Below are 72089 nucleotides of genomic sequence, written 5' to 3'. Positions count from 1 at the left end.
AACTCACTGAAGGTCATCTTCAATATCCTCGAGAAGCCCAGTACCTGACACAGCTTTAGACAGCCATAACATATATATATATATATATATATATATATATATATATATATATATATAGAGAGAGAGAGAGAGAGAGAGAGAGAGAGAGTAATGGGTCGGTGCTAAACACATTTGGTGCTAAATAGGTTGTTCAGGCTTTTTTATTTTATTTTTAAATTCTGACCGTACAGATGTGATCTATGTACTTGATTTTATAGGGATCAACTCTTGAAGGGTTTGATTCCAACACATGGATGAGTTTTTATAAAGTTCAAAAAATCAACGGTCCAAAATCTTTGTAAATTTTCGAGGCTCCAAGCATCATTTTTTTCATTCAAAACACATGATCCAGGTGTGGATTCTCAGTAAATCGACCATGCCCAACACATTTATAGGGCCAGAACCGCATAAAAAGCACCGGAGAAGCTGAAAACCCATTTAGCATGCAGTTTAGCACCATATATATATATATATATATATAACTAGCAAAAAGAATAGCTTATGACTAATGAATTGACAAACTTATTTAACAAACAAAAGGACTCTCACATCCTGAATCTACAAGGGCCATATAGGTTGCTCCAAGATTTGGTTTGAAAATTAATTTGATACAATCACACCATAATACATGTAATCATCCAAAATGAATCCAATGAGGTCAAATGAACAAAGAGACTGTACCGACAGTAAACAAATCAGATGAAACATAATTAGTAAGAATCAGATCTCCATTATAACATGCATCTGTAAACGCTCATACATAATGTACTACTGCTGTCATCAAGTTAGAAATGACCCATACTAATTCGACCATTCAACGAAAGAAACAGCTTACAGATTAAAAAACAAAGCTAGCAAAATGGCAAACTTTGAAGTTTGAACAATCAACCTATTCCCATATACTCGAAAAAAAATGAAGTGAAAAAGGAAAAAAAACGAACTAACCAACAAAAAATTTTCCTATAAAACAAACGAAATAGAAACAAAAGTCACATACTCAATTAATAATCTGCGTCCAAACAGAGAAAACGAGGAAAAAATAGAATCGCGTCGTAATAAACTCACGTATTTGTGACGGCCGTATCCTTCTTCCTCTTGCTCAGCACGAGAGTAAGAAGGCTTCCGATACTCCTCTCCTCCCTCTGGCTGATAGCTGGGCCTCCCGCCGTACTCGCTTCTTCCATACCCAATCCCTCCCCCAACTTCGTGCTTACGACCATACCCTTCTTCCTCTTCCCCATGGCGTCTCGGCGGCGGCTTCACATAACCATACTCGCTCGCCTCCGGTTTCGGCTTCCCGTAACCAAACGCTTGTTCAGGTTGCTCGAACCCGTACCCAACCTCCACCTGCGGCGGCGGAGGCGCGCCGTATCCATAGGTCTCTTCTTCCGATCTCCCTCCGTAGCCAGATTCCGGCCGGAAACCGTACGCCGGATTCGGCTTCGTCCGTCCATAGTCCCCAAAACCTCCCTCCTGGTACGTCTCCTCGCCTTCATACGCCGGTTTGGGCTGGGGTCGACGACGATCGTAATCACCAAATCCCTCCTCAGCAGGTTGGAAGTCGTAATCGGGCTTCGGCTTCGCATAACCGGATCCCTCGTAGCCGTAGGGCTTCGGCTTCGGCTTCGGATAACCGGATCCCGCGTCCTCGTCGCCGTAGCCATAGCCAGAGGGCTTCGGCTTCGGCCTCGAATAACCCGATCTGTCGTCTTCGTTGCCTCCTCCCGAATAGGAATAGGGATCGGGAGCGGAATCAGAAGAAGGACGGTATTGGGGCCTCTGGTAGTCGATTCCATGATCGGAACCGTCATACTGATAAGGAGAGGGAGACGACGACGATCCGTACTTGAAGGCGGAAGAAGAACCACCATAGTTTGAGGAGGAGGTGGAGGAGATCGGGTAGCAGATCTCGTCGTCGGGAGGGAGGGGACGGCCGAAGGTGAGGGCTAAGTCGTACCCCCCACCGTAAGGGGTGGGATCGTACTCATCGAAATCGTCTCCCCCCGAGGAATACATTGCTTCTCTCTGTGTGCTGCTTCTTTTGCTTCAGGTCCCATGCTTATAAACGAAGAAGAAAGGTTGGGGGGCAATTTCGGTATTGTGGAGATGTGATGACCTTTAGTTAAAAGTTTTGAACAAGAGAGGTTGGCTTAGCGTGAGACATAAATAAGTTTTCTTCTCGCCCACTCATCATATTGATATGCGGTGAGATGAAAGTCGTCCTGACGAAAGGTTGCAAGAGATTCCGTTGTAAAGTAGGGGGTGTCAACTTGGTCGGGTTTGGTTTGAACCCAGGAACCAGACTTGGATCAGATTTTCGGGTATCTGGTTTGAATCCGGGTCTAATTGAATCCATTATAAAAAAACAATACCCGGACCTGATAATAACTACATGAACCAAACCAGAACCATACCAGGTAAAACCATATCTTTTATCATTTTTACATTGAAAAATTGCGGGTCTTAATCAGAACTCGAGTGAGATCGGGGTCTGGTATAAAATTTCATAAACTATACCAAGTCCATGAGCCTTAATAAGGTTTTTTTATTTATCACCATACACGGACCCTACAGGGTTTGGTTCGGGTGGGGTCTGGTTAAACAAGGCTCGTTGACTGCCATCATGTAGGGTAGAGATCGTGTGTGCCATAACTCGCCCGTGCCCCGAAATTAAAAAAAATGAATATGGGTTAGGAGCGGAAATTGGTTGGGATCAACTAGACCACAAGATCCATATTTGATACAAATGTTATCAAAATCAGTCTGGATCGACCTGAATTCACCAATTCAAATCGAGCTGGCAGCTTTTATTTTGGTTTTTACTCTAAGAAAACACCCCAAGATCATAGACTTAGTCACGCTGGCTTCTGCCCGTTGTACTTACGGTTGCTGTCTTGGCAACTTACATGAAAAAATGTTTGAATTGTTATTTTTTGTTTTTTAATAATTATGATTTGCTTTTTTTTTTTACTATGTTTTTTAAGTAGAATTTGATTGGCCACTAAGCCAACATTTATTATTTCTTTTTTAGATAAATTTGGCTGAATGGTTTTTATTTTTGGAGAATGGAATGATTTTTTGAATTTTTAGTTTTTTTTTTTAAATAGGCAGATTCAAAACGATTTGATTTGATTCAATTCAGGCTGATTTTTTAAATCTTTTTAAAAAATGATTCGGTTCAGAAACTGATTTTGTCAACATTGTTCGATTCATTAATATTATACATAAATATTAAAAGCTAAAGATTGACTTGAGTATTTAGAACCGGTTCGGGTTTACCTCATTGGTTCCTGGTTCCGATCAGTGTCTAGTAGATTACTTTTGGATTTTGGATCCTGATCACGATCCAAATATTGTCTGATTTTAACACTTGTTTGTGACCATTCTTATTGGATTTGGTAATGTCATTGAAAAAGCTCTCATTAAATATAACACAGCATGCCCTTAATGACGTTAAAGAGACGAATCAGGAGATCGGTTAACTGACCCAACAGGTGATCTACTGAATCATAAGATCCGGTCTATAAGTGGGGATTGATTTGCGCCACATTGGCTAGATCATGCACTACGTCATTTAGCTTAAGGCTGTCAATGGGTTGGGTTTGTATCGGTCCGACCTGAATTCTCAGGTGTGGGCATAAAAAGTGCGGACCCAAATAATATTCAAGTTGACCTGAACCCAACCCGGGCAATATGCAGGCCTGGTACCCAACCCGGGCAATATGCAAGCCTGTTTCCCAACCCGATCCAGCTTTTATATAATGGATAGCCAACCCAACCCAACCCAAGTGTTTTATGTATTTTAAGTAAAAGTAACCTTCTAAAATTATACGGATCCTGATTTGGGATTTCATTTTCATGACCCAGCAAAACCTGAACCTGAACCCAACACTTTGTTATTTGGGCGAGTTTGGGTACACCCTGATGGTCAGGAACCCGACCTGTTGATGGCCCATTTTAGCTGATCTGACACTCTCTTTAATAAGCACATAAACTGGTACGTTTAATAAGCCAGGTCCGATCATGTATCAATTACAAAGGGTGTGACCCAAATTTGGTCTTTATAGTATTGCTCTTGCTAAGGTCCGATCCAATGTCTAAGATGGGATAGTCCTTGAATATCCTGTGTAACTTGTGTGGTTAAAATCGATCTGAATCAACGATTCGGACCCAACTGGTTATTCTTCCAAATAATGGGGTCAATTCGGGCCCATTCAAAAATTGGCCAATTTTTAGGAGGGCATATCAGGTGCTATCACATTGCACACTTTGAGTGTGCCGCTGCACTCAGTTACCTTTCATCTATAGTTGACAGCCTATACTTAACTACCTGAAGATTCAGAGACTCAAAAATTTCATCAATTTTTTTTTTTTAAATACAAAGGAAATTATTTTTAAAATAAAAAATTTGTTCTGATCTTCGAATTCATCACAGATTGAAAACCAAATCACAATAATCATTTGACAAACATTTCATTCAATTGAATGAATAACAAAGTTTATACAAGCCAAAAACACAAAAACTCAAAGATCAAATTATCCTAATCTATACCAAAATTTATGGAGTCCTCGTATACTGTAGGATCTGTTTGTGCATCCTTGTGAACTTAAAATTTTTAATAAAAACAAGTAAAAGAACTTAATGACAAAATATGTACTAGAAGACATCTATCAGTATGTTATACCTCTCATATATGACATTACAATTTATATACATAAAACATATCTCCTTTATACGTTCTTTTGTAATAAATAGATATTCTTAATTATTTCATTTCACATAACAATCTTTCTAAGTGAACTGAATTTAAATACTTGTATTTAATTGAATGATGATAAAAAATTTCTTGCATCTTACAATTTCTTATGATTTATGTATATAACCAAAATAATTTAATCTAAATAATTAATAGAAAATTATTTATAAAATCAATTTAAGTAATTAATAAAACAGATAATTATGTATCTACATGCATATCCTATATGCATAAATCATATTACTATTTTTCAAATTAAATTGCTTCTGCATTAAATGTTATGCTAGCAAACATTTTACAAAATTAAATGATTATCTTGATTTGACACCCGAGACACCACTATCTTGGTATACTATGAGCATTCATACCTCCATAGGGTGTTTATTCACACATTTTATTTTATAATTTTACCTCAAGCTAATAGATACGTCGGTACCAGAGTCAATAAACCTTCGTCAATGATTTTCTTGATTGACTATAATCGCAGTGCAACTACTAAAAACACATACGCGATTAGACTACCAATTTTTTTAGTTGAGACTGAAAATTTCCCTATTTCACCATAGTGAGGAAAAAATCATTATCCTTTGGATTTATTGATCTTGTATTTTCATCCCCACAGTAATCCTGAATCTTGAATTTTCATCTTCACAGGAAAATTTATCTAGATGACTTGGTGTTGAGAATTACTCTTCACAGAAACTATTAAAAATTTTATGAGATTGGTGCTAACATCAATTCACATTTGACCGACTCATTCGTCCACCATTTCTCAATGTGATAAGCTTCAAAATTATTATTAGTGTAACTTTTCTTATCATTCTAAAAATATTTTCTCAATGCATGTCATTTTCAAAATAAATGCAGCATGCTCCAATTTTATAATAAGTTGCACTTTTGGGGTCAATACCTATAAAAAATTTTATGCTATGCAATATGCCTCAATATGTATTTTAAAAAATAACCTTATTTGTAATACGAATAGCATAAATTTATGATTGAATTTTACATTTACTTTATCACACATATGCATCACAATATGCATTTTAAATAATTTAAACATAAATGTATAAAAAATGATGCAATATTTGTATCAACACAATATATTATGCTTTTTCAATCACAAATGGATTTCAGATTGCATACTTCAAAGTATATCAGATTAAATTATAAAAATTAAATAATAATTCAAATAAATTCATATGAATCATTGTGAGATTTTTTTCTTCATTTTTAGGATTTTTTGAAATATTAGGAAGTACTTGCCCTATTTCAGATTATAGTTTCAAAAATTATTTTAAAATTTTTGGACAACACTTGCTCTATTTTTTAGCAATAATGCCTATGAATTTACTAAACTTTGATTAATATCTGTCATATTTACTTTAAAAAGGCAATTTCTTTAATTGAGATCAGATGACAACACCATGACATCGAAGATTGTACTTGAGAACTAGAAACAGAGAGGCAAAAAAAATATTTTCATCTATTCAACTAAGTGTATAGTTAGTTTTGAGGACGGTTTTTTTAAAAAGCAGAAATATAATAACTGTAATTTCCAAATATTAAATAAATTTATTATATAAAACCTATGAATCTTGAAACAGATCTGGACATGATCCAAAATCCAAAAGCTTGATTAAAATAATATTCGAATCTAGATCTTTTATTGAATTTGAATACTGATCTAAACCCATATCTAAAAATAAAATAGATCTCTCAACAGATCTGAATATTATTCAAATGAATATTTTTAGTAGATCTGGATATTTATTTGAATTCATATTTTAGGGGTATATTTGTAAATATTTAAATTGACCATGAAAAAATAGTAAACATTTTAGGTGCTTAAATAAAATACTAAAAAATATACTTAACTTTTAAAATTTATATAAAGAATTAATAAAAAAATTTATTAAAATAGAAAAATATCATACATCTACTAATGTTTGATAACCTCCTTTTCTGGAGGTGACACCCCCTAAGGCTATAAATACCCCGGGGTATGTTTCTCTAATAAAAAAATCAAAGCCTCTCTCCTCTCTCTAGCCTAATCTAGCTCCCTTTCTCCTAATTTTTGAACTCAGACCCTATTATTTCCCCAGTTTGTTTCTCAAGAAACCTTGGAGCCTTACCTGCCTAGCTAGGGTACCTCGTTTACGATTTGATAGTGGAACATTGTCTTTTTTAAGATAGATTTGAGACTCTACCATGGAAACACTGTTAAAATTTTCTCTTACCATTGGAGTTTTTGAGAAAGCACTACCCAAATTTCTAAAATAAGGTATTTATCTGTAAAACTCATTTTGGCTTTCGTATGAATTTATAAAATCTCATAACTCTTTTCTGAACTCTTAGAATTTCTTTTATAGATCAAAATACAGTAATTATGTTAAATTTTATGTCCAATTATACTCCTATATAGAGAAGGTTCTGTCAAAAAATTTAGAACAATTTTTTAAATTTTCATACTAAAACATGGGAGGTTATGTCAAAAATTTTAAAATAATTTTAAAAATTTTTCATACTAAAATAGGAATGTTTTTGTCAATATTTTCAAAATAATTTATGAATTTTTCAGTATTTTATTTAAGCACCTAAAATTTTTATTATTTTGCTCATAGTCAATTTAAATATTTACAAGTATGTCCTTAAAATATGAATTTGGATAAATATCTAGATTTTCTATAAATATTCATTTGGATAATATCTAGATCTGTTAAAAGATCGATTTTAATTTTGGATATGAGCTTGAATCAATATCCAGGTCTAGTAAAAGATTCAGATCCGAATGTTATTTAGATGGATTTCATTATGTCCAGATCTGGTTCAAGATCTATAAGTTTTAGATAATGAATTTATTTAATATTTATAGTTATTATACTATCAGTTGTAAGGCCCAACAGCAGATGGAGGGCAGTCAGGTGCTACAGCACACTTAAAGTATGCAATGTGATTGCAGCTGATCAGCCATCAATTTTTAATCTGATTGGAATAATTGGCCCGAATTGGACCAATTCTCTCTGAATCGATTCACCTACATATTTTCCTAAAAAACAATATTTATAAAAATAAAATTCAATAAAAAACTATGAAATGGATCACTTCAAAAAAGATCCAATTTGATTCATATGTTGAATGATTTTGTCATCTATCTTTTTGAAAACACGATTTTAACAACCTTATATATATCCGAGCTACTGTCAATAACCCCAGCTAAAGTTTCTTTCTTTTTTCTTTTGATGACCAAGGAAAACCCTCACTGAGAACCGGGTCACTTACTGGGCCCACCTCCCAGCAAGGTAAAACTCCCGGTTGAATAGGATCTGACACAATTGACCAGCCTTTGGTTGCTTTGTAGATACCTGGATCTTGTTGCTCAAGGTTGGATCCAGCGTGAGGCCCACACCAGATCCAAACCTCATGCAAACTAGGGATCCACCCAAATCCATGAATTTTCTTGCCGGGGAGGGGGATGGATGGTTGTGTTTGTGTCCGGAGATCTTAGGACCTCAGATCCATTTGATTGGTGATCGTCATCTTGTATCTGAGATCTGACACCAATCAAACACCCTAAAGGTTATTTTTACTGGATCAAAACGATCAGATCTGTCAAGTTTTGAGACTTCATTTGTTTCCTATATATGCCAGGCCAAGAGAAAACTCAATTGCCAACCCTACATTTGGCAGGCTTCTAGTTAGTAAAACCATTGACATCCTCTCTGCCTACTGAAGAGTACACCTAGCCTTATCCGTGTAGCAATGGACACCTCTTGTGGGTAGAGATGCACACGAGCCGGGTTCGAACCGAGCTTGGGCTGGTTCTGCTCAGCTCATGAAGAAAAACTGGCTGTTCAAGCTCGAGCCAAGCTTGAACAGCCTAGAGATCGAGCTGAACACATAAAAAAAAATTCAAAGTTTTTTTTTTTAATTTGTGTCAAAAGCACTTTTTCAAAGAATAGTGGTGGAATTTGAACCCATGCCACTTCAAAAAAAGACCAGACTTACTAAGCTAGCATTTCTTTTTGTGTTCAAGTAAAGAAAAATAATATACATATATAATCATTTTTTTATATATAACTATGTGAACCAAACTTAATCTGGTTTATTGAGCCCAACCGAGATGGACTAACTGTTCAAGCTCGGCTCGTTTATGTGTGTACTAAGCATAAACCTTTGTATTTTTCCAACGAGCTTGAACTGAGCTTAAATGGGTCGAGCCTGAGCTAGCTCGGCTCATTGTGCATCCCTACTTGTGGGTTTTGAACCGTGGCCATTCCATATTCAGTTTACTATGGTTGCCTGGACGGGAACGTGAAGCCCTTGTGGTCAAAGTTTTGAGGCTTTGATAAAATGCATTTTCGGAAGCAGATCAGGTCTCGCTCATGCTGACATCGTGGCCATCCGATTTGCATTTTTAGAAAGCTCAAAAGTCAACAAAACCACGTGGCATTCATCCAAAATGCAAACAGACGGCCACGATGTCCGCATGAGCAAAAACGCTCATTTTCAGCATCACCTGATCTGCTGCCGATCGGACTAAACCATATGTTCCCCAATCTCTGTCAACAAAATACGAGTACGACCAGACATGACACTATTTCATAGTTTTTTTTTTTTGGGGGGGGGGGGGGGGGGTGGTGGTGGGGGGGGGGGGGTGGAAAGGGTATGATACAGATTTTTTTAATTTTAATTAATAAAATTATATTTTTAATATGTTTTTTGAAAAAAAAATTATTGTTAAAAACTATTAAAAAGACTACTAAAATACATTAAGACTATGTCGGTACATGTCCAGGTCGTGTCTGATTCATCTTCCCTGGACATACTGTGACATGGTTCCTCACGTACAAAACATATTGCCACAACAAATTAGCAAAATATTTTTTTCCCTTTTTTTCTTCAACAGGCAAGATGGGGTTAGGCTTAAATCAAATCTGCAAAATACTTACTAATATTCAAAGACTTTTTCAAATTTTATGCAATGCCCTGTGATTCTTGGATTTTCTTAAGATCCTTTGATTGCAAATCACAATCATAACACTTTCTCAAGGTTGGTAAAACATGAGAAAAGTACAAGTTGTGATTGTGAATGACTGTTTTTGCCTTAAATCTTGTGAAAGTACCTTATGACCAACAATCACAGCTTTTACTTTCTTAGCTCTGACCAAAGGAAACATGCCCTTGGAGTGATACAATATGATAGAAGTGTGGTAAGAACCTGAGCATGTCTTCCACGCCAGAACTCATCAAATGCGGATAATGCAACAGGCATTATAGTGTTACACAAATAGAAACAAACTGGATTGAGCATGCAATTGCCTTGCCTGACTGGTACTCGCACCACCTCACTCGCCATCTTAAGTACAAGCACCAAATGCAAGCTGAATGACATCAGCTTTCGAAAAATGTTAATTAGCGACGGATAAATTCTATCTCAAAATCCATCGCTAATTAGTGATGCATTAGCGACGGAAATAATCCGTTGCTAATTAGCGATGGATGAGCAACAAAATTTATCCATCACTAATTCCATCACGAATTTGTGATGGATTTTGCAACGGAAAAATTCTTACGCTAATCCGTCACTAATTAGCGACCCGATCGCATAAGGCTGACCCCATCATCCTCTCCTTCGGCCAGACTTACGAGTGCAACTACGCCTACGCCTAGTTGTACTCCAGCCAGACCTGTTGCTGCTCTCTCAGCAATCTCATGGCTCTATGAGTTCCGGTATCGATCATGATCGCAACCCCTCACCCTCACCGATGATGACAATGAGGCTGAGAACACCCATCGGTAGGAGCTCTCGCTAGTCCTGACCGAGCTCCCTCCACCACCACAAAAACCTTCGCCTGCTTTGCCGATGCCTCGCGGGCCTCAGCACACCTGCGTCGCACCTCTGCGGCTGGCCATCGCTTCCCTCGTTACTGCAGATCGATAAGCAGCTCCCCACCGGGCACTTCTCCATCGATTCTAGCAAGACCACCGAGTTGGAGAGGTCCATTGGTGATGATTCGTCTTCATCTCTCAGCTCCACTCATTCCCTGAGGTCGTTGGTGACCTATTTCAGACCGTTGGTGTCTCCGGGATCCCATGGCGGATAGGCCAATTGCTCGATCCATGAGGCAGCAACGCGGGTTGAGACCAAAAACCCTAAACCCTAAACGGAAAAAGGAAAGAGCAAGGATTTTTTTTGAATTTTTATATTTTTTTTAATTTGCGATGGATTAGCAACGTATATTATCTGTCACTAATATCCATCACCAATTTAGCGACAGATTATGGATGAATATTTATCTATCGCAAAACCAAATTTAATGATGAACTCGCGATAGATCATGTCCATTGATTATCTATCGCAAATTAGCAACGAAAGTAGCGACAGATCAGTTCTGTCGCTAATTAGCGACCATGAATTTGTGATGGACTCTAACCGACGCTAATCCATTGCAAATCAATGGATTAGCATTGGATAGAGTCTGTCTCTAATTAACATTTTTCTTGTAGTGAAATTAGCTATTTTGCAATATTTGTTTGATTTAGACTAACTGAAGTTGTGTTAAGGAGGAAGGGATCTTCACATTACAAAAAATACTTTTAAAAGTGTTTCTGTGTAGGTTGAACTATAAACACTAAAACTAAAATCAGATTAATCAAAATTTTTGTTTGTAATATTTTATGATTGTGTTGGTGTAACTCAGAATTCTTTCTAAGAGGATCCATTGTCAGTATTTTGGTCATAACTTTGTCGTATAAAGCCAAAAAAAATTATGGTTTAGTTCATTGAAATGCTAATGAACACCCCGATAATCCTTATGTTTTACCATTTTCTAAATTTTTTATTTATCACTGTTGAAAAAGTCCCGAAACAATGAGGACAACCACTCAGGTGACTGTTCAGAGCTCTATTAGTCCAGCCTACCATTCAGTCTGTATTTGGATCTTCAAACTCAAAAAATTCTAATTTTTATTGCGTTAAACTACTAACACTTTTATCTAAAACATTTGTGTTTTATCATTTTCTAAATTTGGGTGTTATCTCTGTCGAAAACTTCTTGAAACAAAGAGGACATCCACGTGGGTGACTGTCCAAGTCTATGTCAGTTCAGATAACCATTTAATCTATAACTCAGTCATTCAAATCAGAAAATTTTGATTTTTGTTACATTGAATAGCTAACAACTATATCTAAAACTTTTGTGTTATACCATTTTTCAAATTTTAGCATTAACCCTATCGAAAACATGTCGGAATAGAGAGGACAACCACTTGGGTGACTGTCTATGTCTGTATCAGTCCAACCCACTGTTTAATCCATTTTTGGGTTGTCTGGACTCAGAAAATTCTGTTTTTTATTTTGTTGGATAGCTAACAAGTATATCTACAACTTTTATATTCTATCCATCAACAGAAACAATCAATTTAAGCCTTATTCGAGAATGTCTTTAACTGATCTATCCCAAGTAAGGTAAAACCTGGGTCCACAACTAGTTTTTTTGGTTTGAGCCATAACTCGACAACCAATGGTCACAAAATTTTAAATTTTAGCTTTATACAAAGGTAACAAAACTGTCTACACTTTATGTGTTGACCCCACTTGTAGAATAGGCCAGCTGCTAAGTCAAAATACAACAAGATTGTACGACCAAACATAGTTATAAAAAAAAGAGAGAGAATTCTTGCTTTTGTGCCAAGAAGTTTTTGATATTGTGCCAAAAAGAGACCAATCCCCGACCATGATAGCTTAGGATTATCGTGAAGGCGTTTATGAATAAAACATGAAATACACTTGAAAGACACTTTTTTAGCTCAAAGGTTACCAAATGATCCACCATATCTATGCTTTGTTTTATACTTATTTACTTAAAAGAATGTTACTCCACACACCTTCATGCAATGAATTTTTTAGGGACAATCACTTATAGTCTGTGAGTTATTCTTCGTGCATAGTGACTCTTTTATTGTAGCTCTTTACAAGTTTTGCTTTATAGTTATTTTTTATCACATGATCTTTCAAAAACTTGTAATAGTGCTGAAGATCATTAAACCTTTGGCTGACAACAATGTCCTGATCGTTTAAGCTTGTTATTAGCCAATAAAAAGCTTTTCAATCATTAAATTTTTAATTTTATATAACCCATCATACAACTAAGATGCATTTGCTTCAAAGGTTTTCAATTGCTCTTCATTGTATGTGAATCTATTCAACCAAGTCTCATTAGTGTAAAAACATAAAATAATTTTAATGCCTAACAAATGCTCATATAACTTATACAACATACAAATAGTTTGACTTCTGAATTGCGTTTGTGCATCATTTTTATTTATCCTTATTTCTCTCATGTCATCATTGTCTTGGTCATCTATTCTCATTTTTTAGTCATCCTCAGCTAACATGGTATAGTTATCATCATTATCATTTAATCATCCACCTTTAACGTGATCACTACTACAACTATGTACAAACTATAAAAAAAGATCATATTTATCATTTCATTTGCTTTTATGCATGCAACATTCTTGTATTTCTATCTTTCAAGATTAACCATAAAAATAACACCTTCATCATCACACCTACATCTCAAACATAAATTATAAAGTCCAACAACTAGTACCTAATCATGTCATCTGCCCTAAAAGGCTAGATGTCATCCAAATTACTGTGCCGAAGATCACTGGCACTAGTTTTTTTTACGTAGTTTCACATCATTTGTAGTAATCTCTAAGTAGGGTACAATATCAATTATTCATTGAAGTTATTCATTGTTTTTACTTCTTACATCTATATCTTTAATTGGTTCGGACAACTGCATGCCTTCCGCATGCTTGAGCTCAATATTTGGGACATCAATATCACTTATTATTTGGGACAATTGGATATTCACCAAAGGACTAAGCTCAATAAATAGTTTCTTTTTTAGATGCGCATTCTCTATAGGATTATCATCATTTCAATCATTAACCGCTTCTTTTATATAACTTCTAACTATTTTTTGTTTAACTTTGAAAGTAACAATTGCTTGTTTAACTTTGCAAGCAACTAAGTAAATATCACCAATAAATAACATTTATTCTACATCATTATCATCTAAAATATCTATCCATATATGTTGGTCATATATGTTTGGATAAAAACTATATTGGAGGATTATTGACTCTTCCATATATCCGGCTTTATGAGACATTAAAGCCATAAATTCTTTATAGCTAGTATTTTTATAGACCACTATAGATCTCCAAGTAGGGTGATTAGTGCTAAGGTAGTATACTTTAACCCTTTCAGAAGTCATCATTAGCTATTTACACCAACCATGCAACATATCATTCACTTGATAAAATTAACATGTGAGAAAAGACCATCCATATAACCTACATTAATTTAATTAACAAAACTACCTACAATAACCACTCTAAAACCAACTACCTACAATAACCTTAATCATTATTCAATGCTTGTGCACAATCAACCCCAACCCCATCATACTAATTAAATGTTTGTGCGCAGTCAACCCTAGCCTCATTACCTCAAGACAAAACTATTGAATATTAAATAAAAGATAAGCTAACAAACATAAATCAAGTATCAAAACCAATATATATATATATAACCCCAAGCAATAAATTTAATGTCAAATATTAAATAAAATACATTAATAACAAAACATACATAAAACATCAACAACAACAACAACAAAACACAAATACTACACGGCTATTAAATGCTCATATCTACAAAAAAAACTTTACAATAAAATAAAATAATATATATTATTTGTATGAAACTCATCTTTCGATCTAACTGGAGAAGTCGATAAAAAGGATACCAGAACCTTATTGAAATGCTGCAAAAAGATTACATGAGAATCGCGACAAAGAGAGAAGAAAAAGGGTTAGGGTTTTAAAAAGAAAAAAAGAACCGCAATGACTTTATATATATGAATCAACAATCATGCGAATGTTCTAGAAGAAATTTGCATAAGTCCGCACACATTTGCAGAATACACTAAAGATAATTTCATCTAGGGAGATTCACAAGAACTCTATGCGAAGATCATACCACATTTGCAAAGGCAGTATCATATTTGCGAAAGTTGTATCATAGTACGAACATCATGGACAATCACATATGTATATGCGAATGTCACCACATATTTGTGGACTTCCTTGTGGTTTAGTTACTTAAAGGAGCTTAGCATGATAACTCACAAATGTCGTACTATATATATATGAATGTCATGAGCTATTTATGAATCTACTTGGGATGAAAACTAGCCTGATTCAAAAATTTGGTTATATGAAATTCGTGAGGTCCGAAAAAATATCATGAGATCCGAAAAATTATCGTGAGAATCTACATTTTAGTGAAAGGTTACCAGCTTCCTACAAAATAGGATTATATCACAAGAACCTTAGTAGGTTCACTAGTGCAAACGGTAAAAATGTTATAAAAAAATACCATCCATGATTGTGGACATGGGGAAGATATCAAAATTTTATGGGGCATTTCGAAAAATGTGTCATTTTTTTTTTGCAAAGACAGTATAGTCACTTTTTGTTTTTTTGGTATGCTTAGATTTTAGTGGCTAGTATTTGCATATCATCATCCACTTACATTGGCATACAAGTTTTGGTGTAATCATATTCAACAATGAAATATAGTTCAAGAGAAGTTTAACCGGAATAAGAGCTTTAGGACACGTTTGCTTGCATTCCATATGATTCTAAATCGCATGTGATTTCATGTCACGTGATTTGAAATCAGTGGACAATGCAATTTTTGAATTACACATTAAGTGAATAAAATGGTCCCTAATGTAATTTGGATTCCCACAGTCCCATTTTCTCATGTTTGCTTGCATGTGAGAAATCAAGTAAAAGAGAATCATTTTTTCATGATTGTGAGAGTGAACTATTCTCATCTGGGCCAAACAAACATGCCCTTAGATTCTTGGATCTGAGGGTTCACATATTGGAACTTGTGGATTTATATAGATTAGGAGTCATAGGACAAATGTTGGGTGCCAATGATACTGTTTGGGCCATTGTGTGCTCTAATGTTTCCACTACACCAGCATCCTATGAAACATGTCCGAGTGAATCGTTCAACAAATGTTGAAAACAATGTTGGTGCTCTGGGATAAGTTGAAAAATGTTTGAACTTCTGCATTCAGATGTTTCTATGTGGATCAGGTCCAAGACCTTAGGCGTTTGTTCATCACCAAAAAAAAAAAGGCACCTACCAACCTAAAGTGGCCTTTTCAAAAGAAAGAGGACCCAAAGGACACCTCTTTCTTTTAAAAGGGCTACTTTGGAGGGAAAGTGCTTTCCCATGGGAGGAGGCATGAACCTATTTTGACAGGGAAACTGTTATTTTCTTATTTATTGTATGGGTGCCACCACATACTTTTCATAGACATTTTTGTTTTACCCTGTCTAGGAAAAGAGGCTCTATTTCATACGAAAGGGAGTGAAACAAATGCCTCTTATGGGTTTAGACCTACTAAAGCCAAGAACAGATTTTCACTTGTTCTCTTTGATATCATGGCATTAACATATTGCACAATCTTCGTAACACCATTACCCAGTCACCATGAATGTGTCAAATTTTGTCACATCAACCATACCGACTTTTTGTTGTGGAAGACTGAAATGGTGGAACTAGTTAAAAAGGAAGAAAGGAGATTTTCTAATGGAGAGACGCGAACTAGGCTGCTGAAAAAGGAAGAATGGAGATCCAAAACCTAGCATGTATTGCTGACATCACTCAAATAAATTACTACAAAGGTGGATCACAAGCACACTGTCAGATGTGCTTGGATTGGTTGTTGGATTAGGCACCAGACTCTCAAGAAAGTGAGTTCCAGCTTGCGCAAGAAATGCATGGATTCGCTGAATGATTATGTTACCGTCACAGACAAGGCTATAAACCCTTTGTTACAAACCCTTTGTTACAAGCACGTTAAAATCACATGTGCCATCTCACCTGTCATCACTCAATAATTTGGTCTTTGGTCTTCTTGTGCTGGCCCTGCCACAAGTGATCTAAATGATTATGGTCTTTATTATTCCCCCTCAAACTGGACCAGGCCACAACCTCAGTTGTTTTTTGGTTTGTTTGGGGGGAAAGAGAGTAATAAAAAACTATAATCATTCATATGAAAGGAGAGAAGGCACAACCTGACAGAGTTGGTTGTATTTTGATTCTTGAAAGGTTCCCTCATTCAATGGGATCCTATGTGGGTGTCTCTATGATCATCTTGTGGTTGAGGTTGCCTTAAGCACTCTGTTTTCCCTTTTCTCAGTACTTTTTTTCCTTGGACTAAGGCTGGGAAACGAAATGAGCAGCTCATGGCTTGGCTTGGCTTGTGAAGAGCTGGTTCAAACTCATTAATTAGGGTCAGCATGCGTACATGAACCAACTCAGCTCGTATAGGCTCGTTAACTGATAATAAATATGTTTTACATATACTTTATATCGTAAAGAATATATGGTTGAAGTGTTTGGCTTGCAAGCAATAAGTTTAGTCAATCATATTGTTTATTAATGCATATTTATTTTGTAAACAAGTCAGTTTGAGGTCTGCTTAGTAGGTTTAGATTCCAATTTCTATTACTTTTATATATATATATATATATATATATATATATATATATATATATATATATATATATATATATATATATATATATATATATATATATATTGTTAATGAGTCAGCTCAACATCGACTCATCTGATTGGGCTTACCATGCGCTTGAGCTAGGCTTGGCTTGCCACAAGAATGAGTTGAGCTTGAACACCCATTATTGGGTTCGTTCAGCTCATTTATCAGCCCCACCTCAGACATGCCCAAAAGGACACAAGACACTATATTCTTACAGTTTCACATAGATAATAGCATATAAAGAGTAGGAGTGTCAAGGGTTTACCCGGACCCAACCGAAACCAAACCCTATATAAGGTCCAGGTATGGTGATAAATAAGAAGACCCAATTAAGGCTCGCAGGTATGGTCTGGGTCTGGTTCATGTAATTCTTATCGGGTCTATTTTTTACAGTGGACCCGATTAAACCAGGGTCCGGACCCGATTCAATACCCAAAAATCAGGTCCAAGTCTTGTTCTACCTGAGACCGAACCAAACTCGGCCCGTTGACACCCTAATAAGGAGGCATCGCTATGAGGAAGATGCAGTGATCGTGCCAGCACACTTGTAAAATATTTGATGCATGAGGGTATATGACGTGTTTGTGAGGACCACAGTCTCAAAAGTCTGAGTTTCTCCAAAAACTAAACGCTGTTAAACCCCAAAAAAACCTGAAATGATCAGGTGCAATATGATTGCAAAAATATTTGTGCATTAAGCACCTAATCACCCTCCATCTTGGGAAGCAGATCATGATGAACATGAGCTTTTTGCTCATGCCAACTCTGTTTGCATTTTGGATGAATGCCCTGTAGCACATAACTGTTCTGTTGACTTTTTGACTTTTCAAAATGCAAAACGGACGGTCACGATGTTAGCGTGAGCAAAAAAGCTCATGTTCAGCATGACCAGATCAGCTTCCTCGATCTTGGGACAGGCCTGACAGTTGTGGACCTAAAGCCTGATGGAGGGCAATGAGATGCTTAATGCACAAAATTTGTGCCATGTGATTGCACTCAATCCGGACTCGAAAGAAACCCAGTGCCAGACTTGTCACCTTATTTTTCTTCTTCACTCTCTACTCAAACTCTCCCACCTTTTTTCCTCTTAGTTTTCTTTGTTTTTGTTCTTCTTCTCTATATATGCAAAGCCCTTCACATGCTTCATATTGCTTTGAGGGGTTCGCTTTCTTCCTTGTGAAAGATACAGGATAAGAGGGATAAGGATGATGAAGGGTTTCACTTGTAGAAGAGGCTCTAGTTCATTATGTTATATGATGGTGGGATGGATCTTTTCATCCTCCAATCTTTTATTGTGTAAAAGCGGTTCTACCTTCTCGATGAGGACGACTTGGTGTGTTGGAGCTCAAAATTTCTTATGATAGCAGCCAATAATGTTAGACCTGATAGTTCTCTCTTGTCCAATGGATTTTATGATGACTGGAGAAAGGTAGCAGTGGGTATGGTGGGGTTAAATGAGGAGGCAGGGTTGGAAGAAATAAAGAACTTGTGGTGGTGATTATGCACATGATAGAGGCAACGGTGGTGCATATAATGGTGAAAGTTGTTCATAGTTTGAGGGCAGATTCACTGCTCGAGGCCTAGTTCTTAACAAAGTAATCATCCCACACAAACAACAGAAAACCGTTGTGACTCACGCGAAGCCTAGAAAATCTCTACTGAAATTGCTGTGCACCATGATTTTTTGTGTTTCGGGTGAGTTGTGCACAGTGATTTTCTATTGCTTGTGTGGGTCACAGTGTTGTGCACAATAATTTTCCATTGCTTGTATGGATCACAATGATTTTCTATGTTTCTTATGAGTTGTATGTAGTGATTTTCTGTTGTTTGTGTAGCTCGAGTACTTTGTTAGCATACAATTTTTACCTTCGCAATAGAACATCAACAAGTGATTTTTAGTTTTATAATAGAATGCTGACATGTAATTTTTTATTTCACAATGAAATATCGACATCCCTCCCAATATTTTCTTTATCACTTTTAACATATTGTGCCTCGATGCACATTGTTCTAATATTATGCTATCAAATTCAAAAAAAAAAAGAGGAAGCTTAGCTATATCAGCATTCTCATTTCATATAATAATCATCATAAAATATGATAAATATGCATCAAATGGCCATTGAATCCATAGAAAGTAGATCTAGTGTTCGAGGACATTGTTGAAAAAAATAGTTACGATCTTATTGGTTCCTTATTCAAAAAGTATTAATTCATGATACCAATCCTTATAAAAGAGGGTTCCACTGGATGAAACTTATAACAAACATGAATTAGTGTTAGAAAAAAAAATATTGTAGGAAAATATAACTAAAAGACATTGTGTTGTTGAGTCTATATTTGAAAATTATTAAATCATGAACTCAATCTTTATAAAAAGAACATTAGCTAAAATTTATGTAACCTGGCGAAGCAAGATTTTTGTTAGCAAAAAACATTTTAGGCAACTCAAATATCAAATATACCAGGGTCACATTATAATATCTCATTATGAAATAAAAGTATAAAAGTATTTGACTATCAAATTTTAGAAAGATATGAATGACGAGTCTATCGTCTAGTCTTATCAGGAAGCAATTAGAAAAGTATGCATTTTTTCTTTTATATTTGTTGCACTATTTATGAGGCACCAAATTACCTATTGTCTATAATAGTGACATGTAGTTTGATTATACATAGGAACCCATGCACATTACATGTTCAAATGTGGATCTTATACCCATATGCAATATTTATCAAGAATACCACGAGACCTTCAATTTTTCATGTTTGATGGTTGTATCATGCAAAATAATTTATAGTATGCATGTTTAGTTAGCAGTTACATAACATTTTGAAAAGTTCCTTACATATATTATCTTTTACATTCGAGAACATATAAAAAACCAAGCATAGCAAAGAGGTTAAATACTTGCATGGAAACGATGAATTGTAGATACATAAAGATGATTGTGATGTCTGAATTTTATTTGATTTTGAAAGTTTAGAATAAGAATTGTTGATTTTAAAAGGTTTTTTTGCAACAGTTGAAGATAAATCTGTGTAAGCATAGTCATTGTGTTTACATGTCGGATAAATGCCTAATTATTGTGGCATTAATTTTGTATATACATGACTAATGCAATTGAAAGTAGTTGAATTTTTGTAAACAGTAAGTTTGTGAGAATGATATGAACCAAGCACAAATTAATGATATTCATAATATTGTTGGAAAAAAGTAACATTGTTGTTGACTCTTATTAATTTTGTAAATTTTTCTAAATTTTGTATAAACACAACTAATATAATTAAAAGTAATTAAAGATGCATTTGTTTGAAATTTTGTAACCAGTAAGTTTATGAGAGTAATATATAGCAAGCACAAATTAGTGGTATTTATAATATTGTTGGAAAAAATTAATAAGGTTATTGATTCCCTATTTGAAAAATAAGACTATTATGAAGCAAATACAAATTAGTGGTATTTATAATAATATTTGAATATTTTGATGAGGTTGTTGAATCCTTATTTGAAAATGCCTAATTCACGATCTCATTTCTTATAATAAAGAATATATTTGTTGAAACTCATGTGACAATTAAGAAGCAAACATAAATTAAGGGTGTTCATAATATTATTTGAAAAAATTGATGAGCTTATTGATTCTTTATTTGAAAATGCATAATTTGTGACCTTGTTCCTTATAATAAAGGATCTATTGGTTGAAACTTATGTGACCATTAAGAAGCAAACATAAATTAGTGATGTTTATAATATTGTTTGAAAAAAATGATGACATAAATCTTTTTTTGCAACTTCCTAATTCATTATCACATTCCTTATAATAAGGGGTCTATTGGTTGAAACTTATGTGACTATTAAGAAACGAACATGTATCAATGGTGTTCATACTATTATTTGAAAAAATTGATAAGATTGTTAACTCTTTGTTTGAAAATGCTTAATTAATAATTTAATTCCTTATAATAAGTGGTTTATTGGTTGAAACTTATATGACCATTAAGAAACAAACAAGAATATATATGACACTACAAGGACACAGGTCAATAGCGACGGCATATCTCACCTTTATTGACCTATTTTCACCGCTATAGGCGTATAATGACAAGAATTCATGCTGATAAGTCATCGAAAAGAATTGGCCTTTGTTGAGTAATAACTGTGACATTTATAGTTTGTTGTTAAATAGTGAACCAACACCAGCGAATAATCTTGCCAAAACTGAGAATATGAATAACGACATGACAATTTTTAATGACGAGGTTGTTTTAATGATGAGATAGGATATAATGGCGAGATCCTTTCTAGGCTACCTATAGGTTATAACAACAAGGTATTCTTGTCGTTATAGGCTAAAGAAACATGAATTTTGCCCATAACAACAAGGTATTCTTGTCGTTATAGGGTTAGAGTGGGTACTGCTCTGAAGTCTAGGTGCATTTCTGCTCACCCTATAGGATTCTTTTTTTGGTCAGGATGGACACCCCCTACATCCTCTCCAAGCTTGCAACAAACATATACACTTTTAATATTAACACAAATAAGTAAACAAAGTGAGTCTAGAAATTGTATTCTCCAAGCCTACAACAAATACACTATCTTTATCACAGAAGAATCAAAACAATTACATCATAAACAAGTAAACAAAGAGTTTATAAATTATAACAAGGTAAAAAATTATAGTTAAATAATATAACAACAAAATTTTGGATCTATGATGGGGGTTCTGTCTGTGTGCATCCATGAAAGCCAACATCTCCTCTCTGAACTTCTTAGTTGCTTCTCTCTCTCACTCTATTTTCTATCTATATCACTTCCATTCTTCTTGCTCAATCTTTTATTTTCCTTTTAATTGTTGGATCTCCATCTGCATCGCCCCTAACTGAAAGGATAGCTCTAAAATGCATACCTAATTTTAGGAGGATGGTTTGGATGGAATGGCAAATGCACCCATCCCCTTCACATGTCGATATTGTTCTTCAAGGACCTTGACAAAGACCTTTCGCTGCATCATCGATAGGCCTGTCATAGTCATGCCCCAAGGCCATTCTAGTAATCATTTTGCCTTGTTTTCCATTTCAAATTTACGCACCATCTGCTTTACTTCTCCTTTTGATTTAATGGTTTATGTTTCGCTTGGCTTTTGTCGTTGGGGACCCTTTCGGTTCGGTTCAGCTGAAATGGTCCAGGCTGCTGGACATGTCCAACAACACTTTGACCCCCGGAACGTCCCCAGCTGAGGCGTTTTTCTCCTTTTTCCCTTTGATCCATCATGGACCCAGGCCACACCCACAACCGGGTGAGGGTTGGACCGGTATGTCCTTGGCCTGACATGGTCTGGACCGCATAAGGTCCAGACCTGTCAAAGGCCTAAACTCATCTGGTTGGGTGTCATGCCCTGCACGCCCTTTTGCTTTCGGGTTTTGGTTTCGGGCCTTGCTGCAGCCGTGCAACAGTTAGGCTGCAGCTGGGCTTGCACCCCTTTCCCTGTGTTGCTGGCTGAGTCCAGCTTGGGTCTGGACGCACAGTCCAAACCGTGCTCGTTAGGGAGCACGCCCTCCATGGTCTGGACCAGATAGTCTAGACCAGATAGTCTAGACCTGGATTGGTTGTCGTGGCTGAACCACGCGTGGTCTGGGCGCTCAGTCCAGACCACTGCATGCCGTTGGAACCGATCCAGCTTGGGTCTGGACCAGTTCGGTCGAGACCTGGACCTCCCCTATTCGCCGTGACCACCTCTCATGGTTTTCCCTTGGACCAAATCCAGTTGGCCTAGGTGGCTCGGTCCCAGCAACATGTTAGACGTTGTCTCGTCGCCTTGGTCGCTACCTCCTGTTGGTGCAGCAGGGCCGCCCTTTTTAGGGTCTGCTTTGTGGGTGCGTTTGCCCCACGGCACCGAGTGTCAACCTCGTTGTAAGTCGGTTTTGGACAGACTCCAGTCAACTGCGGAATCCTTTCCCGTTTTGCCACACCTTACGGACCAATTTAGCGAGCCTCCGGGCTGCAGCCCATGAGGCTGCGTATACACTTTCGACACGGGCACCATAACTCCAAGGTTTTGGCATGTCACGTCATGTATATATTTGTGCTATTCCAAAGTAAATGTATATACAAATATATATATATATATATATATATATATATATATATATATATATATATATATATATATATATATATTTATATATGTACTTGTATGCATAAATGAATACCCTTAGCACGGGTATCATGTATACACATCTTCATGCATGAGTTCTCTTTGGCATAGAACGTAAAATTGTGTTCTAACGACACCCTATCTAATGCAATTGGGTAAAAATAAGGGTTTTTGCATAATGAAGGAACGAATGAATAAGTTAAATATGTATTGTTCCTGCATGCTTATGACGTGGGATCCAATGTCCCAACGATTACATTACGAGCTTTGACTAGTTACGCTTTGCGCGACGGGTGGGCATTGTCCAATGTGAAATTACAAAAGAGAATGTGTTTATGTTTGCGAAATCAATGCAATAGCCTTTTTATGGAAATAAGGTTTTTGTGAAACCTATGGTGTAAAACATTAAATGAATGTAGTTACCTAGTCGTGCTTGTTATATTTGATTACACGAGATCGATATATATATATATGCATTGGAATTAGCATTCTACGTGTTTTGAGGTTCGCAAGTATGTATGGCAACTTAATGCTTGTGTATGACACCCTATCGAATGTTTTTAAGTCAAATAAGGGTCTTTGCGGAATCAAGGGATTAATGACGCTTGTAAGATGAAATAATACAATTATAGTGTTTCCTTTATCACGCGTTACGGGCACCCTGGTACTTCACAATTTATTTAAACATATCATAATGTGTTACGTAACGTAGAGTATGAGAAAGTACGTGCACTGTCACTCACCCTAGCACATAAGTTGTTTCAAAAATGAATATACTCACATGCTCGTGTTCATGATACTTGAGTGTACAAATCACGTGGGTTATTGAATGTATTCTCCCTAAGTACGTAGGGATTTCTTGAGACTCATGTTTGAGATTATGGTCTTTTGAGACTTATGCAACTCCCTGGCCTGACATGGCCTGAACCACATAGGGTTCAGACCTGTCAAAGGCTTGTCTCATATTTTGTTCGGATGGGCGTCAACCCTTTTTGTTTCTAGTTTAGGCCTGCCGCAACCTTGTGCAGTTGTTGGGCTGCAGCTGGGTGCAGGCAACGGGCCTGCACCCCTCTCCTTTTGTCGTGGGCCGAGCCCAGTTGGGTCTGGACGTTCAGTTCAGACCATGTTCCAGATTGTGCATGCTCTCCATGGTCTAGACCATTCAGTCCAGACCTGGACCTTTTCTTGTTGCCGTGACCATCATCAATGGTTTTTCCCTGGGCCAAACCCACTTGGTCTAGGGGGTTCGGTCTCAGCAGTATGCGGGTAGCGGGGCAGTACAGCTTGTTGTCCATCTTCTTCTTCAGTTGGATCTTTGCAACAAATGGGTTGCTGTCACCTCATCGTGGGTGCTGCCGCAGTTCGGCAGCACAACCCAAACCGGGCCTGCTTGTGTGCGCCTGGTGCCTTTTACACCCTATGGCTGGTAAGGTTGCCGGCCCTTTTTAGGAAATGTTCCAACACAGTTGTTCGATTTTCCTCCCTTTCATCGCGCTCTCCACTTCGACAGAGAGCTCCGGACTGCAGCCTCAGGGGCTGCATTAGTGCCTACGACACGGGTCTCAATGATCCAGTTGCCTAGGTCTGTACCCTTGTCCAGACCAGCGGGCCACGTGGACTCGCATGGCAGCAGCACCTTTATGGTGTTTTGAAGGCTTCGTTCCCGAGCTGTGCGGCTGCAGCACTTTGGTTGTATTCTAGTTGGGTGGTGTTGCGGGTTTTGAGCCAAAGCTTGGCCTTAGTTACAACCGGATTAGGTTGATGCTGCTGCGGTTTTGGGGCAGCAAGCGTTCGGGCCTGCCCTTGTGGTTTCACAGTCTTTTGCACGAGATAGCTAGTTGACTAACCATGCTTCCCAATTGCACGACATAGTTGTCACTTTACCTTTTCGCAAACAATTGTCTTTGTCGCTGCCATGACAGCAAAAATAAATAACTAAATATGTATTTGTCACGCGTGCAATGACATGCTAAATGCATTGGAGTTAGCACTCTCCGCTATGTGTGGTTTGCCAATTGTAAAGCATACTAACGCTAGTGTATAATGCGATTCAGTGTAAACCAAGGAAAAATCGTGTGCTTATTGACTTGCACAAGATTAAATTACCCGAATGCATTGGTTCGATGATTCAAACACTTTGTCTCCACCTAAGTATTCATGACACTTGGCATTTGTACACTTTTCGATGTGCATGTCCCTCGTTGTATAGTTATGGGATTCACGAAGTTTAAGTGTTAGTATGACAATACCTTGTGTACTCATGTCGTAGAGCTCCTTGGCGAGTTATTTCTGGTTGTAGACCCCCCCTTCGCGAGACGAGCTCACTTAAGTTAGAAATACAAGTTTGTATGCTTTTGCTCACCTCTTGATTTGTTCGAGAGTTGCCTTACCATGGCCAAATGTTTCTAACTGTCTCATCATGAGGCATGTTGCTCTGAAATGTGAAATTAGCTTGTTTGTATACTTGTCGTATACTACACATGCATGACTACTCGCACTTGTGATTTACTCGCTTAGTTCATACTATTGCATTGACTTATGATGAATGCTCACACTTGATTATTTAGTACGCACTCGATACTGTTTTGCCTTGCTTGTGAACATGCAAAGTGCCATTGTTAATGAGTTAGAGACAATTGCTTAAATAAATGGAAAATTGATGAAATGTCATATGCATGAACTGCACATCTGCTTGCATACTTAATTGTCTCTCAGAAATGAATTGATGTAATCCCTCTGTTGTTTATACTTGTGCAATAGTTAGTAAACATGTGGTACTTTTACACTTTGCACATGGCACATCCTGACACTCACAATGAGTAGTGCGTACCTTGAGGAGGTATAGTGTTGAGGCATTGGTAAGCGCACTAGGTGCACTTACTTCTAGAATGAAAAGACTGAAAATATAACACCATAGGGTATAAATATAAATGACTTATTGTAGGCTTAGTTAGAGTCCTCAGGCAGTGGCCCTTGTGTTGTGAATGGACTCTTGTGTGATATACCCTGAATCAGAAATAAATAATATGGTGTTGTGACTGGTTTCACAAGCAGTGTGCTCCGTTAGCTGCGTGAGGCTGAGCACGTGAATGGGCAGGCCAAGTCCTCTTTTTGCGTACCCCACAGGGACCACGAGGCAAATTCCTCGTTGAGAGGTATGAATGAACATGAGCCTAAGAAAGATAAACCTGCTTCGCCCCATTCACAAAATGATTCACATTGGGAGAGGGTGGATGGTACAACTGTGAGTGACTTGTCGTTACTACGACACGTGTTTTAACAGGAGCTGTAGCGTCCTTTGGCCTCCAGTCACTCAGAGTCAGGGAGGTCGAGGTTACCTTTTTAGGACCTCACTACTGCAGTAGTATGGATTGCAATCCTTGCCTATGCGAGTGTTTTCTCTCAGTTGTGTGCTGCTCGCATGAGGTTGACTCGGTCTGTAGCTTCCCCGGTTACCACACTAGAACTTGAATAACAGACGCCGGGTGCATGTCTCACAGAATGCGAGGTTCCTTCGCATACCCGAAGGAGTAATCAGAATAACTTAAAGACTAACCAATCAACTGACTTACTGTAGTTGCTACTTTACTTGTTCTGTAGTCTGTGCTTCAGTTACTGTACTTGTTTAGTTGTTACCCCAGTTGTCTTTCTTGTTTCGTTGTTACTTTGGCTACTTTGTTGTTCAGTACTTGTTACAGCCTGTTACTGCTTTGAGTACTTACCTTTCAGTTACAAATGTTATGAAATGTGTTTAATTATGTTCTGTGATGCATACCTCTATATAAATATAATGAATTGTGCATATGGACTGTTTGGTTGATTTCTCACTAGCTCGAAAGAGTACTGACCCCGTTTTATGGGGATACAGGTGTTGCTTAGGCGTGCGATGGAGCTTGATGTGTTGCAGCGGACTTGAGCCCACACTTCTGGCACTTGTTGGATCTTGGCAGTTGTTGGTTTCGTTTTAAGGGAAATGAATTGCACATCTTGTAAAAAAATGTATTTAATAAAAGTTGTTTCCTTACTGTTGTATCTTGATGCACTCACCTGTGGTGGCCGCCCAGACTTGCGGCTTTGTGGTTTTACGTACACTGTGTTTTCCGCTGTTCTCTGGTTAAACCTTTTAAAAAAAACCACAGAAAATTCTAAGTTTTTCCAAGGTCGGGGTTTGGGGCGCCACAGTTCTTGTGGTTAGTCAGCTATTGTGAATTCAAGATCTCTTGTCTGGGTTAGAGCAGGGGTGCTAACAAGCACATTGCCTTGAAATGGAAGGTGATTCACATATCAAACAGAGAAAGAAGTTGCAGTTTAGGAACTGTTGTAAATATAGCAAAAGGAGGTTACAAACAACAATTGTTGTAAATGTAGCAAAAGGAGGTTATAACTTGGTACTTTGCTAGCACGCGTTGGAATGAATTCTGATTATGTGATATAATGATGAGAGCATCTAGCATGCCTTTTGAAAGTATTGTTGAGGAAGCAAAGCGTAGAACCTGGAACTTGTTGTAATGATGTATTATATTATATTATTTCTTCTCTTGGTAGAGGACTTTCTTGTAATAAGTGCAGAGATTGAGTGGTAATGGCTTGGACTGGTATCCCCATCGGTGGGGATAAAGTAGTCACGGAGGTGTGTGCTCTAGCACTCAAGTGAGAGCACGTATTGATAATCATCCATAAGTAGTAGATAGTTGAAAAACCAGAACTCTATCATTTGATTTTATTCTTCATTTATGGGAACTCAATACTGGGAATTAGTGTATATTAGTCTATGACATAAAGATGTCAAGTATTGATTGCAGATCTGACTTGTTTTCAAGAACATTTGGAATATGTTCGATTTCTAATATTTGCACCCAAACTTTTCCTTGTTATGTTTGCTATCTTAGTAAACATTTACTGACATGTAGTGTTTACACATGATATGCTTGCAAGCATTCATCTAACATTCATAGTAGCAAACATTATTGGTATTTTCAAAATGTCACTAAAATGTCATGAAATGGTAGACTTGCACAGGTGCAGCCTGTGTAGGGTAGTAGCTGGGTTTTGTTTTTAAAAAAAAAACTGAAAATAAAAGTTTTAAAAACAGAGCTTGTGTGGCAGGTGGGTGGCCTGCTACCCCCAGCTAATTGGGTTCAGCTGGGTGGGGTTTGAACCCCTAGCGGACAGGGTCGGCAAGGCTATAGGCCTACTTCAAAAAAAATATGATGAATGAATTATATTTTTGAAAACAAAGTTTTTATAATAAAAAAAAGGCTTTGTTTTGGATAGGCAGGTGGCTTGTTTGGGATCAACCGGGTCGGAACTGAACCCTAGTCGACGGTGTCGGCTAGGCTTGATAAGCCAACTTAAAAAAAAATATATATATATATATATTTAATACTTATGTTATTTAAGTTTGGAATCAGATATTTAATATGCATGTTAAAATTCCAGAATTTCGTTATATACATGTGGGTTGATTTGAATTCATGTTGTGAATGAAAACTTTCACATGCTTTGAATTGATGTGACATACTTAAGTATTATACTATACAAAGTCTGTTTCAAGTGCATGTGCATACATAAATTAATGTGTGTTTTGCGTGTATATAAATGCATTGATTGTTCACTTGTCTAAATTGAAATGATTCATAAATGAAAGCATGTTTGTGGAATGGTTATATAAAGGTACATGTACATGAATACTGAATATATGCATATGAAGGTGGTATATCATGCACATGTTAAATTGACATATATGAATATGCATATGATGCATCGATGATCAATATATCATCGCAGACCTGGTGAGCCCTGAGCTTGGATTGCTCCTTTACTTATTTTTCATACATCGCAAAATTCATATTGATATTATTTTTTATATTGCACTATTCTATGTTTCTCACGAGGGGTTGGAGTCCTGTGATGAGCCTCGCATTTGAAAATGTGAATTTGTGATATTAATTTGGCATGCTGAATTGCAAATTAGTGAAACAATTATTTCTAATAACTTTAAAAAAAAGAAAAGTATAATGTACCTTCTGAGATATCTCGTCGGGAGTATGAGACTCTTGGAGTTGCGGTTTTGGGAGACCATGAGGATACAAAAATTCTGCGTGCATTATTGTTACCCCTGAACCCGATATTGAGGTTCTTTCTTCTGGCCACTGTTTTAGGGAGAGTCTGTCACTTTGCCTGGGGGTGGTGTGTAGACACAACTGTTGTTTTGATATACCAAGAAGTGACACTTGCGGATGTTATTTTTCTTAGTGTCCCGACATTATATGTTGTTTTCTAATATTTCGATGGATGGTGTTGTTTCCTGATATCGGTCAAGGGCTAAGTTTGGAACCCAGTAATAAAATATAAATTGTGTGCTAAGCTATCCTAGGAACCTAACTTGATCATAGAGATTTTACCCGTTTGGTGTATCCGCAGGCAATAATAATTAAAAAGAGAAACTTAAATTATGTGCATTAGGGACATGCATATAAAAAGAAAATTCTAATAAGAGGTAATAATTTGCTCATGCATTGCACTAAAGCCATGCATAAGCATGTTATGCATTAGATCATGCATGTTTACATGTTCTCTTAACTGTTAAATGTTGGTGAATGCATAATGTTGTTCTCTAATGCATGTTAAATGATTGTATTGCTTAAATTATGATCCTTGTTATTTATTAAACATTCTTTCATACTTAATAATTATTTTTATTGTATGAATGTTTAATTGAATTATGTATTTATCATAATTGCATTCCTCTAACTTATTGCATGAATTCTTATCTGTATTCTTTATGCTCATTTATTTCATTAGAGGTACCTGTACACAGAATTTTTTAGATTTCTGGCACTCTATTTTTATTGTTTTTCACAGTCTCAGGGGATCAGTGAAGCGACTGCTTCTGAGAGAGCTACAAGTGCTACATGTTTACTAGACAGTGTCACAGATGGACTGTGTGGCTCTGTTTTTCTTTAGATTTACTTGTTCATGCACTCTGATTCTTTTTTTGCAATTATTTCAAGATTACTATTTCTTATTTAAATAAATAAAATTTTGTTTGCTATGGTTTGGATGATAAGTGTAAGATCTCTTGTAGTTTGTTGAGTTATCCAATGGTGAGTAGAACTATAAAGCTCCTGGGTCTCTTGAAATGTTTTTGCAATGGTTTAAAAAAAATCCGCACCTTTTAAGGGGTATGAGTTGGGGTCGTTACATAGTTAGTGTGATCATTTCAATAAATAGGTAGGGGTCCACCTAACAGAAGCAGATCAGGTCATGCTGAACATGAGTGTGTTTGCTCATGCCGACATCATGGCCGTCTGTTTGCATTTTGGATGAATGCCATGTGGTTTTGTTGACTTTTGAGCTTTTTAAAATGCAAATCGGATGGCTACGATGTCAGCATGAGCAAAAATGCTCATGTTCGATGTGCTTCCCTGCCTAACTCTAGCTTTCTATATAAAAAACAACATTAAAAGTATAAGAAAATATAATATTAAACACTAAAAATTTTACCAAATAACAACTCTCCAAAGTTTTATTCACAATTTATATAAAAGAAGTTTGGAATCATCACCTCAATGTCTTTTTTTTTACTAGGAGAAACCGCCTCAGGCACGAGACCTAGCCCCACTGGCTCAGCCTGCAATACTTAGGGTTGTTGTCCTGTCAGCATAAAACTTAGAGTGCTAATTACCCCTTGACCCTGAGTCACCAAGCTTCGGCGTAATACCCATGGGATTTAAACCTAGACTGCTCGTCAAACGGTCTAGGGCCTATCCCACTACGCCAAACCCCTTGGGTCACATCACCTTAATATCTACTATGGTGTCTATCACCACCTCCCTCCACCAACATAGCATCCATCAGATGAGACTAAATCGCCAAGTCTGATCATATCGATATCACATATTTGGACGTTGAACTCCACCAAGTTACCATTTGAAAGGAGGTAGAACTACTCTAATCTGATGTAGGCTCAGTGGATGAAGATGCCCTTGTTGCTATCATCTTGTTAATACACCTGAAACCCTTCTACAAGCAACCACCACCATCATCATCTCCCCCTTCTCCTGTGCCATCTTTCATGAAAAAAATAATCTAGAGGAAAATGAAACTCTTAAAGAAAGTAGGATTATGTAGGATTGAGAGAGAGAGAGTAGGATTACGTAGGATTGAGAGAGAGAGATCCCCACGTTCACATGGCATTCCCACATTAACCGAGTATTTTGTTAAGTGAGCTGGCCCGATCACCTTATAGGGCCCCAGCACGCAATAGTAATGGTAGTAAATTGACTTAACTAAAATATGGATGTGGTTTGAACCTAGGTTGGATATGTAACGAACCCTTGAATCTTTGTTGGACTTTGTGTCGAGAGCAGATCAGGTGATCTTTCAAATCACTTTAAGAAAGTGATCTTCACCGTCCATTGATTCATCTCACAAGGACCTCATTGTCACCGTCCAATGATTTGGCAGACCACCTGATCTGCTCTCCTTTGTGTTTATGTCACGATCGAGGACATGCCGTTTTGGTGTTAAATCCTCGGTGACATGCTTGGACACGTGGACACAGATATGGCACACATTACTAATATTTTAATACTATTTTTGCATTTTTAATGTTTTAGCATTATTTTAATAAAAAATATATTTTTAATATTAAATATAAAAAGTAGTTTTTTAGTGATAAAAAATAAAAAATAGTGTCCTCGTGTCCAAAAAAATTTCTAGCTTGCAAGTCATACCATCTTTGTGACGTGGCTTTGTATAATGGTATTACCAAGAAAAAAGAGTTCAAAATGGTTATGTAGAGAAATAAAAATGGAACAAATCTGAACTACATCCTACAAACAACTCAAGCATGCCAATGTAAATATGTTCTTAGTCCTATAAGGTTTAACCAAATATACCCACAGTTCGAACTGAAGCATCCACAAATTGGCTCAAGTCAGGTTCTACCTAAATCTGAACCACACTCGACTCCTTGATACCACTATATATATATATATATATAAGTGATCACTTTCAAACATGACCAGCACCAACTTGCGCAGATGGACTCTCAGCACAAATTTGCATCAAATAACACCTTTATTGGCAACTTTTGTCACAAAAGCTCCTGCTAAGACTTTTAGTGACTTTTTATCGCCACTAAAAGTATTTATGTGGAGATAATGACGCTGAGAGCAGTGCAAGTTCGTTTTGGTCCCGTAACAAAGTGATCATGCACTTACTAGATACATGTAAGCAAGGTAAATTTTTCTGGTAATTTTTTCCTGAATTTACATGTAGGTGCCTTTATTTTGAAAGTACCAAGTACTCTTGGGTGTCACTACGAGAGGTACCGAGTTGTTGACTACTTAATTTTTCCCTTAATTTACATGTAGGTGCATTTATTTTAAAAGTACCAAGTACGCTTGGGTGTCACTATGAGAGGTACCGAGCAAATTTTCTGCTAATAGTAGTGCTAAATGAGCTCACGATGCCAAATTTTACCTTAGTACCTTCATGTTTGTAATTGAGTTCTTTTTCTGTTTTTAATTGAGTTCTTTTTTGTGTTTTTTATTGTCGTTTACTTGAGTTCTTAGTGAATGGGTTTTAATATTTACAGTTTTCTTTTTTTTCTTTTGAGTTTATGACAAGAAGAAACTACGTTTAGGATAGGACATCTGATGGTGCTGGTCTTATCATCATTTTATTTTATAGACAAGTTGGGGTTAGGCAGACGGCCATCACTCATAGAACTTACAATATTGGGCCTTGAACTTGCAACTTCTCATCACAAGGCTCGCTAACTATTGTCATCAAATTTTAGTACAATATCAATTTTTGATTTTTGTTTACCTCTTTAAAATATATATTTGAGCTTAAAGATGCTTGATAAAAAACATGTTTCGAGTTGTAAAGGTTTTTTTTGCGTTTTCTTGACTCGTGCGAAGAAAGAGATTGATGAGTTATTTGGGTCATGTGACACGTAGCTTGCCTTAAGCAATGAGCTACGTAAGCCTAGCGAAAACGAGTTCAGAGTCATGGATATCTCATGCACACTTAGCACGATGAAATATTGAAAGTGACATAGTTGAATGGGTCCATAGAACAGAGCAATACCAGTTATCAGTGCGAAGTGAATTCAAACTGACGACAAACGAATGCGTCACATTTTCTGTGACGAGCACACGAGCAGTCGATAGTCAATATATCAAGCTACACATCCGAATAAACATCATAGATATTAGAGTAAGCATCGAATTTTAGAGATGCATCGAACGAGAGGTATATTACATTTTGGTATTTGTGAACCTTGCAGAGCGTAGTGCGTGTCTCGTGGGTAACCTCTGCTGCGATAGAGAAGACCTTTCGCCTCTCAGCATAAGCCAGTTTCTAGTTTGACGTAGTAAAACTTCTTAACTAAAAGGAATCATCATCACTTGACATGCACTTGTCGAACTGTCTCGCAAGGATGCGAGGTTACGATAAGGCGGACGACTTTAATGGGCTTCGCACATGCTTGCTGATACCCATAAAGAATTTGCATACTCATGAGCACCCCGTGCACTTCGACGTGCTACTCACAAGATATAGGGATTGTTCGCATCTAACAATTAAGATATAACATAAAACACCTAAATCATGATTTTGAGAGGATCCTAATGCGACCTAGCAAAACAAAGATTGAAACTCTCTCTCTCTCTCTCTCTCTCTCTATATATATATATATATATATATATATATATGGGTTAATAGTTACTAAAATTGTTCGTATGTGCAAACGACTTAGCACCTTTCATTTTTTTTTTAATTTTTATAATTTTTTGATCCAAGTGAACCCATGGATTTAATCTACATGTTTTTAATGAGAATAGGTTTTTGAATTATCAGAATCTGCCAATGTATATGTTTTTTGGTGATGCAAAAATCAATGATTATAAATGCATCATTTTTTTCTCAACTAAAAAAGTATGTCTTCTTCATTGCAAAACATGATCAAGGGTCGTTTTCTACTAATTTAAGCTTGTTGAACGCACCTGTAAGATTAGATTGAGTCAAGACAACTTTCATTGTATCTAAATATACACCTAAAAGAAATCATAGAGGTATATCTTCTCAATCAAGCATCGTAGATGTGTTCAACATCATTTATTTGGTAGGAATCATGTCTTTTTGACATAACATAAGATTTTTACAATCATGAAACTTTAGTACATTGTGAGTCATTGATATTTTAAGGTCTTAAAAAACTTATACAGTCTTCACAGTCATATAATCCAAAATTTGTTTTGTACTTAAAAATGCATGCAGATCATATGTATAAGGACTGATCAACAAAAAAAAGGCCTAAGAATTTTAAAAAAATCCAAGCTTTTACTAGGTGGGTGTAGGTGCTCCCATAGCACACTATCATTACTAGTGTGTGTGTATATATATATATATATATATATATATATATATATATATATATATACCAGGTGTCCACTGTTATTGGGAGCTTCTCTGCCGGTAATCCTGCACGGATTTGCGGCTAAGTTTTTTTTTTAACCTATACAGGAATTAGCGGCGGTGGTGACCACCACTAATGACCCTAAATCCTTCAAAACTTTTTATAAGCCAAACACGAGCCAAGCCACTAGTGGCTGGGCTTGTTTCGTGAAGAAAATGGCACACATGTAAAACCATTTATCTTTAAAACCAAGTTGAACAACATCCAGTACAAACTTTAGCAGTTGTTTGATATATAAGAGTTCAGGACCCGCATTGCCCAATTATTAATGAATTGAGTGGGTGTCTTTTTATTTTAAAAAAAAGTTTAGGCCTAGTTTTTTAAGAATCACCAAGGGGTGCTTGGCATAATTGGTTCAGTACATGTCTCCTTGTGGTGGACGTTTGAAGTTCAAAACTCAATGATATGTTGAATAACTGGTATATATATGTTGAATAACTGGTAGGGGTCTGCCTAACCCAGCTTGCCTTTAATCAAATATTGATATGTAAAGTATCTTTCAGCCGCGTGTCAAAAGCGGGTAAGGGCAAAGCACTAATAATGTACTTTGGCCTCTAGATCTGTGACATCTGTCCCAAAAACAAAACATAAAACTTTTAGAGAAAATTAATGATACTTGGCTCAAGAACCTGTTTAGCCCCCACATGGTACATGACCAAGTTCATGAAATTAGGGCTTCTCTTTGTTCTTGAACTTGGTCATGCTTTATATGGTGTTGAGATATACACCATATATAAGTGATGCCTATTTTTCTAGTGCTTAAGATAAAAATTTATTTTTCCCATATTTTTAAGCAAATTTTGGAGCTCACAAGTTCCACTAGATAAAAGAAAATAGTTTTACTTTTACCAGCCCTCCAAATGATAACATGGGAAAAGCTTTGTTTGGGATACATGAAAATTCTCACATGGTCAGAAATATACAAAATATGTTAGAAGAAAATAATGGTTTTTCTTTTCAAATTTCTTTCTTTTTTGGGATAGTAGAAGGGAAAAAACACATTGGTTCGGGTTGGTAAAACCTTTGAAGTCCCCCCTACTCACGGGGAGTACATCCAGTTTCTAACTTGTGATGCCTTCACAAGTAGCCCCTACCAGATTACCTTTTTATTTTCAATCCTCACATATACAAAGCTTACCTAAACTTTCTATTATTACACGGTTTAAATTACACCCGCTCTCCAACTTCTTCAGCTATCGAATAAAGTGTTTAAAAAGCAATGTTATCAGTATCTGTGCCTATCGATACGCATCATATCGGCAGAAATTTGATACGCTGCAGGGTCGATGCGGTTAATTTTTAATAAAGGTAAAAAAAATATTTTTTAAATATTATTTTAATAGTTTTAACACGTGTCACATAATGATTGACACCTGATAATTTTTTTTTATTTTTGGGCTGATACAGAACGATTCAGCTGAGTATCGGTATCAGCCCGATACAGCTGACTCGGCAGCCCAACGATTCAGGGCCCCGATACCGATACTGACAACATTGTTAAAAAGGCCTTAGCATTTTATTTTATTAGCAAGACCTGCCCATAAAATTTTTAGTTCCACAGCTCAGTAGGTTTTTGATGAGCATTACAAAAAGGACAGGCAGTTGAATATGGTATCAAAAAACGTTAGGTGGTTATATGTAAATAGGCGATAATTGATGCAGTTCTTTGTAATTTACTCCACATAATTATCAAGATTCAAGGTAGATCATATAGGATATAATGGAAAATGGCCCAGCTAGTGCCACTCATTATCTGAACTCCTTTCTTTATATCGTCCTGTGTGTAGTGCAATGGGTACAATTCTTGTATTATCAGCTATGACATTTAGATCATTCAATCTCAAGTTTTCTTGCATAACAATATTCAATATATTAGCATAGGGCTTGGGGTAAGAGTCCTAGCCTCGGAGTTTTAGGCTGCCGGCATAATTATGATCATAGGTATGGCAGGATGAGTGCGATCATATCTTCATGCCGGGTGCAGTTTCTTCAGGGTTATAAAAAAAATCACTATATTATCCCACACCCAATGACTTTACTGATGAAGGGAAGGGGAGAACAAGTCTAGCCGCTTGTGGCTTGGCTCATATTGATAGTAAGAAATATATTTTAGATACATTTTACACATATTTTACATGTATGTTTTTGTAAGCCTATTTCTCCCAGCTCTAAAACAATGTATTTTGTCTATAAACCAGCCAGCTCAAACTCGGCTTTGTTTAGCTGGGGCTCATTATGGGCTTGAACTCGGCTTGGCTCCCCGCAATAATGAGCCAATCCTAAACACTTCAAGCTTGGTTCATTCAGCTCGTTTACCGGCCCTACCTGCCTAGCAGGCAGAAGGGTACCTCGAGGGGTTTTACACCAAGATTCTGAAAAAAGGTAAGCATGTAGTGCAAGGGTGAACATGAATTCTTCCTTTCGAATCCAAAAAAAAATCAGTAAGAAAAAAAAAATCCTGTAGTATAACATTGGCATTGATAGATTGTAGTCTTTCTATGTAAACTTGCCAATGATTTTGGCATCCTTGTAGTCTTTTCTATGTAAACTAGCCAATGATTTGCCTAGAAAGATTCTTCCAAGTACATTGCCATCATTGTTATCTTTGAAACGAATTTATCCAATACAACCACAATGTTCTCTCTAGGGGCAAGGGGTGCCCTATGAGTTTACACTGCCGGGAAAGCGATCACAAATACAGCAGACCAGTGCAGCTAGATCTTTAATCTCGAGGATGATTTCTTCATTCCTCATGGGAAAAACCACAATGTCCTCCCATAAAATTACGGGCATTTTCATGGCCAAGCATCTCTGACATACATGTTGCCATGGGATGAGACTAGTTTGGCATGCTTTGTCCACAAGTATCTATTGGTCACCCTAATTATGGCTGGATTATTTTTAAGTATGGGACAAATTGGGGTCCTACATGAAAGGTGCATCACCCCTTCCTCAAGGCTAGCAGTTGCTTGAAATGAAGGGTATAGACATGTGAGCTACCCTAATAATAAGTTCCCATCTCGACCCATATGTTGTCTTTGAGCCCATAAAATCCAACATATGCCAGCACATATTTATGAGTCATGCCAATTACAGGGGGACCCCCCACTCAGTCTACACCATATGCAAGCTGCAATTATGCTTTCCTAAAGGTTCCAACACGTTAAAGTGCTGCTCTCTAGGCAACCAACACCAATTATGCAGGAATGCTTATCCTTCCCTTTGTTCTTGTTGTAAGACTGAACCTGATCCACATGGCACCGGAGGCCTGCTGGACCCATGGACTCAACCAGTTCAATGAGGACCGGACCGGTTTCGACTTCAAAGTTCATTGGGCAAAAGGCCATCTGAATTCATTGCAGATGCATTCTATGCAACCGTAGATCACATGCTGCACCTAACACACGATGGCTTCCCTAGCTGAGCTTCAAGGGTTCAAGGGGAGAGCACTTGTGTTGGTGCATTGTACTTTTGGCTCACCAGCATCCTCCATCTCAAAGATGTAATGACAATAATTGTAGAGGTAGTTATGGGAACCGAATGAATGGTTCATACTCATCATCTTTGAGGTGTACCACGTGGAGCAACCTGAATCACATTCTAGCATCAAAAGGCATAAAGGGCTTCTTAACACTTACAATCAATAAGGGCCTGTTTGGAATCTCGGCGCTGGGAACGGCATTTATGCATTTAGTTGCCCCGAGGTAAAATCTTGGTCAAACTACCTTGGTGGTCTTATTTGGAATCTCGGCGCTAGGAGGGGCCCTTTTTCCTTTGTATTTACACAATCATGGATTTGGCAGCTGCCATTTCTTCAAATGCATAAACTCCATAAACGCCCATCCCAGCTACAGATCCAAACAGGCCCTAAAGAACTTCTGACTGCATTTGTTACTTCATCACTCTTAAATCCCACCACTTTGGGGAATGATTTTTCAGTTGAAGGATATATTGCATCTTCCCAAAAAAGAAAAAAAGAAATACGATCAGTATGAAGTACCAAGCCTTTTTTTTTCTTTCGATAAGCAAGATGAAGGGAACATCCCCCAAGTGTGAAGTACCAACTTGCTCCCAAGGTTTTGTCCAATATTAAGCTATCTTTTACTAACAAAAAAAGAAATGCCTTGTGTTTTTGCAAGAAACAACAAAGATTAACCAAATGTTTTCCAATTGCTGAACCTATTTCCCAAAATTCGTGAACTTGGTGTATTATTTGAAATATGAGAAATCGTGAACTTGTTGATTTTTTCCACGACAAGAAAATGGTAATTATGTGCTTTCTTTTCCGTTATGAAGATTCATTCGGTTTCCAACCTGTGAGAGAGAGAGCAGATTTCTCAGGCTAAATTATCAGAGGTGGTTGTAGGCTCCACATACCCTGTTTGCTAGCATCACATGATGACAAGATGATCAATGTAACAGAGGAAAAAGGAAAACGGCTCTTGAAGAAATGAATCAAGCAGCTGAGTCCGTTATTTTTTTTGATATTTTATTCAGAAAAATCGCCTCAGGACCTAGTCGCACTCGCCCAGCCTATCATACTTACCGTTGCTGTCCTGCCAGCATAAAATACCCCCAGGAAGTCGCCAAGAACACAGAAGGTAACACCCATGAGATTTGAACCCAAGAGGTGTAGGCCCCATCCCACTACGCCAAACCCCTTGGATCAGCTGAGTGCGTTATTCTATCATTCAAAAGAGCCTTTTTTTATAAGCAATTTTACAGATCAAAAGAACAACTCAATCTGTTTGATAAAATTCTCCCCCGCCCTCCACCTGCAAAAAAATCTCATAGATATGGACATCAGGTTGACATTCTTACTAAAAAATGTTGAGACACTTTTGCTTTATTCCATGATCAACAGTGTTTGAGATGGCGCCCATCGGCATCTTTGATGTATTCAACAAATCCATCAACCATATCATATATCTTGCAAATCTCAAATGAGATGGAAAAGAACAAGGCCTTACCAGGTAGGTTACAAAAAACTGCTTCTATGGTGCCTTGGAACACACTAGGGCAGAAAAAAAAAGTGAAAACCAACTAACTTTGGACCTGAAATGCATCATATTCAAGCAAAAGGGAGGATGATTATATATGGGCTGTGCAATTTACATGCGTTGAATGAGATGGATCTACTGGCCGAAAACCACTATTTACAAAACTCCCACAGCTTATTCAGAGGAAGTCATGCTGTGTTGGTGAACCTCCTCAGCCTCTCCAGTATGCTCGCGGCTTTTCTCCTCGCCCTCGATGTGCCGTTCTGCGAGAGAAGCGAGATGGTGCCGTTTTCATTCTCCTCCTCCCTCACCTCTTTCAGCTTGGTTCTGTCGATCCAGCAAACGGAGTAAAGAACTGCTACTGCATTCTCCCTGTTACGCCCCGAGGTGCTCTCCCTTATGATATCCAACAGGCTCTGGACCCCTCCGTTCCTGCCAATATCCTCGAGAGCCTGCTGGCTACTCGAAAGTATCGCGAGGATCGCTAAGGATTCATCCACGAGGCCGGTGGACTCATCCATGATTGTTTTGAGAAGAACGCGGACGGCCCCTTCGTCGACCGCCCTCGTTTTGTTATCATGCATTATGCACAGGTTGAAGATAGCTGCTGCTGCATCTTTCTTTGCCATGGAGCTTCCTTGATCAAGGAGTTCTACCAGTGGACCAATTGCATCAGCCTCCCCAATCTTGACCTTATTGGCATCCAGCGCCGAAAGCGTGAAAAGGGCAGCAGCAGAATTGCTTCTAGTCTCCATGCTCCCTTTCTTCAGGGCTTTTATGAGGAGGGGGATGGCTTCCGGCGTCTCTGCAACAAGCTTCTTGTTCTCATCATGGATAGAGAGATTCAAAATTGTAGTCACCACATCCTCTTGGACTTCAGGATGATGGTCGGAGTCCGCACGAGATAACAGGGAGAGCAACAGGGGGATAGCGTCCGGAGTCTCGCCCAGAAGCGCCCGGAACGAGGGCATGCGCTTGGTGAGCAATCGGAGCTCCTTTGCTGCTTGTTTTTGTTCCTCTACGGAAGGGAAAGCTATCTTCTCAAGCAATGTGTCAAGGTGGATACGTTCTCCCTGTGTAATTCCTTCTTGGTGGACGTCCCCTGTCCCATTCTGAGGGGCTGGTAGTTCTATTCCTTGGCTTTCACACCACTGTTGTATCATGTTCCTGACCAAGTAATTTGGAGTGAGGATCAGATGTGATAGAACCTGCTGTGTCCGAGGGCATGTCCTGTGCCCTGCATTTAACCAGGCTTGTATATAAGCTCGGTCATATGTCTGCAAGAGAACAAAAATAGAACCTCATGAAGTAATGTGTACAAACCAGCCTAATTGCAGATGACAGGTATATCCTGCCTCAAGTAGAGAACCAAATGTTGCATTAGAACAATATTTCGAGCCTCGGGAATTTGAGTGAATAATCTGCTTAATATAAAGGGAAAAAAGAAAAAACAACCAAGCAATAAAAACAAAACAAAAGAAAAGGAATCTTGACAAACACTGTTTAGAGGAAAAAGAGGTAGTTTAGATCAAATTTTCATTGAAGAGACAGATGAAACAGGAAAGTACCACCCAAAGATTTATGACCATCAACAAATCATCACTATGCAAAATTAATAGTCATTAAGATACGGAGATCAATACCCCAATTAAGACTAAAAGACCTGGAAATCGGGTAAGCTCAGATATTACTATTTGTAACCATCAACGCATCAAACATTAACAAAAGAAAAGGGGACGGTCAACCAGCATGGGAGAAAACCAAAAGAGAAACACATTGAATACAGAGACGAGACTGAGGAAAAAGAGTTTTAACTCTCTTTTCAGGTCTAAACTCTTCAAGATAACGAGAATCCGTTAATACGCGGAGTTGCAGCAGCCAAGATGTAAAATTAAATGCAAAGGAGATTGTTGCAACGACACCATTAAATAAAATAAGTAAAATTAGTCCAAGCTTCGTCCTTCCTCTTCTACAGAGTATAATGAACTATGAAGCGTTGATAGTTAAAAATAGGAAACAAAGCCCTTTCTTTTTTGCAATGAAAATATCGGAAAAAACCCAGATTTCAAAATTCTTGCGGAGAAAGTATCGGATAGATGTAGTCTTTTGAGATGGAGAAAGCCAAACAGAAAAAATACAAAATAATGAACGACCGGTACCTTTCCTCCACAGAAACGAATCCAAATTCGTGTTTTTTTTCTGCATATATATACTCTTTAAAGAGAAAGCAGGCCAGAAAAATAAAAAAGGAAAAACACTCCAAAACCCTAAATTCTCAGAATCCGAAGCGAAACGGAAGCTTAAACCCCAATTCTTTTATCACTATAAAGATCAAAGAAAAATATATCCCGCATTCCGACCCGAGATCAACGAGAAATTCCCTAAAGAAACTCATAAAACACAATAGGAAAAACGATCCTCCATAACATCTACAAAAGGAAAACCTACAGCCTAATTGCTTCCACATACCAACACCGCCACAGATTCTCCAATTCCGACATAAAATCCACCCAGAACACCGCTCAGAACGTCAGAAAACACATCGAAAATCCCTAAACTCCTAAAATTTTCATACTTCAACGATAAAACCGCCCTCAAAACACCAAATAGTCGTAAAACCCCATGTTTCGAGCGAAATTCGCCTTCAAAACACGAAATAGTCGATAAAACCCCCGTTTCCGAGAGAAATTCGCCCTCAAAACACAAAATCGTCGATAAAACCCCCGTTTACGACCGAAAGTCGCCCTCAAAACCGACACTCCACAAGAACCGAACAGCAAAAACGAGAGCGAGACGATCGGAAGAAGCAGAGGCGAGTTTTTCAGTTTTCACCTGTCCGGTGGCCAAGATGACGGGGTCCTTCATGAGCTCCGAAGAGATCGGGCAGAGGAAGTGCTCGGGAACGGCGACCGCGTCGAGCTTCTGCGACAGCGTCCTCTTGAGCTTCAGGTCCCTCAAGGCGGTCAACGTCCTGGCGATCCGGTCGAACACCTCCGCGACCCTGCTCTCGTCGCCATCATTCCCTCCGTCGTCGCCCTCGGGTATCTCCCTCACGAGCCTCTGCAACTCGCGTTTCAACTCCAGCGCCTTCCCGGAGAGGGAGGAGGCGCCGCCGTTCATCGCCTCAGATTTCCCCATCCCCTCCCCTCCTCACCATCATCACCCCCTCCTCAATCTAGAGCCAAGACTCCGTCTCCAAGAAAACGATGGCAAAACGGTAATTAATAACAATTCATCCCCTTCTCCCCATAGTCTCTCTCCATCCTCTGCGTCTGCGTCTGCGTCAGCGTGAGCCCTCCCAGTGAGCGAGCGAGAACGACGATTTTTATATTTTCGCTGGGGAGGGGTCCTCCGGGCCCGCGTGCGGTGGGCCCGATCATTCCTGTGGGCCCCACGGTGAGTCACCCCCTTTTCTCTGTCTGTTTTGTGTCTTGCTCCACAATCATGGTGTTCATGCAGCGACAGCTGGCCAGCCCTCGACACCAAAGGCTGCTTCCTCATCACGTTTTGTATATATTCGGATCTTTTTATTTCGTCTCGGTGAATTTTCCTTTTTTTATATTTTATTTTTGTTTCTATAAGCGACCACTTATCATATGCCACCGGTCTGGAGGATAATTACGGATGATGCCACTTTCGGCGTTTTAATTGGTGGCGATCGGTTATTATTTCGTCTCGGTGAATTTTGTATATATTCGGATCTTTTTATTTCGTCTCGGTGAATTTTCCTTTTTTTATATTTTATTTTTGTTTCTATAAGTGACACTTATCATATGCCACCGGTCTGGAGGATAATTACGGATGATGCCACTTTCGGCGTTTTAATTGGTGGCGATCGGTTATTAGAATCGGGTTTTGGTTTGGACTCAGGTGGAACCAGACCTGCCCCGATTTTCGGATATGGTATCCAGTACAAAGCTGAGTTAAATCGGATCCATCATAAGAAAAACCATACCCAGAACCAATAAAAACTTTATGAACTAGACCCGGGCCATACCCAGTAAAATAATATGTTTTTATCATTTTTACATTAAAAAATTGCAGGTCTTAATCGGAACTCGGGTCTGGTATAAAATTTCACAAACTATACCTGGCTTTATGTATTAATCGGACCTTCAAGTCCGGACTCTACTCGGGTGTTAGACGGGTAAACCCAACACGTTAACACCCCTAATTGGAATTATGTGCAGTGTTTTTTGGGTTTGGGGCTGATATCCAACTAAATCTCAATCCGATTAGGTGGATTCAGTAATATACCTTGGCCTGAACCCAGCCTGAGTTGGCCAGTTTACATCTGTAATCTGGCCAGAAAAAGTGGTGGTTGGATCTGGACCCTAAATGGAACCAACCTGGCATTGTGACGTCCTGTGAGCAGGACCTGAGCATGAACTTGGACGGTCAATGGATCCTCCGGGAGTTTGAGCTATAAAATTTGTTGGATAACCAACCTGACATGGCCTGACCCGATAATTATTTATGTACTCCCAAAAAAAAATTATACTGAAATTGCTTTTTAACTGATATGGGTCTTGTGTGGGCTTTCATTTTCATGACCCGAACACGCCCCCACACCCAAATAATACGCAGTGCAAGTTTGGGTTATGATTTTGATGGGATATCTAAATCAACTCTGCTTGACCTCAATATCTTTTTATGTGTTTTTAGTGGATGTAAACCCTTCAAATTATGAAGATCCAGGCTTAAGATCTCATTTTCTTGACCCAACGAAACCACAACCCGGGCCCTAATCCCTCAATTAATTATTTCCAATGGGTTTGAATCAGGGAAAACTGAAAAGTATGAACTCGGGTCGACCAACTCCAAAAGCGAAGAAAAATCGAAAGGATAACAATTTCGTAATTTTCTTCACATCACGAGGGCAATTTCCCGATAAAGGTTTCACCGTGTGACTTTAGGCGCGGTTGCCCAAAAAGGCGGGGAAAGGCAACAAAATCCCGCGTTTTTTCTTTTAATTCTTAGCGAAGGAAATTAGTGTTCCGCCACGAAATCACACGGACGACGTGATCTTCCAACCCCCACTGCGAACAGAACCGTGGAGAAGCGCCGATTCCTCTCCAAAAACACGGCGATTAATTCTAAATGCACTTAATTAGCTAATTAGTGCACCCACGGTTTCCTAAGAAAAAAACGTTGATCCCTGAGAATCCTTTTAATTGCCTTGGAAGGCGTCAACAAATTTCCTCTCCTTTTGGCCTTTTAGCACCCGAAAGAAGCAGCCATAGCAGTGGATCAGGGTAAACTGGGCCCCTGCCCCGCCTCGCCTTATTTGGACCAGGGATGAAGGTTAAAATACAAACCGGTGTGGGGGATGGAGGCAGGGATGAACTTTGCTTTTAGTTTGAATCCTGGCCTTGCCCCATCCCGTTTCCAATCCTTCTTTAGGGATATCAATGGATTGAAGTGAAATGGGGCCGCCACCCTGCTTAGTCTTGTTTGGACTGGGGATGAAGGACATTAAATGGGAATGGAGGGCAGGATTTTGAAACAGGGCGGAGGTGGAGACCTTGTCCCCCACCCCTACCCTCCTTTTTTTTCACCACCATTGGCTGACATCATCTTTGAGTATGGCTCGACGGCAATGTTGTCAGTATCGGTGTAGCCCTGAGTCGTTTGGCCAACGCATTTAGGTGAATCGGCCGATACCGATTCTCAAGTGAATCATTCTGAATTGGCAAAAAATAATTAAAAAATATTACGTGTCATGTACATGTTAAAACCATTAAAGTAATATATATTTCATTATATATCGTAACATAATATGAATGGATTAGGTATTTGGATCACATGCAACAAGTTTAAAGTTCATATCCTATTGCTTTTAGCTTTAAAACAATGTTTTGTTTGTACGTGTGTGTATGTACGTGTGAATAAGCCAATTTTAGCTTGCCTCAACCAATGTTGTCAGTATCGGTGTGTATCCACAGGCCTATACGAGCAGAAAATTGATACGACTTTACTTTTGAATAGATTATTTTTTAATAAATAAAAATACTTAAAATTATTGTTTTAATAGCTTTAACACGTGTTATATTTTGATTGACAAATAATATTTTTAATTATTTTTTGGCCAATTTAAAATGATTTACTTGAGTATCAGAATCGGCCAATTCACCTGAATTGTTGGCCAAACGATACAAAGATGATACTAATACGGCCAACATTGGCCTCAAGAGATCTAGAGCTCAGAACCTATTGCTTTCAACTTTGAAACAATGTATCACTTTTGCAGATGCGCTAGCTTGAAGTTGGCTCGTTTAACTCTAACTCATGATGAACTCAAGTTTGGCTTGACTTGCTACATGAACATGCCAAGCTTGAATACAGTGGCGGAGCCAGGGGTGGGCATGGGTGGGCGGCCTCCCACCCTAAAATTTGAAACCGAGTCGACTCATGACTCGAGAAACCGAGTTGAATCGGGACTCGTGAAACCGAGTCGATCGGGACTCGGGCTCTCGATGAGTCTAAAGCCTGCCAAAAGGGGCGAGAGGTAAAACCCTCGCCAGCTTTTTAAAGCTCTGCCCCTCCGTTCCGGCGTTCCCCTTCTGTCACAGGCAAGGCGGCAACCCCATTCGCCGGCAACCCCTGTGCTCTGCAGTGATGCCGGCCTCCCTTCGGTGAACCCGCGGTGGCGGTGTCCCCCTCCGAGCTTCTTCCTCTATGTTGCAATCTCCGGCGACGCGAGGCACCGATGTCGCAGTCAGTCGGACCTTCGCCAATCTCTGGCAACCATTGCTAGCAGTTTGAAGAAGACTCTCTTATCTCCTAAATTTGAAGGTGGGTTTTGTTCATGTTCAGTGGCTCTGGTGATACAGTATTTAGTTATCCATTCTACAGGAGCAATACAGGCCAACCCTTCAATTTGGTTCTTGGTCCTTTCTTTTTGGGGCACAAACGTGGGTCTAGTTTCTTTCCTCCTTTTTGGGCGCAACCTCATTAGAAGAGTCAATCTTGCGATCCTTTCTTGGTCATCGTGCATGCATAGGACTCTCTTTTTGTGCCTGCTGCTAAAACAAGTTATGGATGTCTATCAATGTAACAAAGGCAACAGATAGTGTATCTTTATCTACCAGATAGTTGGTGTGAGTGAATTGCTTGTTCTCGATTGTCTAAGATTCTTGTAGTGAGTAACTGTGGCCATTGACAGATTTTAATAATTGGGCGTTTGTGTTTTTTGTCTAACAGACATTTTTATACTCTTTTTGCTTGAATTCTGCATATGGTGCATGTTGGTCATCATCGATGTCATAAAAAATGTATTCATTTTTTAGCTTAAAGCTTTTTATGGGTTCTACAGCCAATCTTGGTGGTCAGGGGTGGAGCTTGTGAGCCCAGTCCCGCCTCCCGAAACATTTAATTTTTTTTTAAAGCCCAATCCTAGCCCCTGACTGCAGCAAATAGTTTGATTTGTCCATATAAAATAGATTTTTATTAATAATTGTAGCCATTTTTTATTTTATCTCAAAAAAATTTTTTTTTTTTGCTACACCCTTGTTTGCCCACCCCTCACATCAATCCTAACTACGCCACTGCTTGAATACCTCAACTTTTACTTGATCGGCTCATTTATCAGCCCCGACTTCTAAGTGTGATCAACTGATTATAGCTAAAAAAAAATGAAAATTTTATTTGCCATTTTAAATAGAGGAATTATTTTCTCTATGACCAACGGGGCTCCGCTTGTTTGGTAGGAGCAGCGCTTGTTTGGTAGGAGCAGCTAGTTCATGTCACCTTGTATTGGGACATTGCATGTTCAAAACCCAAAGGTACAGTTGCACAACTGACATGAATACCTAAACCCAGCTTCCTTTTCAATATAAATATATATATTCCTTGTCTAAGTTGGGATCCATTCCATTCGTTCGGGGTCGGAACAAGGTAGAGTAGGTCCTACAGAAAAAACTGCCAGGTCATACCTGTGCATACTGGATCCCACACCCTAGCGGGGCCCACTCCAAGGAGGGGGGGGGGGGCTACCCTCTTGGTGATGCAGTTATGACGTTCACGCCCATTTAGAGATGCCGAATTCCTCGGCGATCTAATCGGGCGTGGCCCCCTCGATCCCATCGCCAAAGGGCGAAGGGTAAGGTTTTGCACATTGACGTCATCATCGATTAATCGTGAAATTAAATAATTAATGAGGTCGAGATAAGATTAACGCGTAATAATTTACCCACTCTTCTCTAAAAAAATACCTAATTTACCCACTCGGATCCGATTAGGGTAGCCTGATCTGGATCGGGTAAGTAAAAATGAGAATGGGGTCGGTATGGATCCACCAAGGCAAACGTCGAAGGCACTCTCAAGTCCTTCTTGGTTGGCTTCAAGCTCGCATGAACTGTCGCTGTATCCATTTTAACTGGACCGATATTTGGATCCCATGAGATATTGCCGTACGTGTTCTGGATTTAACTCAAATTCGCTTAATCAGATAATTTTGGATTTGAATCAGTGTTCCATGTTAGATCAGATCCAGATTCAGACTAAAATCCAATCCGAATGCATTTTTTTTTCACATGTAAGAAGCATGTTTTTTATATGTTTTTACTGGGCCGAGTATTACTGCATATAGTTTGGATCCAGATTCAATTTTAGTTTAGGACCCGTATTTGGATCAGCTACACAAAATTCAGATTTGATTCAGATCAATCATGGCCAGTCTAGTTTCCGATCCATTTGCAGCCCTACCATCAGTACGGTAGGACTCGGTGAGATTCGAGCCCAAGACTCCTTGGGATCAGACACGCATGCTCGGATCTTGGTTCTATATTTCAAGCTCCACGTCCTCTATATGATTAAACCCTGATGCATGAAGTCTGGTCCAAACCCGAGACTGCGATCAGCAGTTAGATCTGATATCCAAGCGACTGATGGCCTCTGCTATGTAATATGGATCTGGATCCTGGATATGAATCCATATAAAGTGAATCCTAACTCATTATCAGCCGACGGTGGTTGATCCGGTGAGCAGTAGGGATGGCAGTGGGGCAGGGCGGGGCGGGGGACAAGGTTTCCACCCCCGCCCCGCCTCAAAATTTTATCCTCCACCCCCGCCCCGCCTCCGCGGCGGGGATGGATTTTATCCTCCACCCCCGCCTCCATCCCCGTTTCATTCCCTTCATCCCCGGTCCAAACGGGGCGGGGCCCCGCTTTCCCCCGGTCCACTGCCATCCCCAGTGATCAGGTGAGGTCGAGCAGACGAGGGCATTATGGGGATTTCGCATGACTTGAACGATTCGAACAATCCCAAACGTCTCAATCGTCCGAGTGTCGGTGACGCTGACGCGCGAGCAAAAACAATTTTCTCAAAGAGACGAGGGATCTCATCGACTGAAAAGGACACGAGCAACGAATCACCCGCCGACACGATCGACACTTTTGCCCCCTATAATCAAACTCACCGATGACGTTTGTTTATCTCTCACGAGAGTACTCCACGCTTCATAAATGTCACCAAGCTGAGGGGACGTCACGAGTTCGAAACCCACGAGATCATGTCTATTGCTGCTGAGACGTAAGATAGGTGTATCCCAATGTTGACAGTATCGGAATCAGACCTGTATCGTTTGGCCAACTATTCAGGTGAATCTGCCGATACCGATTCTTCAACTGAATCATTCTGATTCGGCAAAAAAATAATTAAAAAATATTACATGTCATATACATGTTAAAACCATTAAAGTAATATTAAAAAATTAATTTTAAGCTATATTTTACATTTATTAAAAAATAACTGATAACACTGGTGGCATTCCCTGGGGCAAGAAACACCGGAGGTATTTTCCATCAATGAGCTCACGAATGAGAGGTGGCTTTCGGTCGTTCTAATTTCTAATATTTTTGATTTGTTACTAAGCTTCATTATTATTGAACTATACAATTGAATAAGATTGACAATTTATTGTGTTCCTCTTCTTCTCTCTCTTGCAAATTTATTAAAATGTTATTGAAAATATTCTGTCATTTTTTTAAGATTTAAAAAAAATTATTTTGGAATTTATGATTTTAGATTTAGGTTTTCTTTTTTTGTCTGTAAAAATGTGAATGACGATTTTTTTTTTTTGCAGATTGATCCTGATTTTTTATTATAACGATTAATCACGATTTGCCGAGGAGTCCAACGGTCGATGTAGACCGATTTTTGTGCCCGTTAAATGCTATTTGTCCATGTTGATATTATCAGTATCACCAGCTCCTGCTCCAGATCTAGTTCCACATGCAACGACTCTTAGTCCCTTATCACACACGATGGAAACCTGCCTAATGAAGATTTACCTAATGTTGAGATTCTTAACTAATCCCAAGGGCGTGAGGATAAAAACCGAGAGGGTGGTGTATGCTCTCCCCCCATGATTCACTGAATCTCACGTCTGTGTTCGGGGGTCTGAATGAGCATCACGTATATAAGCACATGGGGCTCGTATTCCCGTGTATGTTGACGTCACTTAGCATTGGAGTCTGGTGCAGTTGCAATGACTTAAGTACCCTTTTTTGCTATTCTTGTCATAAAACGACGGTTTGAGAAAATGACAAAAAATGCCTTTCATTCAAAAAAGAAAAACAAATGATTCAAAAAAAGGATAAACATGTCCTTCAACCAGAAAGTCGAGGATGATGTTGACTCTTCAAAGTCTACACAGTGAAACGAACCTTAATCGTTTCGCCGATGGTGATCGGGCGAAATGATGGTGAGCCGGCGATCCGATGGTGATCCGGCTTAACGAACCTGATCCATCAAAAATGTCTGTTTGAACTTTTCATCATCATCTTCTTCTTCTTCCTTCTTCGTAAAACACTGTAAAACCCTTTCACTCTCACTCTCTCTCTTCTCTTGCTGCTTCTGTGCACATCCAGCAGACGATCCTACATTGCTCCATCAAACACTGACTGACCTGCACACTAACTATAGCATCGTTCAACTTGATGAGTTGTGGAGCCTGATTCAGAGTTTTTGCCCTTATAGGAGGGGGGTTTGGGGGCTCTTTCTACCGTGGGTAGCATAGTTTTTGCCCTTACAGGAGGGGGGTTTGGGGGTTCCTTCCATCGTGGGTAGCATAGTTTTTACCCTTACAGGAGGGAGGTTTGGAGGCTCTTCCCAGCGTGGGTAGCATCATTCAACTTGATGAGTTGTGAAGCCTGATTCAGAGTTTTTGCTCTTACAGGAGGGGGGTTTGGGGGCTCTTCTCAGCGTGGGTAGCATAGTTTTAGCCCTTACAGGGGGGTTGGGGGCTCTTCCCAGCGTGGGTAGCATAGTTTTAGCCCTTACAGGAGGGGGGTTTGGGGCTCTTCCCAGCGTGGGTAGCATCATTCAATTTGATGAGTTGTGGAGCCTGATTCAGAGTTTTTGCCCTTACAGGAGGGGGTCCGGGGGCTCCCCCCGACGCGGGTCCCGCTATGGTGAGATTCGTTAACACTATAAATCGTGGTGGGTCTCGTTGAAGACCCGAAAACACTACAAATCGTTGTAGGGAGACCTGACAACACCACAAATCGTTGTTGGAAGACCAAACAACACTATAAATCATCGTGGGGCTCGTTGGAGACCCGAAAACACAACAAATCATAAATCGCTACTCTCTAATCTGATTTTTATTGTAAATCGCTAATCTATGGTCTGATTTCTACTGCAAATCGCTACTCTATAATCTAATTTTTACTGTAAATCAGATCAAAGAGTAATGATTTACAGTAGAAATCAGATTAGAGAGTAGCAATTTACAGTAGAAATCAGACCATAGAGTAGTGATTTACAATAGAAATCAGATCATAGAGTAGCGATTTATGATTTGTTGTGTTTTCGGGTCTCCAACGAGCCCCACGATGATTTATAGTGTTGTTCGGTCTTCCAAGAACGATTTGTGGTGTTGTCGGGTCTCCTACAACGATTTATAGTGTTTTGGGGTCTCCAACGAGCCCCACAGCGAATTATAGTGTTGGCGAGTCTCACCATAGCGATTTATAATGAAAATCAGATAAAAGAGTAGCGATTTATAAAAGAGATCATATAAAGGCCCCCAAAAAATTGGTCTGCGGGGCACTGCCCCCCCCCCCCCCCCAAGCCTCCCTCCAAGGGCGGCCCCCCTGGACCCCGCCCGCTGACCACGCAGCGGGACCCGCGCTGGGGAGAGTCCTCGGACCCCCCTCCTGTAAGGGCAAAAACTCTGAATCAAGCTCCATAACTCATTAAATTGAATGATGCTACCCACGTTGGGAAGAGCCCCTAAACCCCCCTCCTGTAAGAGCAAAAACTATGCTACCCACGCTGAGAAGAGCCCCCAAACCCCCCTCCTGTAAGGGCAAAAACTCTAAATTAGGCTTCACAACTCATCAAGTTGAATGATGCTACCCACGTTGGGAAGAGCTCCCAAACCCTCCTCCTGTAAGGGTAAAAACAATGTTACTCACACTGGGAAGAGCCCCCAAACCCCCCTCCTGTAAGGGCAAAAACTATGTTACCCACGCTGAAAAGAGCCCCCAAACCCCCCTCCTGTAAGGGAAAAAACTATGTTACACACGCTGGGAAGAGCCCCCAAACTCCCTTCCTGTAAGGGCAAAAACTCTGAATCAGGCTTCACAACTCATCAAGTTGAATGATGCTACCCACACTAGGAAGAGCCTCCAAATCCCTCTCCTGTAAGGGCAAAAACTATGCTACCCACGATGGGAGGAGCCCCCAAACCTCCCTCCTGTATGGGCAAAAACTCTGAATCAAGCTCCACAACTCATCAAGTTGAACAATGCTACAACCAGTGTGCAGGTCAGTCGGTGATTGATGGAGCAGTGTAGGATCGTCTGTTGGATGTGCACAGAAGCTTAAAGAGAAGGGAGAAAGATAGAGGATTGATGTTCATGGCCTTTTCCAAGGGGGATTCCTTTCTCGGATGATCCTACAATGCAGGGACTGGGTCATAAATAACCATTTTCAGGGTACTTAAGTCTTTGCAACGACTCCTTTTTCTAGAATCGTCATTTTTTTTGGCACCAATGGAGGAAAGGGTACTTAAGTCTTTGCAATCGCATCAAACTCCAACACTAAGTGATGCTGACAAACATGGGGATACGAGACGCAAATGCTTATATACGTGGTGTTTTTTGGGACCCCCGATCATGAGATGCCTTGTTCGGGGGGTAACATATAACCTGCTTCGCCCCTCCCTAATGTGGGAGATCTCACCTTATCTCAAGGAAATATAAAACTACATAATGTGGGAGACTTACCTAATGGTGAGATCCTACCTTATCAAAGTTGGTGATCTCTTAAATGGTTTATGGTATCAGAGCAGAAGATGCGATATCTCTTTACAAGTCTACTATGGCTTCCACATCATCTTCATCTTTAGCTCTTAAGTTAATTTTCTTATCCTGCAACTCTCAATGTTGTCAATTTAGTTTCAATGAAATTCACCCATACAAATTACCTAGGGTGAAGGACACAACTTTTTGGGGCAGATTGAGAGCCAAGACCTTAAAAAGATTTATTGATATCAATGTCAATATCCCGATCAGTACCTTATCGGTATTGATGGTGTTTGTATAGAAATTATTGATTACATCGCTTGTAGAAAGTCGGATTGACTTTTCAGAGGATATATTATAGACACTCTATCAGAGGATGTTCTCTAATTAATTTGTTGGTGGTATGGATATTATTGCCCACGTGTTGTAATACTTGCAAATTTTGTTGGGATTTTAATGGGAATTATTCAAATACTTTTTGGATAATTAATTTATGATTATTTATCGATAATATCTCAAATTTAATTAAGAACATTTGATCATTGATTTTATTAAAATTGATGAATTTCAAATATTTGATAATTAAGTTTATTTAAACATTTAATTGAAGAAATTATAAGGTTTTAGAAATATTTGGGTCTATATCCCAGATCCAGGTAAATCAAATCATGAGTATTTTTTAGACCTGAATCTTGGAGAAGACCCAAATTAATAAACCCATGTGTTCGAGATTGGATACAGTTGGAGGACCCAATTCGACGTTGAATCATTAGGTTTGAACCTGATTGAGAATCCGAACTCAAACAAATTTATTGTGAGTTTGAAGACTCTGAATCCACTTTTTATGGATCTTCGTATGATTCAGATCAACCCAAATGAGTTTGGGTAGGGTTTAGACCCATATCAGGATTTAAACCAGACATTGAAGAGATTTGGATCTATTTGAAAACCACATGAATCTCATAAAGTATAATAAGATTTGGATCAATTTTGAATGATTCAAATGGATCACACTAGTAGTTTAGATTCATTTGTAAAACCAAATGGATCCCACTATGTAAAAAGGTATCCCACTAAAGAAAATAAGATTTAGATCCATTTGAGATCCAAATAGACCTCCCTCTAAAATAAAAAATATTTTGGATCTATTTAAAAACCCAAATGAATCCCACTAAGTAAAATGGGATTTTAGATTCATTTGAAGATTCAAATGAATCTCACTTAAATAAATAAGATTTGGATCCATTTGGACCCAAATGAGCCAAATAGAATGTATATATATATATATATATATATATATATATATATATATAATATTGGTTGAATTTGGATTTTGAGTCACACCAAAATCCAAATTCAACATAAACCCAAAACCCAAACCTGTCCTATGGCCCGTCATCACCCATCACATCCCAGTTGCACGCCACCCTCCTCTCACTTCGTTGCACTCCCCTGCCGGATGCCCGGTTCCAAGGGAGTTGGCCCTTTGACCTCCCTCTCCCCTCTATTTAAACCCCTCCCGACCTAAGTTTGTTTCATTAAAAATCATATGCACGCCCCTTCCCCATTTAGTTCCTCTCTACATATGAGGACCTCCACCAGATACCAGGGAGCATCAACTGGCTGACCTACATCACTATGGTGCCACCCCACCGGGCCACCGCTGTGACCACCCACCGGACTACCCCAGCCTCACGTCGCGTTCCCCTCGCCCTTTGTATGCTTGCTCCATGACACCACCCACCAATCCTGTGTTATTGTCTCTCTTTGTCTTATTTTTGAAGGGTCATCGGAGACAACGACCTCAACTTCCCTTATGGCTGCCAGAGATGGTGAGAACCACCATCTGTTAGCGCCAACACCAGCACCTCGTATGGCACCACCATTCCCTCCTCTCTCGCGTCTGATTGGGAGCCACAAGCCCCAACAATGGCCTCATTTCTTTTCTTCCGGTGATTGCCAAAACTCAAGGTGGTGGTGAGGATCACCACCACCATCTTTTTCTGGTTCTTCTTCCTACAAAGCTTTTTGAAGGGAGGCAGGCTGCCCAACACCGCCTACCTCCTCCTCTTTGTTTTCTACTACCGGTTTTTTATTTATCTAGGTGGAAACTGTCAGCATGCGCATAAACAATAAACAGAAAGAAGGCATACCTGATGCCACTATCGGTGAACCGAGGTAGATGGCGGGCAGTGGTTGGAGCAAGAGATGATGCTGGTGGCGGTTAAACAGGGAAAAGCTTCTCCTCAGCCAGACTGTTGCCCTTCACGAGCGCTGACAGGCTGCTGGATGCAGTCAGTGAGCAGGATTTGTTCCCTCACCAGATGGAAAAACATTGAATGAAAAGGTAAGGCTTTCGACCTCTTTTCTCTTTTTGTTTTTCCTCTATATTTTTAGTGTATATTTTTGTATATGTCGTATTTGGGGGTCGCTCATGATACCCCTTTTATAGGCACAGAGTGAGAATAGTTTGTGTAACCGTTCCCCCTGATTCTGTGTGAGTTTATCAAAAAGAGCATCTTTCGTGGCGATGTTATCCACATCGTTGGTAACCACCACTACTTGCGGTTGTTTATCCCAACATTCTTCTACTTGTTTCGATGATAAACCCTTAACCAGAAAACTTTATGGGAATGACATGATGAATAGATTGACATTTATTATCTATTCTGTATATCCTTAGTTGAACCTCTAATCCTTATGAGATTAACAACAAACAAGTAATAACGAGAATCAATGAACTGAATATGATCACTTTATTCATATGCATATGTCAAAAAGAGTTTTACAAGTCATCCTCAATATATGTTCGGAATATAATCCCGGTGCTAGCCCTTTAGTAAGAGGATCAACAATCATCTCTTTGGTACCCATATTGATAATATGCACTAGATGATTCTCTGTCATTTCTTTATCAACAAAATACTTTAGCTTCATATGCTTGCATGACGTAGTACTTTTGTTGTTGTTTGAAAAAGACACTACAACTTCATTATCACAGTAGACCTTCAGTGGCTTCTCAATAGAATCAACCACCTTTAACTGTGATATGAAGTTCTTCAACCATATGGCCTGCAACATAGTCTCGTATAATGCTATGAATTCTGCCTCCATGGTGTGAGCAACAGTGGTCATCTGTTTCCCACTCCTCCAAGAGATCGTGCCCCAGCAAGTAAGAAGACGTACCCAGTAGTAGACTTTCTACTATCAAGGCATCCTCCTAAGTTTGCATCTGAGTAGCCAATGACCTCGAGGTGATCAACTTTATGATACGTCAATATATAGTCTTTTGTCCCTTACAAATATCGCAAGACTTTCTTGGCAGCGTTCCAATGGGGTATGTTTGGGTTAGACTGAAATCTGCCAAGTACGCCTACTGCAAAAGAGACATCTAGACGAGAATAAGTCTGCGCGTATTGCAAGCTGCCAACAACTGATGCATATGGATAAGCACTCATCTATGCTTTGTCAACATTGTCCTATGGACTATTTTTTAGGCTCAACATATCACCTTTTGATATGGGTGTTGAACTAAGAGAACAATTCTTCATCCCATATCACTTTAACACCTTATTTAAATAGAATCTTTCGGAGAGGCCTAAAAAATCTTTTGCTTTGTCTCAACGAATCTCTATGCCAAGTACATAAGCACCCTCACCCATATCTTTCATATCAAAATATGATACAAGAAATTGTTTTGTCTCTGAAAGTAACTTTATATTGTTGGTTGCAAGCAAAATGTCATCCACATACAACATCAATATAATGAACTTACTCCTACTTTTCTTAAGGTATATACATTGATCAATAATGTTTTCTATAAACCCAAAAGTCATAATGACTTGGAAAATTTTAATATACCACTGTCGGGAAGTCTGTTTAAGTCCATATATAGATTTATTAAGCTTGCAAACCAGACGATCATTTTCAGATAAACCAAGAGGTTGATCCATGTATACCTCTTCATTTAGATCCTCGTTGAGGAATGTTGTTTTCACATCCATCTGATCTAGCTCCAAGTCATAATGAGCTACGAGGGCCAAAATTATTCTCATTGACTCTTTAGTTGAGACAAGAGAAAATATTTCATTATAGCCAATGCCCTCCATCTGGGTGAACCCTTTAGCAACCAATCTTACCTTATGTCTCTCTATGTTACCTTTGTAGTCCTTTTTTGTTTTAAAGATTCATTTACACCTTACGGGTTTTACTCCCTAGGTAACTCGATAAGATCTCACACTTGATTCTTAGCCATAGAGTTTAATTCTTCTTTCATAGCCTCTATCCAATATGAAGATTGTTTGCTTTCCACAGCTTCCATAAAGATCAACGGGTCATCATCTATATCTATGAAATCATCAGGCTCCTGAATATACACCACATAATCTGTATGTATGGCAGATTTTCTAATTCTTGTGGATCTCCAAACAGGTCATTCTTCAGGCTCAGATTGAACCTGATCATCTTGTTTGTGTTTTTCTGCATTGTCCACAATAGGTTCACTTTGGATTTGTGCATCAACAACCGGGTGATCAACCATATCATCATTAAGGATAATAATGTGGTATCTTTTAGTGTTTTCTTTAACAGGTGGTAAAACTGGATCATATATTTTCTCCAAACCAAGGTTTTAAAGTGCACTTAATCCTACTGAACCATCTTATAAGAATTTTGCCTTATTCGTTTCAACAATCTGTGGTGAGTGAGATGGGCAAAAAAACTCGTATCCTTTTGATCTTTCTAGATAACCAATGAAATATTCACTGGTTATTCTTGGATCAAAGACTTTAATATGAGGCTTATACAACTTAGCCTCTACAGGACATCCCCATATGAGCATATAAGACAAAGATGGTTTCTTACCTGTCCACAACTCGTAGAGAGTTTTAGGTACATATTTTGTAGGTACCTTATTTAAAATATGCATAGTTGTTCTTAAGGCTTCACCCCACAACTTCATGGAAAATGTTGAATAATTCAACATGGCCCTAACTATTTTTTAAGTGTACAATTTCTCTTTTCAGCTACACTATTCTGGTTGGCACTATCAAGCATTGTATACTGACGCACAATACCTTCCTCTTTTAAAAATCATGTTAATAGTCCTTCTCTTTGCCCCATCTCAGTAAACCTACCACAATATTTGTCACCTCTATTAGACCTGACTATTTTAATAACTTTATCGGTTTGTTTCTCTACTTCTTTCTTAAATTCCTTGAATATCTGAAAAATATTAGATTTTTCAAAGACCAGGTAGAGATACATATACCGTGAATAGTCATCAATAAAGGTGGCAAAATATTTTTCGCTTGTATAACGATTCATATACATCTGTATGAACTATCTCTAATATCTCACTACTACGTTTGGCACCCTCTTTATATGTATTCGTATGCTTAGTCTTTATGCAATCAACACACAGGTCATTGTTGGTAAAATCTAGAGATTTCAAGATCCCTTCATTTGCGAGTCTCTTTATTCTCTTTTCAGAAATATGACTCAACCTTCGATGCCAAAGCATGTAGGATTTATCATTAATCATGCTATGTTTATTCTCAACCAATGCGTATTCAAAAGTCAAAGACTCCTAAGTTTGGATCTTCACGTTTAATTTGTACAAACCATCATAAACTAATACAGAACCAATTTTAAATAAATTTTTGTATATGAATAACTTGGAATTTTTAAATTTAAAGCAATATCCAAATTTATCCAATCTTGAAATTGAAATTAAGTTTCTACTGTATGATGGAACATAAAAGACATTATGAAGATCCAAATTTACGCCTGTATCTAAAGTAATCCTGCAGGTCCTAACACCCTTCACATGGGAACACATCTTATTTTCCGAATAGATGCTCTTCTCATGCATTCTTGGTTCTATTTTGCTCAGAAACAACTATAGACAGTTGAAAATATGAACAGTAGCATCAGAATCAATCCATCAACTATTTTTAGGAATTTGTAATGAATTACATTCATGAGAAACAAATGACAGATAACTTTTTTTTTCCAACAACTTTTTGTACTTTATGTAATCTGCCTTCCTGTGTTCCTTTTTTTTGCAAAAGAAGCACTTTATAGGAACATAGTTGGATTGCTTGCCTTGGGAAGTCTTATCCCTTACTGGTTTTTTCCTAGCATTTTTTTTAAATGCATTCTTCTTTGATCCTATCTTGGGTACATGAGAATCCATATATGCAATCTGTACCTTTTTACCTTTCAATCTCTCTTCTTCTTCAACACACTTGAACATAAGTTCATTAAACATTTATTTATCATTATGTGTGTTGTAAGAGATTTTGAAAGGTTCGTACTTCAAGGGTAAGGACGCTAAAACTAAATGTACTAAGAAAGAATCGGAAATGGTCAGCTTCATGTCATTCAGCTGAGACGCTATGTTTCTCATCTCCAAAATGTTCTGCTAAAAGTTTTTGCCTCCAATATATTTCATAGATATGAGCTTTGACATCAGGGTACTGGCTCTGGCTTTGTTTCAACTCACGAATTGTGCTTCAATAGCACTCAGGAATTCTTTTATTGTCCTGCATTGCAGGATGACACTTTGAATATTCTTAGCCACCTTAGATTGCAGAAGCAATAGGCTAAGCTTATTCGAAAGCTCTCACTTCTCAAAAGCACTCTTTTGTTCAACAGTGCTTTGATTAGTTAGGACAGCGGGTTCTTCTATCCTTAAGGTCATATCTAAATCCATATACTCTAATATAAAGAGAACATTCTCTTTCCAATTACTAAAGTTTAATCCATCTAGAAAAGGAATACAGCTAGAGCCATCTAAAATCACAGGACTAGAAACTGCATGACAAAAGACATGTATCAAAAGGCATTCGTACGAGACAAAACTTAATGGAAAAAGCAAATGAATAAAGGCCCTTAATATGCTTATTTCCAAGTGAGTGTAGGGGGTCATTGAAGCCTTATTTTGGTAAGAGCTCCAACATGAGAAACCACTTCGCCTACCGACCATATTTGATAAAACTAAGGTTCTTGTGAAGTTAGACCATCAACACAAGGTACCTTTGGATACACGTGTGTGATGTATTTTGACACATTTACTTTATTTTATCCTACTTAAATTCTAAACCTGATAAAATTTCCTTTGGGTTGTTTATCATTTCATGAATCTAAGTACAATGTTTATATTTGCTAAAACTGTATGATAGTACTAGAAATTTTTTGATAACATAGTGTATTTAGTCACTTTGGTGACATGAATACACTAAATCATCTAACTATCCTTAATGTCAATATTGTACATTCATTTATGCATGCATAATTACAAATAAATGCATGAACAATAACAAAATTCAAGTTTAAATGGATAAAACCCTGAGTCCATAAGCAGGAACTGGTCTGAAAATACTCTAAACCGATCTGAAACAGCTCTGAATCGGTCATCCAAGGGGCCGAACCGGTTCTGAACCTTATGAACGGTGTCAAGTAAAAAAAAAGTTCATAAAAACCCTATAACCGTATGCCAAAATCCCTATATCTTCTAATATTTACAAAAATAGGGTCTTAACATCTTAGAACTGACGAGAAACTAGAAGGAACCGGTCAAAAATGGCTCCAAACTAGTCCCGAAAAGGGCCGAATTAGTCCTTGATCCGGTTCAGGCCAAATAGTGCCTGAACTCTTACTGGATCCGGATTTGATCTAGTTATAACTGGATCCAGGTCTGACCCGGTTATCAACCGGATCCATGTCTGACCCAGTTATAACTGGATCTGGGTCTAACTTGGTATGAACCAGATCCGAGTCTAACCCAGTTATAACCGAATTCAGGTCTGACCCGGTATGAATCGGATCCGAGTAAGACCCAGTAATTACTGGATCCGGGTCTGACCCGGAATGAACTGAATCTGGGTCTGACCCAGTACTAACCAGATCTAGGTCATACCCGATACTAACCAGATCCAGGTCAGATCCGATATTAACCGGATTTGGATCTGACCCGGTTTTAACCGGATCTGAGTCCAACCCGATTTTAATCGAATCTGACCCATACCCGGAACCGATGCAGTTCCTACGTTAAAATCAGAAAAATAGAAAACCTCAGGGTTTCTGTTTGCAAAAATTGTAAAATCAAAAGCGAGTTTACCCTCTTGGCTTGTCGGTGACCGATGTCGCCTACTGGCGACCCGCCTCATCTATCGGTGACCCTCACAGAGCTCAGCTGACAATGCTCCACCAACAATGATCCTGGCTCTAGCAAAACCTCACACAGACCTTGACGGAGATGGCAGTGACCCACGTCACCTACTGGCGACGCACATCGCCGACCTGCTCACGGTGGAAACAACATCAGCCCTGACAGCCTCTGGTGACAACTCCTCCCACCTCGCCCGATGGTAGAGGGGGAAAAATAAAAAAAAAGTTTAAAAAACCCTTATGTTGCACATTGCCGGATGAATGTCGGCAATCCGACGAAAGCAACCCCCTTTTTCGACGACTAACCGCGGTTGCCCCCGGCGATGGCTAAAATTCCTGCAGCCCGATGACCACAAGTAAAAACCCAATCTATTTTTTTTTTACTCTGTCACCCCACTGCGACAGTTGCTGTCTATCGGTGACACCTTGTCGCCCCACGGTGACCTGCTGTCAACTGCCAGCAACGTCGCCCCATGGTGACTCCGCTCTGCCAGAAAAACACTATCACCCCATGGTAACAGTCGTCGAAAAAATGCCATCGCCCGCGCAGCGGAGGCATGGCATAGGCCCATAACCCATTGTTGGGTTCAACCTGCGCATAAACAATAAATAGAAAGAAGGCGTACCTAATGCTACCATCGGTGGACTGGGGTCGATGGCGGGCGGTGGCTGGAGCAAGGAAAGCTGATGGTGGTGGCTGAACATGGAAAAGCTTCTCCTTAGCCAGACTACTGCCCTACACGAGCGCAGGCTGCTGGATGCAGTCGATGAGCAGGATTTGTTCCCTCACCGGATGAGAAAACACTGGATGAAAGGTAAGTCTCTCGACCTCTTTTCCCTTTCTGTTTTTCCTCTATATTTTCTGTATATACCATATTTGAGGGTCACTCATGATACCCCTTTTATAGGCACAAAGTAAAAACAATTTGTGTAATTGTTCCCCCTCATTCTGTGTGACTTTATCGGAAGGAGCATCTTCCGTGGGGATGTTATCCATATCGTGGGTAACCACCACTACTTGCGGTAGTTTATCCTAACAGAAACTGTTTCTTGGAGTGGGAAGAAGCAACCTATTGTTGCTTGATCCGGACTAAGGCTGAGTACCGATCTCTAGCTTCTGCCACTCTTAAATCACATGGATTACATTCATCTTCATAGATCTTGGTATTTTTATTTTTCAAGCTCCCACCATCTACTGTGACAACCTCTCAGTTCTTTGTTTGACGATGACCCCAGTTTTCCACAACCAATTCAAGCACAGAGCCGAACCTTCAAAGCTTTATTGATAGCAATGCCAATATCCCGGACCAGTAACTTATTGGTATAGATGGTGTTCATGTCGAAAATGTTGATTATGTATCCTGGAGGAAGTCAAATTGACTTTTGAGATAATGGATTACAAACACTCTATCCAAGGATGCTCTCGAATTTGTTGTTGGTATGGACATTGTTGCCCAGGTGTTGTAATAATTATAATTTTTTTAAGATTTTAACGATAATTATTTCGATACTTTATAAATAATTAATTGATAATTAATTATCAATAATATCTCAGATTTAATTAAGATCATTTTATCATGAATTTTATAAAAATCAGTGAATTTTAGATATTTGATAATTAAGTCTATTTAAATATTTAATTAAAGAAATTACAAGATTTTAGAAATATTTGTGTCTGGAACCTATATCCAGGTAAATCAAATCATGAGTGTTTTCTAGACCTGAATCTCAGAGAAGACCCATATTAATCAACCCATGTGTTTGAGATTTGATCCAATTGAAGGACCCAAGACGATGTTGAATCATTGAGTTTGGGCTTGAGAGAGAATCTGAATTCAAACAAATGTATTATGAGTTTGAAGACTTTAGATTTACATTTTAGGAATATTCGTGTGATTCATCAACCCAAATAAGTCTAGGTAAGGTTTAGACCAATATCAAGGTTTAAACTGGACATTAAAGGGATTTATATCTATTTGGAACCCAAATAGATCTCATAAAGTATAATAAGATTTGTATCTATTTTGGAAGACACAAATGAATCTCACTAGTAGTTTGGATTCATTTGGAAACTCAAGTAGATCTTATTATGTAAAAAGATATTTGTGGATTCATTCGGAGACCCAAATGCATTTCACTAAATAAAATATGATTTAGATCTATTTGAGACCCAAATAGACCCTCTTGTAAAATAAAAAATATTCTGAATCCATTGGAAAACCCAAATAAATCCCACTAAATAAAATGTGATTTTGGATCCATTTAAAGATCCAAATGAATCTCAATTAAATAAATAAGATTTGGGTCCACTTGAACTCAAATGAACCAAATAAAATATATATAATATAATATATGTTAAATGGGTCTCACAAAAATCTAAATCCAATATAAACCTGAAAGTGTCATGTCGCCTGTCACCTCCATCAGTCACCCATCACATCCCTAGTGCACGCCACCCTCCTCCCACTTCGTCGCACTCCCGTGACGAATGCCCGATTTTAAGGGAGTTGACCCTTTGAGTTCCCTCTCCCCTCTATTTAAACCCCTCCCCACCTAAGTTTGTTTCATTAAAAACCATATGCGCTCCCCTTCCCCATTCAGTTCTTCTCTATATATGAGGACCTCCATCAGACGCCAGTGAGCACCAACTAGCCGACTTGCATCACTGCGGTGCCACCCCACCGGACTGCCCCAGGGGCGTAGCTAGGATTCATGTGAGAGGGGGGGGGGCAAACACGGGTGTAGCAAAAAAAAAAAATTGGTGTGATAGCCTCAGGTTCGGGGGCAGCGCCCCCCCCCCCCCCCCCAATTTTTTTTGAGATAAAATAAAAAATGGCTACAATTATTAATAAAAGTCTATTTCATATGGACAAATCAAACTATTTGCTGCAACCAGGGCTGGGTTACAAAAATGGATAAAATCTATTTCATAAGGAATCAAGGCTGGGCTAGGAATGGGCTTTTTATTTATTTTTAACTTGGCCGGGAGGCAGGACTGGGCTACAGCCCAGTTCTGCCCCCCCCCCAGCTCCGCCTATGGACTGCACCAGCCTCACCTCGCTTTCCTCTCACCCTCTGTATGCTTGCTTAGCCTCCCACAACACCACCCACCAATCCTCTCTCTCTCTCTCACTTATTTTTGAAGGGTCACAGGAGACAACAACCCTTTTGGTTGCCTGAGATGGTGAGAACCACCATCTGTCAGCGCCACCATCGGTGCCCTGTATGGCGCCACCATTCCCTCCTCTCTCGAGTCTGATTGGGAGCCAACCGAAGCCACCACCCCCAACAATGACCCCATTCTGTTTCTTTTGGTGACTGCCAGAACTCAAGATGGTGGTGAAGATCACCACTACCATCTTCTTCAGGTTCTCCTTCTTCCTACAGAGCTGCAGGAAGGGAGGCAGGCAGCCCAGCACCGCCTGCTTCCTCCTCTTTGTCTTTTGTGTTTTTGCTGAACAAAAGGGTGCCACCCCCTTCTGCCCTTTCTTTTCTCTCTCGGTATTTTCCAGCAAGGAGGTCTATAGGCACACCTGCAGTAGCCTCTTCCTTAGTGCACCCAATTCTTCCTTGTTCCTTACAGTGAAAGAAAGAAAGGAAGGAAAGATAAGGGCGGCCCATTCTTCCTTGTTCCTTATAGTGAAAGAAAGAAAGGAAGGAAAGATAGGGGCAACCTACTAACCGCGAACCACCACTGAAACGGGTGTGCCCAATTGTCTTGGGATTTGTGCCCCTACTATTATGAGAATCAAGACTATCTTGGGATTCATATATCATCATGGGATCTATGTATTATCTTGAGAATTGCACAACCTTCACTTTACGTGTGTTGCCCTGCCAGATCCATCGCCACCTTTGTCGACCTTGCATGTGTTTTCATACTCTTGACACAAAGTACGAGGTAAGGTAAATCTATGCTAGCTCTAGTGTTTATTTGTTTCTAATGCATGCAAGTGTATCATCCTTATGCAGGTCTTTTCATAAAATTATATAATATATAACTATATTCAATTTCTATATACATATAAATATATATACATACTTATACAATAATACATATATTTATGGGAATATATATATTTATATTATGCAAAAAATTCAAGGGTAAACATTTATGATCTTTTTTGCATATTCACGAGCTTTTAAAGTAATTATGGACTTTTAAAATATTTATTAGCTTTTGAAATAATTATGAGCTTTTGAATTATTTATCAGCTTTTGAAATGTTTATAAACTTTTAAAGTATTTACAAGCTTTTAAAATATTTATGAGCTTTGGAAATATTTATGAGCTCTTGCATAATTAAGAGCTTTTGCATGTTTATGAACTTTCGTATGAACTGTTGCATGTTTACGGGCTTTAATGATGCATGCATAAAAAATCTTATGATTCAAATCACATATGTCATTTTATGATAAAGATTATAATTCATCTGTAATTATATTACCATGTTAATGCAAGTGATGATATACTTTTGAAATGTCATGTGATGATGCATGTAGTAAATGTTTTGGTAGAGTTATGTGTTACAACCTTGTTAGCTATGCTCACATGTTGAAATGTTAAATAATTGTTTTACAATGCATGTGATAATGTGCTTATTTGAAATTTCATGTGATGATGCCGATATGTAATGAATGTTTAAATTCAAATATAGGAGCTATAGGTCACAAAGCTCGTCTAGCTATGCTAGTATGATAAAATATTAAATAAATGAGGTACATGATGTATGCATGGCTCATGATGGAGCTCAAAGTTCATGGAACCCATCAGAACAAGTAAAACATGATTTTTTGTCTTTTCTTTTTGACATATGAAATGATGCATGATTTGCACGTATGTTGGCTCATGTTGGAACTGGAGGGGGGGGGGGGGGGGCAAAAAACCTGTGGAGTGCCATTGGGCATGCGATGTGTATGATGTGATATAATAGTGATATAATATAAGCATGCATATACTTATGATGGCTCATACACGAGCTTGGGGTTGATATAAACTCATGAAGTATGAAAGGCACACTTTACCATGAAGGATACATGATTACACACATACACTTATAATGGTGTGTTTATCTTTACAACCAAAGTGCCCTTATGAGCTAAAAGTGCCAAAACATCTGAATGGATTGGGTACTTACAAATGAATCGTGATTACCCTAGAGGGGTAGTAGGTTTTTTGAACCTTTAATTGCCTAATGATATGAGGCACATGAAATGACAAGATCGTATAAGAAGAACCCTGTCACCCATTCATATATGTGGACTACATGAAAAGGTAAGTGGCACAAACCTTGAGTGACATTATTAATTTTTTATGAAAGCAAGATGTCCCAATGGTCTCTAGTCACTCGAAGAACAGGAGACCGGTACTATCAACGTATCATAAGTGATAGATTTTTAACTACTACAGCTAGTCTAGGATGCATTATATATCGAGTATACACTATAATAGGTTTTTCTCTATGTCATAGACCACCTGCTTTAGGTCCTGCTCAGTTCAACACCTGGGCAAAATATAACTCATAAATAGTATACTCCCAAAATGTCAAGATTGTTTAAGGTAATCGTTCTCCCGCATACATGAGGGGACCGTAATCAAAATAAACAAAGACCTTTTTATTCACATAGTCTTGAAATAAAAATATGTCCTAATATTGCATAGTTACATTCTGAATAATGATGCATGTTTCTTTATAGTTGTTAACTTTAAAACCTGTCGTACGGTTTCCTGTTAAACTAATTCATGCCTTGATAAATTATATTAAATTATATTAAATTATACTATGCTTTGATGAATGGTGACATCTTCTATCGAAATGTACTATACCTTGATAAACTGTGACATCTTATACATATGCATAAGAGTTCATGTGTTATATATATACTTTAAAATATGAAATATAATTAATTCAATGTATCAAATGCGCATGCTTGAATTTTTATATGCATGTTTTGATTCACGTACATATGTTCAAAGTTCAATTTATGAATGTGTAAATAATATAAAATACGATATTATGATGTGATGTGATATCTGACGTTATATATGTATGAATTGATTGAATAAAATAAAATCTACATCATGAATATATGATTCAATAAATTATGTTATCATTAAATGTGTCCTTGAGGTTTCATGTCTTTATCAACTATGGACCCTGGCAGGACATCATCATTGAACATGTTATATATGTTAGTAAATAACACATCATGCCTACTTAGTTACTTTGCAAATGAATGCATTATGTTCTCTGGATTGATATATATCACATATGTGTACCATGATTTAAGTATATCGTGTATATCTGATTGAATGAATTATGTTATCATTAGTGTGCTACCTATATTAGTTTTGTAACTCGTCATGTGTTTTGATGTAGACCTACTAGGCTTTCACGAGTCTAACCCATTTTATGGGCGTATAAGTGATTATAGGTTTAGCTTCGAAGCAGATGCAGGATGTTGCGACGTTATCGACAAGCCAATCATTTTTCTTTCTCGAGAACTTTACTCAGATACATGCTACTATTGTTTTGGTTTTCTAATACTCTGTTCTTTTAGAATTAAAGTATTTTAAATGCGCTATTTTATCTATATTTAAATTCAGTATAATATTTTTTTTGTGGAATGTAACCTGCTTGAGGTTTTGAACTAAAGTTAAAAATGTTTTGGCTAATGATTATTCAAAAAAAGAAAAATCTTGGTTTTTATGTGTTTTACAAGTGGTTAAAAATCTTGGGGTGTTACAAGTGTGGTCGACCTTGAAGGAGGCCTTCACATCAGATTATCAAAAACATGAATGTTATCTTCACTAAAAGCTCCTGACGTTTCGTAAGGGCAACCTCTCTCTTTCTGAATACATTGTTGCTTTAAAACATACTTGTGATGAACTTGCTGATATCGACAAACTTGTTGATGATCGAGCAAAGGTGTTTTCTTAATGGTTTGAGTCTGGGTTATGAGGCCTTTGTTACTTCTATGATAAAGCCTCCTATCCCCACATTTAAACAACTTGTGTTATTACTACAGGGTCACAAAACTTTTAGAACTCTTTAATCTTCAGAGAACCCCAACTAACCAAATTAGAACATGGCTTTTTTCAACTAGCGCCAAGGTAGAAATTCTAATAGGTGTGGTGGTTACCAAAATTGATTATCTTCTAGGGTGCATGGGTTCTCACAAGTGAGGAATCAATCCTCTCAGTAGATGAACCAAAACTTAAACCCCAACCAAAACTCACAAAACAAGCATAACTATCAAAACAAACCAGCCACTAGCAACCAACAAAAAAATAAGAGTATGGTCTGTCATATTCGTTTTAAGCCCAATCACGCAACCCTAAAATATTACCATCAATTTAATCAGATGTATCAAGCAGACGACGTCCCAAAGGCTTTGGCTGCCATGTCAATTTCAGATGGCTAGGATCATGCTTGGTTCTCAAACATGGGTGCCAACTCTTATGTCATGACAAACTTAAGTAAACTTCATAAACTTTATCAGTATTTTGGTCATAAAAGAATCGTGGTTGGAAATGGTGATAGGCTGAAAATCACTCACGTTGGATCCACCAATTTGGATGTTGATTTAGGAACACTAACACTTAAAAATATTTTAGTTGTTTCTAAAATGAAGAAAAATCTTCTATCAGTGAGTCAATTAACTTTCGATCAACCTTTATTTTTTTAATTTTATCATGATAAATTTTTTTTATAAAGGATAAGGAGACTACGAAGGTGGTAGCATCCTTTTTTATCAACCTTTACGTGTTGCAGCCAAGAAATAAAGAGATTTTTCTCTAACATACAACACATTATGAACAGAGAAGCATGACACTATCATTTAGGGCATTCAAGCATGTATATAGTTTATCGACTTTCATTTTCTGTTTATGAGTCTTCTTGTAGGAAACCATTTGACAAGATCCATTGTGATATTTGGGATCCTTAGCCTGAGCCATCATACCAAGGGTATAAGTTTTATGTAGTTATGGTTGATGATTGTACTCGTTATGTGTGGATTTATCCATTAAAGTTCAAATATGCATTCATAAACCATTTCTATAAATTCTATTAAATGATTATGAACAAATTTTAAATAAACATTAAAATATTTCAATCTGACGGTTAAAGTGAGTTTATGAGTCATGAATTTGATAGTCATTTAAAGAATCATAGCATTCATCATAGTATCTCATGCTCTTATATAACCGAACAAAATGGATGGGTAGAAAGAAAACATCCTAATTATAACGCCCTAAAATTTATCCAATTTTTCAGATAAATTTTTTTTGAAACCAACATCATACAATTTGTGCATGTGTGCAAACAAAATGTCAGATCTACACCAATCAAATCATGATGCATGCTTTATTTTACATAAAGCAAAGAAAGACATTTAAACGGACAATCTCAAGTACATGGATTGTAATTATCATGCACATATATGATAACTCGTGTATGTATATATATTTTCTTTTGAAATACCCTTTAAAATCAATCATGATTACACGTAGTATGCATACACATATATGTAAAAATCCTTTTTTCTTTCATTTATAGAATTCGAATTACATGCATACACCATGAAATTCGATTGCACTCGATATACTATTGATCTCACCAAGGAATACAAATTGATAAGCATATTGGAGTGCGGTCCAGCATGATCATGCATGTTATCCCGTTGCTTATGCACACTTGGTAAAAGACCCTACCTTGCAAGTCAGTTGAATTGGCAAGGACTAGATGCAGTTTTTGGTTGAGCCTTGGATGCATGCACACTCTCTCAATCAACATGAGCTCCATTAAAGGAATTCCTTCCTCAACCGTGTGAAAGGAGATGAGAGGGAAGAGAGAAGTAAGAGAGAAAGAGAAAGAGAAAGTAAGAGAGAGATAGGTAGAGAGAGGGATTGAGAGAGAGTTATGTAAATAGAGAGAGGGCATTATGTGTGTGAGGCTCCCATTTTAAATATAACACCCCAAAATTTATCCAAATTTTCAAGCAAATTTTTTTATTGTGGAATTCAATTTCAAGTTTTAAATTCCTTGAAACCATTAATTTTATTATAATTGATAATTTTAAATTCTCACTTGTTTTTGGTAAAATTAAACAAGAATTAAAATAAAAAAATTAAAATAAAAAATTTAAATAAAAGCCTTCATCATTTATTTAAATATTTTATAAGAGTTTACAGGTTTACATCGCTCTGATACCAAAGCTGTAATGCCCCAAAATTTACCCAAATATTCAGGCAATTTTTGTTTGAAACCAACATTATACAATTTGTGTGTGGTGTGTACAAAAAAAATGTTAGATCTATACCAATCCAATCATAGATACATGTTTCATTTTACATAAAAAAATAAATGTATTTAAATGAATAATCCTTAGTACATGGATTATGATTATCATGCATATATATATATATATATGATAACACGTGTATATACATATATTTTCTTTTAAAATTCTGTTTAAAATCAAGCATGCAATGATTACATATAGTATGGACACACACACATATATATATCCCTTTTTCTTTCATTTATAAGGTTCGAATCATACACATACACCATGGAATTTGATCGCACTAGATTTGTCATCGATTACACCAAAAGAGGTGTATTGACAAACATATTGGAGTGTGGTCTAGCATAAACATGCATGCTAGACTGTTACTTAAGCACACTTGATAAAAGACCCTACCTCGAAAGTCAGTTGAATTGGCAAGGATCGAACATGGTTTTTGGTTGAACTTTGGATACATGCACACTATCTCAATCAACATGAGCTCTGTTAAAGGAATTCCTTTCTCAACCATGTAGAAGGAGATGAGTGGGAATAAGGAAGATAAGAGAAAAAGAGATAGGAAGAAAGAGAGATAAGTAGAGAGAGAGATTGAGAGAGAGACAGAGAGTTATGAAAATAGAGCAAGGGAATTATGTATGTGAGGCTGCCATTTTAAATAGGGCCTTATTAATATGGAAAGGGAGAGGAAGAGACCATGTTCCATCATGGTATTTTTTCTTTCTTCATATATTAAATGTTTTTTTTTATTTCTTAAAGAGAACTAGAGAGGGAGGGGTGATTCACCTTTACTCTTCCTCTCTTAATTACAAATAACAAAAAATGAGCTCACCAATAGTGGTCTATCATTTATTTAAGGAGGGGTGATTCATATTTACTCTTCCTCTCATAATTACAAACAATAAAAAATGAGCTCACCAATGGTTGTCTATCATTTATTTAAGGAGGGGCCTACTAGGGAGGGGTGACCCTCACTTGCTTCTTTTTTTTTTAATTAATTATTTAGTTTAGTTTTTTCTTAATGGCTTCAATTAAATATTTAGAAAACATTAAGATGGTTTTAGTTTTAGGTAATATATTAAGTAGATAGACTATTTAATATTAAATTTTAAAACATTCATTAAAACTTTAATCTAAGTTTTTTATTTGATTATAGATCTAGATTGGATCTAATTCTACTTAGATCAAACCAAATCCATATTCAATTCTAACTTGGATTTCAGATTCGCCTGAGATCCATAT

At 38.2% G+C, this 72089-nt stretch overlaps 2 protein-coding genes across 2 annotated transcripts in view; both read right to left on the bottom strand.

Annotated features, from left to right (window-relative positions):
- The window catches only part of LOC149840675 (uncharacterized), a 3635-nt gene extending 1565 nt beyond the window's left edge, over positions 1-2070 (bottom strand). The window contains exon 1 of the mRNA XM_090003250.1: positions 1105-2070. Coding sequence (XP_089859376.1) covers positions 1105-2055 — 951 coding nt within the window. The 5' untranslated portion in view covers positions 2056-2070. The remainder of the gene's footprint in view (positions 1-1104) is intronic.
- A 37864-nt stretch (positions 2071-39934) lies between these two features.
- On the bottom strand, positions 39935-43395 carry LOC149840674 (U-box domain-containing protein 9-like). Its single transcript, XM_090003251.1, has 2 exons — positions 42946-43395; positions 39935-41390 (listed from the first exon to the last, which is right to left on the bottom strand). Exons 1-2 carry the CDS (start codon positions 43249-43251, stop codon positions 40302-40304), a joined length of 1395 nt encoding a protein of 464 aa, XP_089859377.1. The 5' UTR covers positions 43252-43395; the 3' UTR covers positions 39935-40301.
- Positions 43396-72089: the final 28694 nt, after the last annotated feature.

Source organism: Nuphar pumila, chromosome 4 (assembly GCF_984573655.1).
Source record: "Nuphar pumila chromosome 4, dmNupPumi1.hap1.1, whole genome shotgun sequence".
In the NCBI taxonomy this organism is placed as follows: Eukaryota; Viridiplantae; Streptophyta; class Magnoliopsida; order Nymphaeales; family Nymphaeaceae; genus Nuphar; species Nuphar pumila.
Note: the sequence above shows the minus strand (reverse complement) of the source record. Positions and strands in the feature narration are given on the sequence as shown.

Bases quoted from the DNA above. Each gene is read 5' to 3' on its own strand.
- LOC149840674 (XM_090003251.1), bottom strand. From the start codon at position 43,251: ATGGGGAAATCTGAGGCGATGAACGGCGGCGCCTCCTCCCTCTCCGGG. The intron at 41,391-42,945 runs GTGAAAACTGAA...GTTCTCTTGCAG, and splicing joins TCATCTTGGCCACCGGACAG to ACATATGACCGAGCTTATAT.